We start from the raw sequence: 72089 nt of genomic DNA on the forward strand, positions 1-72089 counted from the left end.
GAAAAGCTGTTTTCTTGATCTCTCTCTCCTGCTTCAGCCCTCTACATGATCCTCACTATTCTGGAGAGTCTAGCAATATGATCATTTCAGAAGTATACATCCATTTTATTTGTTGCTGTTTGCCTTCAAGTTGTTTCCAATTTATGGTCATGCTAAGGTGCTCTTGTGGGGGCTTTTGAGCATGATTTGCCCTCTTGAGAGAGTTTGACTCAGCCAAGATCATTTCCATGGCTGAGATGAAGGATTTAAACCCTGGTCTCTGGAGTCCCAGTCCAACACTCAAACCATTACTCCACACTGGCTCTCTTCCCCACATTGCCTCACCTCATACCCACCCGGCTCGCCTCGGGCAGTAGGGCCTTCTGCGGTGGTCCTTATGGGGTCTCTTCCAGTTGTATGATTTTGTGGTTCTGTGTTGCTGCAAACCACAAGTGGGAAGCTTGCTAGATTTAAAAAGGTCTAGCACGTCCATATCTATCTATCTATCTATCTATCTATCTATCTATCTATCTATCTATCTATTTCTATCTATCTATCATCTATGTAGTATTTATTTATTTACAGTATTTATATTCCACCCTTCTCACCCCGAAGGGGACTCAGGGCGGATTACAATGAACATATATATGGCAAACATTCAATGACATCAGACAAACAACATACAGTATAGACACACACAGAGGCAATTTAACATTTCCAGCTTCATGAGGTTATGCTCAATTCCGACCACAGGGAGAGCTGTTGCGTCCACTAGTAACACCAAGTACTGTACTTTCTTATTCCTTTCCCCATGCTGCTGGCAGTTTTATGGTGTTGTAAATTAGTTAAATTAGTCTCCCGCATAAAGCGTGCCTAAATTTCCTAGTTGACAGATGCAACTGTTTTTCGGGCTGCTTAGGTAAAGCTGGGCTATTTAATGGTCGGGGACTTAACCCGACCCAGGCTTCGAACTCATGACCTCTCAGTCAGTAGTGATTTATTACAGCTGGCTACTAACTAGCTGCGCCACAGCCTGGCCCAATTACTGGGATGGGGACAACTGGATACTTGGTTCATGAGACTAGACTGCAAAATGCTCTATATGGGCCACGTGCTGCATCGCAACTACTACAATATTTTACAGATTAATTTCTCAAATCTGTTCTGACTTGGATACTGTAATTGACACAAGTCCAATGGGTACAACCTTGGTTCCTGGTTCTCCAGTAGTAATGGATGCTTTTCAATCTTTGCATTTCCTGGTTCTTAAAGCTAATAAGGCAGAGCTGGCAGTGGATTCCTGTTTGTAACAGGACATGACTCTACTAGGAATTGTGAGATATTTGCTATAAAAAACATTCACAGAACCCCACTGTTGTGAATAATTTCTATCCTATTTTCCAACATGCAATTTTTGGGCAAGTTGTTGAAGTGTGCTGTGATGTACCACTGAATGTATATGCAGAACACATTGGCCTCAATCCAACATCTTCTTAGTATAGCTTAAATACCGACACGTGGACATATCTCACAGCAGATCTACATAACTCACATGCAGAATAGGAACACTGTGTCAACAACTGAGTGCCATTGCACAACGCATAAAGCATGATCACAGAGCAACTTATAAGACACACAATTACAGTGCACAACTCGCAAAGACAAGGCACTGAGGAACATGATATCTGTACAACTCAACTTCATCTGCTATCAGCAAAATACAATAAATGACTCTGACTTGCACAAGTGCATGCCCCTAGGTGAGTTCTGGACTGTGTCTGGAGTTTGGGTTTTAGGGCCACCCTGCAACTCTGTCTTTCCTTTCAATCTAAATCTAAAGAATTCTGCAATAGGCTGAAGGACAGCGGGGGGGGGGGGGGATCAGGTTTAGTTTTTAAAAGACAGAGAAGCTTCCGATCAGGGAATATGGATTCAGCCTATTCTGAGTGGGGTTACATTCCTTTAAAAACTAAGTTTTGTATGTGATAACAGAAATCTTTAAAAACTTCACTCTCTCATGTTGGGATGAATTGTGACAGCTTTCTCCACTGTAGTCTCTCTGTACATAAATGTTTTGAAATGTTATGGAGGAACTATTCCGATAAAGTAAGACATATGGTTTTTTTTGCACACAAACACACACACAAAACAGTTTTCTGCATGGAGGCTATGTCCTCTGTATAGGAAGGAGATTTGTAGACAAAGCAGCTCCACGTGGTTTTCACAGCAGAATTATTTATTTATTTATTTTATTTCCAACATTTATATCCCGCCCTTCTCACCCGAAGGGACTCAGGGCGGCGTACAAATTGGCAACAATTCAATGCCTACACATAATTAAAACAGCAATGAAAATCCAATAAAACAATTAAAACAATATAAAAATATAAAACATATGATTAAAATCCATTTAATGAATAATTCCACTTCCACTCTTCAGGACATGTTTGATGGGCAATATGAGAGAGAGCTTCCTTGGTGGCTACTCCCAGGTTTTCAAGCCTTCAACTTTCTTTCTTTTTCATTCTTATACGCAAGAATGTAGAATGTCATTTTTTTCTTATGGAAGAGATCACACTCGGTTTGTACACGTTTCAATGGTTTTTTTTTTCAATATTCAGAACACTTTCTGCAGAAAATTTATTTTGGTTTGAAGAACAATTTTTTTTAGCAAAATCCACGTTTTTGAACAGAAAACTGAAGACAATTTTTCTGTACAAAAATGTTGCTTTATGCACACAAAACCTAGTGGGTTTTGTTCAGTCACTTTTTCACAGAAAAATCCCCAGGACTGGCTGGTTTTGTTGTTGTGTTTGATGAGATATGAAACTATGCAAGGGTGATTTACATCCCTGCAACAACTCTATTGAGGAGATTAGTTCACCTCCCTTGCTATTGTCTTTCTGCTGGCAGATCTTTGGCATTGATCTACAATGCTCCATAAGGAGCTTTCAACTGTGTAGGTGCCCTGCTTTGTTCCATTTCATTGGTGTGCTTTAATTTACATTTCAAATATTCTCTCCGAATTTGTTTTAAACTTCATCTTTATTTGCCACTTCCTTCCTTAGAAATATAGATTTACTGTTCAAGAATTGACTCAGTGGGACAAGGAATTGGATTTTATTTTCCCACTACTTTTTGCCTTATTCATTTAGCCCCGTTTTAAGCATTTCATTTCAATGAAACAAAATGCATATGAATAGAAAGTGAGTTATCACAGGGAAGAATTTTGCAGATGTCAGTTTTGAAGATTTGTGGAATAATTAACCAACTAAACATAAATATTTAAATGGATTTACAGAGAAAGTTACAGCCGAAATGAAGATCCTGTGTAACTCTGCTTTCTTTTTATTTTTTAAAGTAGGGATTCAAAGCTTTTTCCTTTTCTTGATTTCTTTTGAAAAAAAATCTGCTATTTTTTAACTTTTTACTTATTTATTTAAATTTAAATTTATTTACTATTGAAGAGCACATTGCATTCCCTTAAAACGATTCCTGTATACAGTGTTCCCTCACTACTTTGCGATTCACTTTTTGCGGATTCGCTGTTTTGCGGTTTTTCAGTAAACTCTAAAAGAATATTATAAATAATAAAAAATAACAATTTACAGCCTAAGGAAGGGAGAAAGGAGAAGCTGAAGGGAGAGAAAAGGAGCCCATGCGGCGACGGGAGGAGAAGGAGGCGATTTATCAACACACAATTGGTTGATACTTAAAATAGTGTATAACTACTAAAATAATGTATAAATATTAAAATAAATATAGTGTCCCTACTTCACGGATTTTCACTTATTGCGGGTGGTCCTGGAACGTAACCCCCACGATAAGTGAGGGAACACTATATATCAATATTTCTAATATGGAACCATTGAACATGTTTTACCACCTATGTAAGAACTAGGGGCCTTTTTACAGTATATAATTGAAGCACTCTGATGACACTTTAACTGTCATGGCATCACATTCTTGAATCTTGTATAAATCCAACCCGTGTATAAGCTTAAGGAAGGTTTTGCAGCCAAAATTATGGATTCTGATATGACCCATAGATAAGTCTAAGGTCATTGTTCAGTATTAACAAAACCATTTCTTAAAGCAGAGGTTCTCAACCTGTGGGTCCCCAGGTGTTTTGGCATATAACTTTCAGAAATGCCAGCCTGTTTACCAGCTGTTGGGGTTTCTGGGAGTTGAAGGCCAAAACATCTGGGGACCCACAGGTTGAGAAACCTTGTTGCTCCTTTGATTTGAAACACCCAAAGGTTTGCTACGACCATTTCCTTGCTTCTTTTCATTTCTTTTCGTTTCTTCTCAGATGCTGTCATTTTTTGCCCCTCAGCTCAGAAAAAGGAATGAATCCTTTTTTTGTTAAGAATTAAGGTACAGTAATCATACTGACCTATGGCTTAATCAACAAAGTTTTTAAAATTAATTCAATTTAATATTCTTTAACAAACATTCAGCAGTACCTAATTATCTGACAGAAAATTTTTTTTCCATGTCAGGAGTGATTTGAGAAACTGCAAGTCGCTTCAGGTGTGAGAGAATTGGGTGTCTGCAAGAATGTTGCTCAGGAGACACCCTGATGTTTTGATGTTTTTACCATCCTTGTGGGAGGCTCCTCTCATATCCTTGCAAGGAGCTGAAGCTGATAGGGGGAGCTCATCCACGCTGGTTGGATTTTAACCAGCAACCTTCAGGTCAGCAACCCAACCTTCAAGTCAGTAGTCCTTGCCAGCACAAGGGTTTAACCCACTGTGCCACTGTGGGCTCCAGATAATTAAATTGATTCATTATCAATCATATCACAGCACAATCATGTACATTTCTTCCCAGTAGTAAGAACCATGCAGATCTCTATGGCTTGGTAATCTCCAAGTAAATGTGCATAGAAGTATGGCCTGAATTAGAATTCGTCAAATATATTATTTTCTCTTTTGTACTACATCGGTCCCTCCAAATTTAATTTTTCAGTATGCTACGTGTCCATTTTATTATTTTTTAAAGTATTTTACAATTTGAAAATAGTAGAGACCCCTCTCACCTCATGAAGCATGCTTATGTGTGTGTTATCTGGAAAATTGCTATTTTATTCCAAAGGGAAGTGATGCCTGGATGTGTAAGTTGGATATTGCCTGCCTGTCCAAGTTTGTAAGTCTGTTTATTGTTCTGCTCAGTTTAAAAAAATGTTTTGGCCACTACTAGTAATTACAAAAATGTTTAAAATGTTAACAACTGTGGACCAAGTGCTGAATATTTAAAATAAGAATTGGGATTTCAAACAATAAGATATAACTTATGAAACGGTGGTTTTTTTCAAGGGAGAAAATGCCAATGTGAGACTTGAGCCATGGCTGTCAAAGAAGTGTCAAACTATATTAATGCTAAAGTGTAGATTCTCTTCTTTTCCTTTCCTCTTATGTCCTTTGCATTCACTCACTCTGTCTTAATATTTCACCGCACTCAAAGCCAATAGCCAAAGACACTCAGGATGTTCACAGGCTAAGCAGTTTCATCTTTAAGTACACAACTGTGGTTGGCAAGATGGAAAATAATAATATGAAACACTCGCTAACAATATGCGTGATTGCAATGCAAAAAAAAAAAAAACACCATTCTATTGGCTCACAGATGTTGCACGGCAAATGAACAAACACGTTTCTACTCCTGCACTTAGTTAAACACCAATTGCGCCACCAACAAGGTTCAAAACTATTATTTTAGATGACTTATACGAATGCTGCACTTTGATTGGCCTCAAGAACTTTGAACTAACCTACTTATCTTGACATACACAGACATAGCCTATTATGGTATGGCCCATAATTAAAATTATATCCATATAAAATAAAATCAGGGAAAGAACTTGGGGAGGACTTTGGGCTATTAGAACATATTTTTTAAATTAAATATATGCCTATTTGAACCCATTGGGTGTTTTTCCGCAGAGATCAAGGAGTTTTGGTTTGGACCCTCATAACATTGCATTTTCCTCTTCTGGCACAGCAATGAAATGGAATCATAATATGATCAAGCTGCCCTAATTCAATTCTTCCGCCAGCAGAACACCAAGCTGATCACGAGAATCAAACATAAAGGGACTTCAAAAACTGTGCTGCTTTTCTCCCATGAAGCCACTTTCTCCTTAAGTACTTTTGCTGTTCTCCTACATCATCCCTTATTACTCTTGAGAACTGAAGCTTGTCTTTGAGAACATCTGAGCATCCCCTGGGCAACATCCTTACAGACAGCCAATTCTCTCACACCAGAAGCAATTTGCATGGGGAAAAAATCTTGAGAACTGTGAAAGCCAACTTGTGCTGATTTTACTACAAGGTGGCCCTTTCCCACTTTTTTCTTAGTAAAAACATGGGACCCAAGAGGGATATAATTCTTTGCTAATTTCATTCTGAATGAAAGAAATGTTTTTTAGCAATATTTCCCTTTCTATAAGAAAGTGTTGGGAAAAAGGACAGATTTTACAAGCTATTTACAGTTTTAGGCCTATCTGTGCAATGAAGTAAACTGAATTTTCATTACAAACGTATTATTTTCAGTGCAGACAACACTATATTGGGCAGGAATAAAATTGTGTAAATTTTGCACACAATAATCCCTACACTGCAAATCTTCATGTCAGACCACGGTTCTTCTCACCTGGGCTTTCTGAACTTAAGTATGATTTGTTGATAATTTTTCAGGGCATGGAAATTCCTGCTATAGTACATACTAGGCCACAAGTGAAAACTAGTATACAGAACAGGCAGTCGCCAGGTCACGAACAGGATAGGTTCTGAAGTTGAATCTGTAAGTCAGAATAGGTACATTTGTTAAGTGTAACTCCAGCCCCATATGTGTGTGTGTGTGTGTGTGTTCTCTATGCTTTGAATAGCATAGAGAAGAGTTAACACTCCCGTGGTGATGGTATTGCTGTCTGTGCCCCTGTTCAAAAGATTTCAGCTCACTTTCTGTCTCTGTGATAACTGGATTTTGAAACATTTGGCTTGTAGTGGAAACAAGGGTTGGCAATAAAGCTTCAGTGGAAAAACCTTTCTCCCATAATAACTCTTCCAGGAGTTAATGTCTCTTCCTCTGGGTAGATTTCTCTCTTTTTTTTGTTGTGTCACCCCTGTTATTAACAAGAAAATTAGTACCATCAAGGCATTGCTTTTGTCCTTTAAACTGATACACAGTTTGAGTCCCCCAGATTTGGGATACAGTGTTCCCTCACTTATCGTGAGGGTTAAGTTCCAGGACCACCCACAATAAGTGAAAATCTGCGAAGTAGGGATGCTATATATTTATACATTATTTTAGTAGTTATACACTATTTTAAGTCTTTATCAACCAATCGTGTGTTGATAAATCGCCTCCTTCTCCTCCCGTTGCTGCTTGGGCTCCTTTTCTCTCCCTTTGGCTTCTCCCTCCTCCCTTCCTTAGGCTGTAAATTGTAATTTTTATGAATTATAATATTTTTAGAGTTTATTGAAAAACCATGAAACAGTAAATCCACAAAAAGTAAACCGCGAAGTAGTGAGTGAACACTGTTTACAGTAAGCAAATTAAAAACAAGAACAACTGCAGCAGCAATAACATGATGCTTACCACTTAGCTGAAATAATAGCCCGTTCCCACTTCTGTTAGTGCCTGTTGACAGTGTATATGTGGAAGCTCATCAGGTAAATCCTAAATTGAACTTTCTTTTGCCAGATATTTTATTACAAAAAAATCTGGCTAATTTGTTTCTGTTTCTGAGCCCTGATCAAAATATCGAGCCTTATTTTGAATTCATTTAGCCATTCTGAATTGTAATGAGAAGAACTACTAACAGTATTGTTGAGGTGCAATTCCACAAAAAGTTACCTTGGCATATATCCTAAGTCAGTGATTCTCAACCTATGGGTCCCCAGATGTTTTGACCTTCAACTCCCAGAAATCCTAATAGCTGGTAAATTGGCTGGCATTCCTGGGAGTTGTAGTCCAAAACACCTGGGGACCCACAGGTTGAGAATCACTGTCCTAAGTGAAACGGTGGGATACTTCTTCCTCGTAGGCATTCATTGTAGTCTGCTTATTGTGGTATTTTCGTCTGGGTTTCTGCCAATATGAAGGAGAGAGCTCATTGTGTGAGAAGTTCTTCCAACTTGCCAACTCTTGGACCAAGACGTGGAAGGAATAAGATAAATCCTCAGTTACATTCTTTGTTCAGGGACAACAGGAACAAATCAACATGTTAACAGCTTGGGCTTGCTATCGGGATTAGAGGGAGGTGAAGCACCCCACTCCTGACCACCCACATATTGAAATAGATCCCAAGTTCTCCTGACTTTCACTAGCCTGATTCTGGAGAAAAAAACCCAGGATCAAAGGAAGGGCTTTACTGCTCAGATCAGCAGAGGGAAAGAGGATCTTCATGTCATTGCTGACATCAGAATGGGCATCCATACAACCAGGACAATTTCCCCTCTTTTTTCTTGGCTCTGCTGATATTAGAACGGGGCCTCTGTGTAACCAGAAAGAAGTGGGGATTCTGCAGGCATCCTCTTCTCATATCAGTAGAGATGCCTGTGATGGACAGGAGCTCTCGTGGACCTCCATGGCTTGTTAGAGCGGTAGCAGTGGTGGTGACATGGAGGAAGTCAGGTGTGTACTATCCCAGAGGAACAGTTATGCTTCCAGCCATGGAAACAACAGCCCTGGGTTTGACATGGAGAATCATACATTCTTTATTCCTGGCCTTTGTCCTATGCTGGCTTTATGTGGTATCGCATAGGTCAATTTCTTCATCTCACTCATTACATTAGCTGTTTCCTAAATGTGAGATGACAATAGGAGAATGTATTGTGGTGGCTCCCATGTGTTTGTTCAAATCTCTTTTTTGAAGGAGCACGATACACTTTAGCGCAATGGGAACTATTTTGCTCTTAGTGTATAATTGCTCATTATGCAATTACAGTAGAGTCTCACTTATCCAAGCCTCACTTATCCAAGCCTCTGGCTAATCCAACGCATTTTTGTAGTCAATGTTTTCAATATATCGTGATATTTTGGTGCTAAATTCGTAAATACAGTAATTACAACATAGCATTACTGCGTATTGAACTACTTTTTCTGTCAAATTTGTTGTATAACATGATGTTTTGGAGCTTAATTTGTAAAATCATAACCTAATTTGATGTTTAATAGGCTTTTCCTTAATCCCTCCTTATTATCCAAGATATTCGCTTATCCAAGCTTCTGCCAGCCCGTTTAGCTTGGATAAGTGAGACTCTACTGTATTTCTCTCTCTCTTTTTTTTTTTTAAAGGAAAATGAAAAATAAATTCCAATAATCTAAAGTATTATTTAGATATATGTTTGTACACCTTTCTGATATTATCTAAAAGTTAAATGAATCAACAGAAAAACAAGGGGAAAGTTCAAATGAAAATGAAAAACAGAAAGTTGAACTACGTAACATGATTTTAGTTCCTGGGTTATAAATGTCATTTCCTAATTGGCTCTATCATAGAAACATGTGAAAAACTTGGTTTTGGTGAGACATCCTGCAACACATTTTGTTATTGTTTTTCAGTGAGCATGTGATAGATAAAGCTAAAGGTTTTCCCCTGGCATTAAGTCTAGTTGTGTCTGACTAGCTTATAGAGTCTATCAACAGGTGTGGATTTGAGACATCCTATGATTATTCTACATGTCTCATTCAGTGCTATATTCACCTGCTTCTTGGAGGCAAATTTATGCCAGACAGGACAGGCATACTCAGCAGTTGAGTAAGACAAGGCCAGGCCTGATGCTCTTATTAATTTTGGATCTGCACCCCATGTGCTGTCAATAAATTTCCGTAGGATGTTATTGCATGCAGCTACTTTGTGCTTGGTGTTCATACAGTGTTTCCTAAATGTTAGTGTTCGATCTAAGGTGACATCGAGATATTTAGGATAGGGTTACTGACAGAGGGCTATGCAGGTTGCCTATCCCTTATCCAAAATATTTGAGACTAGAAGTGTTTTGGGTTTCTTTTTTCCAGATTTTGGAATATTTGTATTTGTATATACAAACACAATGGAAAATCTTAGAGATCAGAAAGCAAAGTTGTCACTATCTCAGCTACCCATGTGGACAATTTTGGAGTATTATATATTTCAGAGTTCCAGATAAAGGATGTTCAACCTGTATTTTAATACATTTCCCATGTTTATATTACACTAACAAATATCAAATAAATCCAGCAATGACTTGGAAATTTTCAGGGGCAATTTTCACCCATTTTCTTTTCTATAACCCAACAAATGACTTTGATAGATGTTGTACACCTTTCTGATGTGTATATATAGCCCCATTGGAATCTAAAAGTTCAAGTTAATTCATTTTAACTTTAATCTACCTAATCTATCACTTTTAAAAATTGAATGACTTTTTATGCCCTGGTTCACCACCGTTCTGTATACCATTAATTTGACATTCATCTCTGCTCTGTATACCATTAATTTGATATTAAAATTGAGCATTTCTCAATATTTCGATAAGGCCTGGCAAACTGCTGTTAGTATGCAAGCACCCTGCTTCAAATATACAGGGTGTTTGAAAAAGAACTCCCTATTCACCATTTAATTTCAATGGTGAATAGGGAGTTTTTCAAACACCATGTATAATGTAATCAGCTGCTCTTACATTGAAAACCCTTCTGTGTTTTCCCTATTCTTAACCCATCTTTTTCTCATGACGCACCATTAAGGAGAGAAATGTGAATTGGTCTCATGGCCTCTTTTGGTGGTTGGGAGCTGCCTGTCTAGAACCATAGTGATCTATGAACTGGGATTCATGCCCTTTGGTTTGCCTCTTTTAGCTTCACTGACACACAAATCTATAATAAAATTAACCAATCTGAAAGGGTAGTCTGTAGAGTAAATGAAATAATGAATATGAAATGCAGAAATGCTAGTACTTATTATGCAAAAGCATGGCTAACCCCTTTATGACTATTGTCCAGAGGTTTAGCTAAGGGGGATCCAATGTAATATAGTGGTTTGATCCTTTGACCATAACTCCAGAAACCAAAATTCAAATCTCCATTGGCCACGAAAACCCATTGGGTGCCCTTGAGCAAGTCACATCTGATTGGCCTCGGAAAATCCCACAACAGCTTTGTTTTAGGGGCACCAGAAGTCGGAAACAATTTAAAATAGCCAAAGGAGAGCAAGATATCAGCATTTTTCACCCGGTAAAAAATCTGTCCCATCAAATAATTTTGTTCAGTTCCCACCCTCAATAACTAACATCACAGAAAGTGAGGCATTGAAAATCATTCATGTCTAGAATTCGTAGATTTGCCGTGTTTGCATTCCATTGGCAACACTGCCTGTCCCTTTTCTTTGGGTGCTTAAATTGCATTTCCAAATGTTCTCCTGAAATTTTAAGTCACCGCTGTGCTAGAAATTTGGGCACTGAAGGAAAATATCTTTTGGGAGAGCAAAACGAATCCTCATTTTTTCCTTTTCTCCATAGTTATATCTGTAATATTGTCCCGCATATAAAATGCAAGAGACAGGGGCTATCATTTAACTGCTTTGTGGATTTTTTTAGTGTGTCAGGAGCAACTTGAGAAACCGCAAGTTGTTTCTGATGTGAGAGAATCGGCTGTCTGCAAGGACATTACCCAGGGGACGCTCTGAATTTTAAAATATTTTTACCTTCCTTGTGGGAGGCTTCTCTCATGTCCCTGCATGGAGCTAGTGCTGACAGAGGGAGCTCATCCACACTCTCCCCTGGTTGGATTTGAACCGGCAACCTTCAGGTCACCAACCCAACCTTTAAGTCATCAGTCCTGCCGGCACATGGGTTTAAGCCACGGTGCTACCGGGGGGCCCTACTTTGTGGATTACACCTGAGGACATTTTGCTAACTTTTACTTGACGTAATGCTTTTTATTTTGATGTGTTTTACTTTACCTGAAATTTACAGAATAAGAAGCTTTCTTACCCTGAGTTTGGACCTTGGTCTGCATAACTCAGGACTATGTTGACCTGCATCTGTCCAAGGGCTCTGATAAAGCCCTACCTGGTATAGCCAGAGCTTAACGTAGGCCATGATACATGAAAAAACTGAGGCTCCAAATAGTTATCAGAAGTATGTTAATGTTGATTTATTCAGTTGTGTTTACCAAAACAATTAAATTATAACATCTGCTTTTTTTAAACAAATGATAGGGGTGAAGTACAAAGAAATGACCTCTTGTTCCATACAAAGAAGGTTTGAAAATCAGCTGAGAACTCCATTGTTATTTGTCTCCTTGTGATTTCAATATTTTGAGGTGGCTGGGAAGGGATTCATTCTGCAAAAAAAAATTTCAAGGCCCCCACACATTACAATAAATTAAATCTTGTACTTCAGTCTCCTACTAGTATCTGAGGTGTATTGTATTGACTTAACAACAGCTTCTACAAACTTACAGGCATTCAAAAAACAGAGGAATACTTAATGGGGTGTTTGATTTTGAAGGCTTGGCATGGGCACAAATTTGTATGCACAGAACTGGGGATATGAGGGGGAAGTCATAGTTGTGCCTATTGTAGGTGCGTGTCCAAGGTTTTGTTAACTGTAACCCAAAACTGTAAAACGTTAGCTGGGGAAGCTGTTTTCCTCCCCCTGGCCTGCTGGTCCAATCAGAGAGCAGCCCTGCATCTCCCTCATTTCTGTCAACTATTTAGCAACTGAGCTCAGCTAAAGTTTCCAAAAAAGTTAGAATAACTTCCTCTCTCCAAGACCTCAATTTTTTGCACAGCCCGGTCCTTGAAATAAGATCCCTTCAAGAGACCTGGAAAACGTTTGCTCAGCAAAACCCTTTCTGTTTTTCCAAAGGCTGTGTCTCTGGAATTTAAAACACACTTTTAAAATACACAGAGAGACACCCACCATTTGAGGAGGGGGGAGAATTCCTTTTTTCCCTCCCTCCTGCCCTCCCTTCCTTGCAGAAAGAATGGAAGAAAGTTCTAGTTCTCCTGTTTCTCCTGTGGACAGCTTAGGGACCAGTGAAGAGGAGCTGGAGAGGCAGCCAAAGAGATTTGGGAGGAAGAGGAGATGCAGTAAGAAGTCCAGCGAAGATGGAAGTCCGGCCCCAGGCAAAAGGGGAAAGAAGTCCAGCCCGGGAGCCCAGTCCTACGAGGAGCTCCAAAGCCAACGGATTCTGGCTAACGTCCGAGAGAGGCAGAGGACTCAATCTCTCAACGAAGCGTTTGCTGCCTTGAGGAAAATCATCCCTACCCTGCCTTCTGACAAACTCAGTAAAATCCAGACTCTCAAGCTGGCTTCCAGGTACATAGACTTCCTCTACCAGGTGCTCCAGAGCGATGAGATGGACAATAAGATGACCAGTTGCAGCTATGTGGCCCACGAGAGGCTCAGTTATGCCTTTTCGGTGTGGAGGATGGAAGGCGCTTGGTCCATGTCCACCTCACACTAGTCGGCAGCATCAGGGTACAGACAGCACAACTGCCAAATTGGTAGGTGGCGGGTCCTTAATACTTGGGGGGTGAAATGTATGAGTTTGCATTGTACAACAGGGCTTCCAAATCGGAGGAGGAGGAAGAGAGGGTTGGGGGTTTCAAATGATACAGAATGTTATAAGATCGAAATCTCAGCCCCACCACGGACTCATTTGGTAGTCCTTCCTATTTGGTCAGCTTTGGTTCATTTTCTGAAAAACTGAAATTATGCAGCCTTTGTGGGGTTAGATTCATAAAAAAGCTTTTCTGCCCTCTGTTATCATACCAACAAGGACATCAGTTTTAATTTTTAGATATCTTATTTCCAAGCTTAGATCAATTTGAAAAATGCTATTACAATCCTTTATTTCCCCTTATTCCCTCTTTTTTGCATAAACCAAAACAGCAACCCAAAGCAAAGTTTAAGAAAATGGCTTTTACAGTACAGTCTCACTGAACCAACATAAACTGGCCGGCAGAATGTTGGATAAGCCAATACGTTGGATAATAAGGAGGGATTAAGGAAAAGCCTATTAAACATCAAATTAGCTTATGATTTTACAAATTAAGCACCAAAACATCATGTTAGACAACAAATTTGACAGAAAAAGTAATTCAATATGCAGTAATGCTATGCAGTAATTACTGTATTTACGAATTTAGCACCAGAATATCATGATGTATTGAAAACATCGACTACAAAAATGCAGTGGATAATCCAGAACGCTGGATAAGTGAATGTTGGATAAGTGAGACTCTACTGTAATTGTATTTTTAGGGGAAATCCTCAGGCCTCATGACTTTAGAGTCTGCATCTTCTATGGGAGTGTGGTATTATTGACTGTACAAGATATAAATGTCTAAACACACACACACACACAGAGCAGCTGTCACTACGAAAATGTCATATAGCAAAATGGGATTAACATGGGAAGGTCTGCATTTGTCACAAAGGATTTTAAAAGGGTGAATAAGACCAGAAACACTGTACAAATGACAAGCAAATAATTGAAGGATAGCATGCATTTCAAAATCTGGAAATAGATGAAGAAAGCAGGCATTCTGTGTTTTTACAGTGTTGTCCTTTTGGGGCAAATGTGAGGGGCCAGCCCGTCCTCAAAAGCCAACTCCATGAGGGTTTGTAGGTTAAACAGATGTCCAGTGTTTGTTTTATTTGAGGGACGCTCCTCCCACATTGTATATGAAAGATAAACACAGAACCAGCTGTTTTGCCCTCTTCGGGTCCGATTTGTTTCCACTGTATGCAAAGCAATATAATTCATGTGAAGATATGGATTCTACTCAAAACTTGGTGCCTTAAGTCCCTGTTTTGTTTTGGTTTTTTTAATCTGTCACTGGGCACTTCCCTTCTCTTCTTTCACTTTTGTTGAAACGAGATATTTTTAAAAAAATGAATTCCTTTTTTGAAATATATTTTTCATTTGCATTTGGCCAGAAGAATGTCAGAACAACATAGCAATTTTGCGATGTAAATTATAGTACTGTTTCACATGTATCAATGAAAACATGACATGTTTCTTATGTTAGAAACATGGACCAAAACACAAGTGGATGATAATAATATAGCTCATAATGAGGAAAATATTATTATGATACACATGTGGATATCCACGCCACATATATATTTTGCAATATCAACTGTCTTCCTGGTGGGGAAAGATGCTATTGGTTTAGAAAAAAATCTAAATTTTGGTTGGGGAGGGATGCAGTTGCAAATACATGCAATTTAGGCATAATCCTTTTAGCAACAATGTGAGGTTACAAATCAAGAGCAGAATGCAATTTGCAGTCTACAATCTGGGAGAAAATATATGACGATGCACAAATTCTGTTAATTCAGAGGGAGAAAAGCCTCCCAAAATTCAGTCTATAAAACTTTTCAGAAATGCTTAAATTGTTTTGTTTTGTTTTGATTTGGATTTTTAGCAAAGTATTCGTTAAAATTAATTTGTATTTTAAATATAGACACTGATGCAAACTAAGATAATTAAAAGAAATGCTCTGCCTTGCAACCTTTGATAAAACTATATAACAAAATTTGATTTTTTCCCCCCTGTTCCTGCTTTGAAATTGTTATTTCCTGTTTAATTGTGTGGTACTTACTTTGAAAGTTGTTGTCTTACTCCAGAAACTTTGTTTTTGTGGCTCCCTCAAACTATGTCTTATTGGTTGAAACTCTATGAGATATTCATTGAAAACGATAGCAAAATGTGCTGCAGGATGTCCTGCAGAAACAAATTTTTGCAGTTTATTTTCCATGTTTTTATGATAAAACCAATTAGGAAATGACATTTATAACCCAAGAACACAAATCATGTTATATAGTATAATCTACTTCATAGCATTCTGCATTGATAGTAGATATCGTTATATTTTTGTGGTAGTATCAGATAAGAACCATGTATGTATTTATATGTATGGGTGATATATATATATACACACACACCCTGGTTCCCCCAAAATAAGGGTCTTATACTAATTTTTGCTCCAAAAGATGTGTTAAGGCTTCCTTTCAGGGGCAGTCTTATTTTTCCAAATTGACTTTTTAAATGAACTATATCTAGCACTTATTTTTGAAATAGGGCTTATATTTTGAGCAACCTCAGAAAAGTCTTATTTTTGGATAGGTCTTGTTTTGAGGAAAACAGGCTATGTATGTGTGTGTAAATATACACCTATATATTTAAATACAAGCTTCTCTTGTGCAAATGTGACTTCTAAAATGTAAAACAAGAAAGAACAAAGAAGCAAAACATCCTCTTTGTGGGAATGTCCTTCTGCCTTTGCCTAAGACAGATGTAAAATATCTCAGACACATACTTTGCTTAAAAGCCTAGATTGCGTTTTTATTATTATTATTCACTCAGAGAAACAATAAATGCATCTTGTCTGCTTTTGTTTAACAAGGCTTTGGCTGTAGTCCAGTTGTTTCTTTACTCTGAGGAAGTCCCATTAAATTCAACTGAACTGGTTCACAGCAAGTGAATGATAAGACTGCAGCCTTCATTTATTATCATCTCTATAGGAAGCCTTTAAAACTATACGTTTAGAAGCAGGCTAGGATTGAGAGGTAGCCTGTAGTTTTTAATCTTCTGTAGTTCACAGAAGTGAGAAAATGTTTGTCATGTGTGAAGATACGAGAAGTGAGCATTGTCAAATACCTTTTGAATAAATTGAAAAAGTATTTTGAGACCTTTATAAGTACAGTAGAGTCTCATTTATCCAACATAAACTGGCCGGCAGAATGTTGGATAAGAGAATATGTTGGATAATAAGGAGGGATTAAGGAAAAGCCTATTAAACATCAAATTAGGTTATGATTATGATTAAATTAAGCACCAAAACATCATGTTATACAATAAATTTGACAGAAAAAGTAGTTCAATACGCAGTAATGCTATGTAGTAATTACTGTATTTATGAATTTAGCACCAAAATATATTGGTATATTTTGTATTGTATTGAAAACATTGGCTACAAAAATGCGTTGGATAATCCAGAATGTTGGATAAGTGAGTGTTGGATAAGTGAAACTCTACTGTACTACATCATGCCTAAATATAGAGTTGAAAGATAATCTCAGCCCGATGTAAAACATACCTTTCCATATACGAATATACTGAAATCTTTGGATATTAACCTATAGTCTGCTGAGCGCCTGTTTAAATCTTGATTAGTGCTAGAAATAGTTCTGATTTTTTTTGTTTTTCCGTGTAGTTTTTGTTTTTTCACGTAGTCATTAATGTCTTTAATTTTGCTCTCCAAAAATGTTATTCTCATTTAGATTCCCAAACCATTAAAGTTAATGATGTTAGTTTAGTTAGATAAAGCTGCAGAAAAGAAGTCTCAGAGAGGCAAGGATGAGGGAAGCAGAGCAATTTTAGCACCATGACCTAAGCGACTTTCTATAACATCTGGCAAGGCCATCACACCAACTAACAAGGCGGAAAAGGCATGATCCTGCAGGTATATGTAGAAATCTGGAGCATCTTTGCCCACACTAAAGTTTTGCTGAAGAAAGGGAGTTGATTTCTAAGGAGATTTCTTTGGAGGCACATGCTGGTTGCATCAAGGTTCATGTTTGCATTTAGTTGTAAGCATTCCTAGTAGTGATTATAAAAACAAATTGAGTATTTGAGTACTACAATTGCATTATTCATAGCCCAAACAAATGAAACCTCCAAAAATTATCAGAAGTCTTAAGCCAGAGTACTGTCTACTATCCATAGCATTCGTGAATTGCCACGAAGAAAAAGAGATTCTTAACTGTCACGTTGCTCTTAAAGAACTATCTTCTCCTGGAAGTTTTACTGTATTTCAGGAACAAAGTAAAAGTTTTCCATGGGGGAAAAATAGAGCTTAAAGCTATAGAAACAAAGAGACTGTCGTTGACGACAGAGCCATTCCTGTTGTGTAAACGGCAACACAAAAGTAATTAAAAAAATGAAATGATACATATTCAAATCAAGCCCTGTAATTGTTTTTCTACCTATTCTCACTTTCTAAACATAAGATATTAACATCTAATTAATGTTGATGTCATGCAGGGGGGAAAGGGATTCTCCCTGGTTTGCTTCAAAAGGGTCTCCTGGCAGATGGCTCTCCTTGGTATCTTGCTGAGATGCTCAATGGGAAAACAGGCATATGGATCATAGCGCATTACTGTACCAATGCCAAGCAAGATTGTCTGCATCCCCTCCTATGCTACGAATCCTATAATATGGATTAGTCATACCTGTTTAGCACACATCCATTAAATGTTGTAGATTTGGTTTCAAGTATTTGAAAATGGAATACTGGGTATCTGTTTCATCAATAAATGAAAGACATTTCAAAAAGAAAATATTGAATGTTGAAGCATTTGTTCATCTCAACTACAAAGAAAAGCTGGGCAAACTCTGATGAGTGCCCAAAGCTGGCAGATGTCAAGTAATAAGAGAACTGAGCACTCGATGCACTGTTTCAAAATAGGAAATGCGATAATTCTTCCATACAGCCCATCCCTTGAAAAAAAATTAAGGACTGATCTTGATTGAGTTTCTTAGCAAAATAAACTACTATGTTACTATGGATTTTTCCCTAGACACTACCTTTCCAGAACAATATTGTAAATGAGTAAAGATGAAGGTTTCTTCTGCTCAATTGAAAAATTAGAGGGTTTTGCAGAACAGAGCTATGGGAACTGGGGAGGAAAGCCACATCATTTCAAAACTGCAAGAAGCCACTATAAGCATTTCATGGAATCATAGAATCATAGAGTTGGAGGAGACCTCATGGGCCATCCAGTCCAACCCCCTGCTGAGAAGCAGGAAAATTGGATTGAAATCACCCCCCACAGATGGCCATCCAGGCTCTGTTTAAAAGCCTCCAAAGAAGGAGTCTCCACCACACTCTGTGGCAGAGAGTTCCACTGCTGAACAGCTCTCACAGTTAAGAAGTTTTTCCTCATGTTCAGGTGGAATCTCCTTTCCTGTAGTTTGAAGCTGTTGTTCCTAGTCTCCAGGACAGCAGAAAACAAGCTTGCACCCTCCTCCCTATGACTGCCCCTTACATATTTCTGCATGGCCCTCATCATGTCTCCTCTCAGCCTTCTCTTTTGCAGGCTAAACATGCCCAGCTCTTTCAGCCGCTCCTCACAGGGCTTGTTCTCCAGACCCTTGATCATTTTAGTCACCCTCTTCTGGACACTTTCCAGCTTGTCAACATCTCCCTTCAATTGCGGTGCTCAGAACTGGACACAATGTGATTCCAGGTGTGGTCTGATCAAGGCAGAATAGAGGGGTATTGAAAAGTTCCAGATTTAGTTCTTGTTCTTTCCAGTTTCATACTTCATTAAAATAAATTGCCCTGTGAAGCTGCTATTAAAATTACTTGGTTGTACTGGGAGCTGATAGAAAATATTCAGAGATGAAAAAACACGTATGGATCTCCCAAAAAAAAAAAATAGGAACAAAATCTGGGACTTTCTAGTGTTTTCAATAAGCTTGTATAGTTATAAATGAAACAGAGACAGCATTAAGAGTATGAGATAGTAAAAAAAAAAAAACATGTCAAAGTGCTGAACATCCCCTTATCCCGTTTCAGTTTTGTTGTTTAGGAAGTAGAACAACACTTAACAGCTATAAGATGTTTTATGATAGATGGAATAACTGAGAGAAAGAGAGAGAGGTATGGCAAAGAGAACAATTCTCAGTTCTATTATACTATGTAATTAAATTTGAAAAAAAAATTCCTGGTTTGAAAGAGTTATTTCCCATTTAATTGTGTGGTATTTATTTACTTTAAAAGTAGTTATACTCCAGAAACTTTGTTTTTGTGGCTGCCACAGGCTATGTTGAATTGGTCGAGACTCTATGAGATATTCATTGAAAAACCATAGCAAAACATGCTACAGGATGTCCCACAAAAACAAAGCTTTAGCGATTTAATAAACCTTTCCCATGTTTTTATGATAGAAGCAATTAGAAAATGACATGTATAATCCAGGAACAAAAATCGTGTTACATAGTGTTATGGGGTGATTCCTGCTTGTTATCAAATGGAAGAATTCAGAGCGTGCCTAATTTTGTTCCTGCAAGCCCGATGATTTTCAGCTTTAAACATACAGTATTTACTTCAGAATATATCTCACAAATTTAAGTGGAATTTACTTCTAAGTAAAACATGTACAGTCTTTAATTCTAATGATTTGGAATTCCTTTTAGTAATTCTAGATACCATTGGGAAAAAAGACCAGTTGACTAATTGACATAGCAGTGTTATTCCTTGGAGGCTTTTAAGCAGAGGCTGGATGGCCATCTGTCGGGGGTGCTTTGAATGCGATTTCCTGCTTCTTGGCAGGGGGTTGGACTGGATGGCCCATGAGGTCTCTTCCAACTCTACTATTCTATGATTCTATGATACTATATGGTAGTATAGGCTGAATATCCCTTTTCCAGAATTGGCCATGGGTGGCTGAGACAATAACACCTTTTCTCTCTTTTTGTTTAATGTACACAAACTTTGTCTCAAATACAAAACACACACACACATATATATTCAAACTGCATCCATATTTTTCAGCAGACCCATTTAAATTTGAGATCTATGGAGCAAAGTTTGTGAGATAACATTTCCTAGTAACACACAGTGGATTCCCTTCACAAAGTGGATGCAGTTAGAGTCCACTTAAGATAATGTTTCAAGGCTTTTAATTATTTTAATGTTCACAGAATATTTTTTTGTTTCATATCTGCTTAGTACATGCCATTACGTATTTAAAATATTCATTCATCAATCAGTTCAAATGTCAATTTTTTAAAAATCCAGTGTACTTTTAAAATTCTTTATTCTTTTTTATAGCAAGCATTAAAAAAGTTTAAGTATGCTCCACATACTACTATGACTAAAACTGAGAAACTGTGGTTGATTTCTAAGCATAATTAAATAGTGTCTACTTCAGCCTTGTGGTATATGGTCTGAACAAATAATGTGATCATTCCTGCCCATTGCCATATTACAGGTGGCTAATAGGACCATATAACAGGTACCTTATCAGATGATATTCCAGCTCCATTTCCATGTGCTGCAGAAATGGAGTCCCACGAAGGCTATCAGATGAATTAAGGGCACTTGCAGTGGGACTCTGTGGCGCTCTGTTTCTTAAGCTTATGGAAACGGAGACTGAAGGCCTCTATCAGGAGTCAGGTCTCAATCGACTTCTGATAGAGAAAGAAAGGGTAAAGTGGAGGAAAGGTGGGGGAAGACAGTGACCATCCCAGAAGACGGGGACAGGAAGGAAGGAACGGGGTAAGACTTTTCCCTCCACTTTTCCCACAGCTGCCTGATGAAGTCCTCAAAATCATAATTTTTAAAATTCTGGATCTCATCATATTGAGGAACACTATCTCATTTTTTAAAAAAACTTCTTATGCCACATCGAAGACTCCAATTCAGCCTGCCCCCCCAAAGCTTATGCTACAGTCAGAGTTTATGTCTCTTTTCCATGACACAGTTATCATCCTTTGATTCCTCTTTCACCACTTCTGAGGTTTGGTAGTCTGAACAGAGATTCCAGATGAGAAAACAACATCCACCCATCCCCAATCTGCAGATGAATCGGAATCGTAGTGTGATAATTGTATAGAATCGAAGAGACAAATTGTTTTGGTTTTTCTGCAAGAAACTAACATGTTCACTCTCTGGAAACTGTACAGTATACCAAGTCCTATATCTCCCTGTGCAGCCAAGAGCTCATTCACATTGGGCCAGTTAGCCTAGTGTAAATCTGCCCTGGATCCTGCACATTTGTGCTGGGACTTCAACCCGCATCTGCTCCGTGGGGCAGTCTGCATTTCATCTCTATGATGCCACCACCAGCTGCTCCTAGCCAGCCACAGAGCTCTGTCCTTCTTGCTGTTTTGACAGCCAGAGAAGCACCCAAGATGACCAGGAGCTCAGATTAACATTGGTGCAACTCACCCCCTTTCCCTTCACCGAGGAGAGCAAGGGAAGTTTGATGGTGCCGGTGTCCAGTGTGGACAAAGGATTGGCCCTGGTGTCCAGACTGCACCAAGGATATCCTGGGATATCTGATTTTTAAGCAAAAGGCAATATCAGTTCAAAACAAAAACAAAAAAACCCTGTGATTCTTATGGCGACAGTCAGTGGTCCAATGCCAGTGAGTATGTTTTTTCGTTGCTGTTTATACACATCTTGTAAGCAATTACTTAATTGCTCTTGCTTAATTTGTTCATCTTTAGCTTTCTAGAACTTGTTATGTTGATATTTATGGGACATAAATCCATTCAGCATTTAGACTTGAGTTTTCTGGGATCCAAATGAAACATATGCATGAAAATTATTTGAAGAGGCAATGGCAAGCTTGTTGGGATGTTTTTGTAGCAATCTCACAGGTCCATTACTAAGTAATATATATACAGTATATGGTAAAGGTTTTCCCTTGACATTAAGTCTAGTCGTGTCTGACTCTGGGGGTTGGTGCTCATCTTCATTTCTGAGCTTAAGAGCCAGCGTTGTCTGTAGACACCTCCAAGGTCATGTGGCCGGCATGATTGCATTTGCATGTGTTCAAACTGCTAGGTTGGCAGAAGCTGGGGCTAACGTACAAAGAAATGTATGTTTTTGCTTGAAACGTATTAAGGAGTTTCAATTTTGACCATTTTACCAAAGCACCAAAGTAAAACATAATTTGTATAGCAGTAATGCGATTTCCCATCCACCCTGGTGTATATTATTATATTAAAATCTTATAAAAGTCAAAGAAATAAATCAGAATTTCCCATGTCAAAATCAATATGACTTCAAAGTACTCACTGTAGTTTTGCTTGGGTCATGTCATTATGGTTCATGTTTTTACTGGTGCCATTTCAGTTCATTATAGAGAGTAGAATGAACTGAAATTTAAAATTAATTTGTATATTGTTGAAAATTTAATATAAGGCAAAAGAAACTTATGTATTAAAAACAATAAAAGCTCCCAAATATTTTAAATACAGTGAATAAGATTCTCAGCTACCCGAAATAAATGTGTTTATTTCTTATTGTAAATTTGTTTGTATAAGCTATTGTTTTACACACACACACACACACACACACACACACACACATATTGTATTGTTTTTTATATAATGTTGTGAGCTGCTTTGGGTCCCATTTAGGAAGAAAAGTGGTATATAAATAAATTATTATTATTATTATTATTATTATTATTATTTCTCTGTGCCTTACAACAATTCAGAACGATCCTTTATTCCAGTTGTGTCTTTTATCCCTAAGATACAAACAGTTACAAAGAAGTCTATTTCTTACTGCAACGCATCTTAAACTGCAAAATATTATGTGATGCGACCATTTTGAAGGTGTGTTGACAGCTTGGCATGCCATGCTATTTCTTTTCTTTTTCAAGTAATAATAAATAATAATAAATAAACTTTATTTTTATATCCCGCCCCATCTCCCCGAAGGGATGCGGGGCGGCTCACAACAGAGACAAGCCCGAAACAACAACATATTTGAAAAAAACTTAAAACATTTCAACGATACACAAAATAAAATAATGGACAATTCTCTACTCACAGCCATTTCAGGGTTTAAAAAAAAATCACAAATCATGTACCATGAAAATTCACTACTTTTTCACTATACCATGAAATAAGAACTATTTTTACTACCCCATGATTTTGCTTCTTGCATCTCACGATCTCAAGTTTTATTATCATAAGCATCCATTTAAAATTATATAAGGACCCTTGCATGCTGTAATTTTTTCAAAATGATGCCTTTTGCTCATAGGCTTATAATTATTTTTAAAAGAGGTAAAAGGAAAGGAAAGTTGGGGGAAAGTAGAGGCTTTTTAAATTAGCTGATACATTGTTTTACTCATTTTTCTCCGAGGATCAGTATACCATGACTTATTAACAACGAAATATTGCTCAAGAACATTAAGAGTCTTGCATCTGAGTCATCAACTTATCTTGTTGGTATCTCAAACCAGTCTGTTAGACACAAAACAAAAGTCTTCTCTCCCCCCTCCCCACATTTCTAACATTGTATTCCATTCTTTTCTGAGTTTGTCCATGTTTTCAGGTTCTCCACAAGTGTAAAATACTTCCTGATATGAAGGTACAAGAGATCTGATAAGCATATTAAACCTCTCTTCTGTGGACACGCAGAAGCTTATCTCTTCTTTCTGATGTATGTCCCTCTCACTCTTTTGGGTGATGTCCTACTAGGGCTAAGAAGAACCAATGTCCTCATCAGATGGGGTACTTTTTGGCAGCATGTGCCTGTTCCTCTATAGTTTTACACTGAGCCCTTCAGCTCTCACCCCATAATGTAGGACTACTTACAACTGGGCTCTGTTGTAAAATTATAGAGGACTGGTGCATGCCACCATGGCACCAACACAGGAGGCTTCCCATGTTGTATTGGATCAACTGGGGGAAACCTGGCAGTGGACATTTCCACCATAGGATGAGGTAGGAGGGAAGCCGGGTGATATGAAGATGGGGAGATGAGTTCCCATGCCCCCCGCTAGGCACCACTGGATTTGCCATGATGCGTGACGATTCTGGCAGCCCATCTGATGAGGTCGATAGTCTCCATCTTCTCAGTAACAAATGTCAAGAGTTTAAGACATGATCTGCTTTGTGCAGCAATGCTTCTTAAACCACATGATTTATTTCCCCAAGTGATTTCAATTCCCCCAGTACTTAACAGTTTCAAGCTCTGCAATCTAATGTGCTAACAAAACTAGTTTTGTAGAAGACTTAAGCCAATATACTTAAGCCAATAAAGAGAGGCCAAGGTCTTGATTTTGTTTCAAGTGGCAACAATTCATCTTTGTAATCTACAAGTGGCTGAGGTCTGCAGCCTAAATACACTTACTGGGAAGATCTAGGGCTTATTTATGCCAATGATAAAATGTGGACTCAACTTCAATCTAGCACTGGCTATTTTCATGGCACATGGGAATCTTCAGCGAGTATCCCAGGTTTTTTCTTTTGCTCCTAACCCAATTTTGCTCCAGGGAATACTCAAGAGTTTCCTCTATCTTGGAACTTTATGGCCACCTAGACAGCTGGATCAAGTCCATTGTGATCCGATCCACTGTCCAGATGGACGCTGAACTATTACTCTTTCCCTACATTGCTCAACACATGGCTCATTCCCATGTCACTGCCACCACTCCTTGCTGGTGGCTTGGGCACTCATTCTGACACCAGCAAACACGACAGGCAATGAACAGGCATTCGGAAGGAGCTCCATGGCTGGGTAGAAGCAGTGGAGACAAGGTGATGGACCATCTGGACATAGGCCCAGATTCAGGCACATGCTAGATATGTGATAACTCTGGAGCAAAAGCACCCTGGAATAATCTGCCTAGTGTAGACATAGCATCAGTGGGACAGTCCAGACTGAAAATGTTTTAGGGTTGTATTCCTAAGTGTTTGCCTATCAGAAGCACAAACAAGTACTGACCTGCACATTTTCCAACACAACCAAAAATGCGAATTGAACCTGCTTAGCATGGATCCAGCCAGCTACCCCTGTTTCATTTCCAAGGGTTGTGTGGGCTGGCTGTTTATGACAGTTAATATACTCTTCCAAGATTTCCTGATTATGTTTTTAGATACAGGAAATCTGGAATAATCCTTTGTTAATACAGCCATTTTCACCACCCTGCAAGACTAAAAGAGCATATTATATTATCCCAAGCAATTGATTTGCATGGGGATGTGGGGTATTTCAGATTAGATCCCTAAAGGATCATAATAATGAGGCATGAAGATATTTCCAACATCTGTATCAGGGAAGTCAGCATGCAGCAGCTAAAAAGGCATAACACACTCAAGGCCCACTTCATTTCTTTTCTCCTCTCTGACATCTCCTTCATGAAGTCAGCGTGTGGAGTCATGGAAGAGAAAGCATTAATACGGTAGTGGTACATAACACAGACTCTAACTTAGAAAAGTTGGATGAGCTTGGTATTGTTTATTAAGGTTCACATCATATAAATGTTACTGTCATTAAGTCAGTTTGAACTATGAAAACCCTATAAAAGAAAGACCTCAATGCGGTTACAAAATTATTGTTGAGAATGATAATGTTTTTTACCTATCTTACAATAGATCAGTCGTATTCTTCTTACCTGGATATACTCATGGTGCTGGTCATGGACTGTAATAAAGTCTTGATTGATTGAGTGATTAGTTGATTGATTGATACTCATGAATAAAGCATACATATTGTTGCAGATCTTGAAAATGATACTCTTTTGTTCTGCAGCTTCCCAAACTTTCCAACTTATATAATTGGTGTGGAAGACTCTGCGGCTTTCTTTAACCCTGACAGACACCCACACGATCCCAAAAGTAACTTTTCCAATATTTGACACACCAGGGCTACAATATCTGATTACTAATGTTAAGAAAATGCACAACAAAATTAAAACATGCTGTGAAAAATGTATGTATCGCAAACAGCTTATCTAACAAAGCAAAGCTTAAACTAAAACAATTAGAATTTATTTATAAACACTGATTTATACACCATGAAGTTTAGAGCTTTTTAGCCCTTTTGGAAGCAATAGGTAGTCCTACTCATCATTTCCCCATCCTATTTCCTGGACCCTTTTGGAGCAATATATAGATCACTGTCCATAAGTCATCCTTATCTAAGGCTTGTGGGGAATGCCTAGTCAGAATGGTAGACTGTAGGGTAAGGTGAAGATCATAGCCTGGCCTTTCACATATTCATGCTGTTTAAACATACCTTGAATGGATGACATCACATAGACTGTAGGGCAACTATGGCTTCATAATAAACTCATTGATGCCAATGCAGGACAAATCTGGAAAGCATGGAAGAAACTGCATAAAGCTGATGCAGGGGAAGTCTTCAGCAAGAGATATGATAGAAAGGGGTGCTCATTTTGGATTGATAGGCCACCTCATCACATTGAGAGGGGAAAGCATAGGTGACTGTCCCTTTATGAAAATTGCCCCTCCTATATCATCAGCAGTCCCATTTCGCATTCTGCCTCCCCATCACACTCACACCTACAAACTTAAGAGCTGGCAACACATTCATTTTTCATTCATCACAAGGTCAATATTACTTGTTTTTTTTAATCAAGAGAAACAACAATATCTAAAAACAAAGAGTTCTCTTGGCCTGCCCAAAGCCCCTTACATTAAAGGAGACTGACACCAGTTTAAAACCATTTCTTTCCATGGGATCCTATGGTTCTCTATAAAAACCCACAGGATAAAAGAGACAGCAAGTTAAAACCATTGCTGATGGTTGGCCAATGAAACAAAACGGGAAACTGTGATGGTTCCCATTGCACTTGTTTTTCAGCTGTAAACATGGAAGCAAAGTACAATAAGAAGTAGGAACTCTGAACACAATTGCTGGCCCATGTTCAGAGTTCTCTCCTTTCAGGACATTTCTGCCTCTTTTCAGCCCTAAAACATGTGATGAGCTCCGTGCCTCTCCATGCTTGAAAAGAGGGGGAAATTTCTCAATTTGATGAGGTCAATTGCTGGAGTTCCCTCCTTTCAGGACACTTCTGCTATGCTTCACATCTAGAAGTAGTTTAACTCATGTGATGAGCTCAATGCCTCTTCATGCTTGAAAAGAGGCTGAAGTGTCCTATGACTGGGAAATTTCTCAATGTGATAAGGTGGTAAATTAATCCTGTGGACTATCTACTCTCCATGCAGCTGATACCCAGTAAAGCAGATGACAGGAGAGCTTACAATTATGGCAATAATATTACATTACTAATAGCAATTGTGAATACGGAGATGAGTAAATACTGTTACATATTTGATTGTGACACTGTTGCCACATCTATAACAAATTTCTTGGTCATTTCCCTCCAAGTATTTTTGTTGAAAAAACACCTGTACACCATAAGTGGCTGAAATTTCGGAATATGTTTTACAGTTGTGCAGGTAACAATGTTATAGTGTGTCTGCATTGTAGATCCATGTCTGTGTGACTCTGAAGAAATAACCACCTTGGATAGAACAAGAGCTTTAACGGCTTTTCCATTAAATAAGAACACACAAATTCTTATTCTTAAGTGACTCTCTGAGATGTGCTGGAACTCGTATGTGTTCATGAGGATATCTAAATGTACACACAAGCAGATTTCTTATTATCTCTCCTCACCCTACTATAAATTCAAGCTCTGTTTAATTTCATTAAGACAGCTCTCATTGTAACTGATTTCAATTTCTGTTTCCATTTTGCCACCTGTGTGTGGCTCTATATTTTTACAGCCCAGATCAGCTGTTTTGGGGTTTTAAAATGCAAACATGCGCTGGAGCAGTCCTCACCAGGGTATACAAAATCGGGTTTTAAGTGCACCTTTTTAACACGTGTTGTCATTAAATGTCATTTATGTTATGAAATGTTACCCCTTTGATCCCAGTTTCTTCTGTATTTTAGGGCATGTGTAGAAAGGCCCTTAGAGAATGGTTTTTGTTTTAAATCTTTTTTTGTCACTAAATTTCTGAGAATAACTCTTCCCACTAGTTGTCATCCAAGAGCAATTTTCAGTCCAAAATAACAGGAGTGTCAGCCTCAGGCACAACAGGGAAAAACAGACACACCCAACAGAGACAGCATCCAGACCTGAACCTCTGGATTAGTAGTATAATCCCAGGATAGCAATGATCAGAGACATCTGCAAGGTTTGCCAGAAGAGAAAATATATGATCCAGATTAGTTCATATGCATCGTCATATTGTTACCAGCATGCTGAACTCTCTAGTTAACTGATCTTACTACTTTGACATAATACCTTATGCCTCAACAGACTCCTTTTGCTTGGCTGATTTTTCTGCTTAATAGCCCTGGATATTGATTTTTTTCTCAGTAGCAGGTAATTGGCATGAGATAGTTTGCTATCTTAGAGAGTAGCTATAATGATAGGCATCTGCTACTACTGTTCGCATGGTAGCCGTAAAATAGTAACTTTGTGCAATGAAGTCCTTAATATCTGGGTCAATGAATCAATAGCTCAAGTATGTATTTAATGTTTCTAAAATGAGTAGACTATGGCGCCTTCTACACTGCCGTATAATCCAGATTATCAAAGGAGATAATCCACATTATCTGCTTTGAACTGGATTATATGAGTCTACAGTGCCAGATAATCCAGTTCAAAACAGATAATCTGGATTTTATATGGTTGTGTAGAAGGGGCCTTTATAGCACACTAATCAGGTTATGCTCCTTAATCTGAAGGTTGTACTGTTATGGTTTAAGGTCATGGAATCATAGGAGTTTTAGTTTTACAAACCTTCCTTAGCTTTCTCTGCCCAAGAGTGTTGATGCTTCACCAACCTACAAATCCCAGAGTTCCATAACATTGAAGCATGGGAGTTAAAGTGATGTCAGACTGCAGAAAACCTACAGTATAGATGCATCTTATGCTGTAAGATCCCAGGGTAGCAACATCAGCACCAATATTTTTAAAGCACTTTGCAAGGAGATAGTTAGTACCTCATTATGCAATGCTTCTGCCCTGGTGCATAAGATTAGTCTGAGCTTCCTGGACTTTTCTCTGCCCCATGTGCTGATGCACTGAAGGGATACAATGAAACACTGTCTGGTTGTCCTTGCATATTTGGAGAAAGGGAACATACCTTTGTTCTTGTCTGGGTAGAGAGGGTTGTTTTCTCAGTTTTAAGATGGAGGAGTTGGAATACTTGTATTTACATATTTATACATAACATAATAGCTTGAATATGGGGCCCAGGTCTACACATGAAATTCATTCATGTTCTACATACACATAGCCTCAAGGTAATTTTATACACAATATTTGTAATACTTCTGTGCATGAAACTAAGTTTGTAACAATGAACCATCAGAAAGCAATTAGCCACCTATGTGGATAATTTGGGGTTTTGGAGTATTTCAGAATTCCAGATAACCTATATTGCTTTTGCTATGTTTTGTTTTAACTCACATTATATGTTGCCTTAAGTCCCATATTGACAAAGGCAATATCAAAATTAATGTTTAATGTTTAAGGCAGTAGCTAAACAGATTGCTAGTTACTTTAGCTCTTTAATGTCCACATTTTAATTGGTCCACAGCTGGGATGTCTAATTGATTGTATAGCTCTTTTAATTAGTGGCTATTGCCACATTTTAGTGATCATTTTATTAATTTGAGTTGTGCCCTTGTTAATGTTAATTTTTATATGTGTGTTTTTATGTAAATTGATGTGTTATTGATTTTTAAATGTTGATGTAATGTATTTTATGGGTTGTATGGCACTATTGGGTGCTATTTTGTAAGCTGCCCTGAGTCCCTATGGGTGATGGTGGTGGGGTATAAATAAAGTTTGATGATGATGATGATGATGATGATGATGATGATGATGATGATGATGATGATGATTATACAAATAAAATAAGATCTTTTTGTTCCTCCTACCAGTTTGGTAAATCTCAGTTCATACATAGGGGATAAAACACACAGACGTAAATAATGTAAAGCAAAACCCAGGACATTTTAAGGGATCATATTAATACTTTGTTGGTTGAGTAATAACTACCAGGCAGTGAAAAGATCTGAGACTGGTCTGTAAGGAAGCGAACATCATATGTGACGTGGGGATTATTAAAAGGACTAAGCTGCATTTTAGCACCAAGTGCATTTGGTCCTAGCAACTATGGAAAGTAATTATAACGAAGTAGAAACCCAGTAAGGAAATTATGGTGGTTAATTGATATTCACTTCTTTGAAGAGCCTTACAGGGACTGATCTCACTATTTCAAAACACTACTTTTGACCTAAAATCAAAATGTGTGAATATTGGAAAGTCCTAAAAATGAGACTCAAGAAACAAAACCTTCTCATTATAGGTCGTTTTCTCTGTAAGAGATGATATGATTCAGAAGGGTTTGCCCTGTTTAACTCAGTGGGACTTGTTTCTGAACAGGCAAGTTAAATTCATTTCGATGTAAAAGTTGAATACGTGCTTAAATCTGTTTCCATCAAAGTAATTGCAACTCATACTAATAGAAACTTGACTGGGCCATGCCTCATAGTTGTTGACACAATCATTATAATAGTTATAACACCTAATTTATATCAGCAGAAAAGATAAGCAGAGTTTGAGATTGGGTTTTGCTTCATGGTAGTTATCTTTTCAATGTGTTAGAAAGAAAATAGGAAATTTATTTTTTAAAAGTCACTCTTTGTCACAAATTGCTGAAAGAGAGAAGGAAGTGGGCCAAAACCAAAGTTTTGAACACTTGAAGGAACCAGTTTTGCTGTGTTTTCCTTCTAGCTATCTACAATGTAGAATTATTGTAGTTTGACACCCCAAGAGTTTGGAAATGACTAGTTAACAATTGTAAACAATTGAAATATATACAATTTCCTATTTTATTACGCATAGCTAAGTAACATTATGACTATAACATAATGAAATGTTCTCAGTGAAAATGTAACCAGGTCACTTCTAAATTGTAGAAACTGTGTGTGTTTACTATTACATCATGTTTCGTATCATGGACCAGTAGCTTATAATATTTGAAAAGACTTTAAAAGTAATATATAAAACTAAACAATAACAACTAACACAACTATATCTATGACAATCACCCTAACATAAACAAACCTACACTAATAAATACATTCTGAGCATAATACCACTGAAACTGATCTACAAGCCCCACACTATTTTATTTATTTTCTACTCCCTTTAGATGTCACTGTGTATTTACTCTTTTACTTTTAACAACACTCTTCTAAATCAGAAAACTAATAGTTGAAGTTTGTTGCCATCATTGCTGTAAAAAATAATAATAAACAAGTCTAAAGGTAAAGGTAAAGGATTCCCCTTGACATTAAGTCTATTCATGTCTAGCACTGAGAATTGATGCTCATCTCCATTTCTAAGCCGAAGAGCCGGAGTTGTCCATAGATGCCTCCATGGTCATGTGTCCGGCATGACTGCATGGAGTGCTGTTACCTCCCTGCTGAAGTGGTGCCTATTGATCTACTCACATTTGCATGTTTTCGAACTGCTACATTGGCAGAAACTGGGGCTAACAGCAGAAGTTTGCCTCGCTACCTGGATTTGAATCAGCAAGTGTAGTGGTTCAGCGGTTGAATCTGCTGAGCCACAGGGGCTCCTAGACTTTGTTACACTTAGTCAAGGATTTCTCCTTGATCAGGATCATCAGTTTGTCCATTTCAGCTAATTCACAAATCTACATGAGCCAGTCTTCTTGCGTTGTGATAGCTGAGTTTTTTCCATCTTTGGGAATAGATTATTCTTGCTGCAGTTATTATATGTTGTAGTAATCTTTCATGTTTCTTTTCTAGTTGATCATCCAGCATCCCTGACAAGTAAAATTTTGGTTTCATCATAATTGTAACTTTAATTTTTTTTCTAACTTCATATGTTTTTTACGTCCAGTATTTCTGAGCCTTTTTGCAAGATAACCACTTATGGTAAAATGTCCCAACGTCTTTTTCATATTTCCAACATTTACTAGAACTGCCTTTATACGTCTTAGAAAACCTCTCTGGAATCAATTCCCACCTATATATAATCTTTAAAAAAAAATTCTTTCAAATCATTACTCAGATTAGATTTCAAACACTTTATTCAGACCTTCTCCCATTCTTCCAACTGAATTTGTGTATCAAATCACTCTGACCAAGAGGTCATGAGTTTGAGGCCAGCTCGGAGCCTGTGTTTGTCTTGTCTTTGTTCTATGTTAAGGCATTGAATGTTTGCCTAAGATGTGTAATGTGATCCGCCCTGAGTCCCCTTCAGGGTGAGAAGGGCGGAATATAAATACTGTAAATAAATAAAATAATAAATAAATCAATCAATATTTTGAATCCTTCCTTAGGAGCTTGCTATCATTCATATCATTCTGGCAATGTGTAAAAATGGTGCCAACTGGTCAACTCACAGATGGCCAGCTCTTGCCAATTCTGGTATCCAATAGCACCTCCTTGTTTTGGAGTAGGTGTCAATAGATGGTGGTTAGAACAGAATAATGATTTTTTTAACATTAAAGCTTGGCTGATGTCAACTGACCCATTCTTTCCTCCTCACCAAATCCAGTGTTCATGGAAACATTTGAAATTAACATTCGTCTAAATATATTCTAATTCACAGGCTATTTTGTCAGCTGCATGACCTTGGGGCTGGAATTTCTAAAAGTCCTGCTTGTGCTGTTAACTAAAATTGCACTGTTCTTGGAAAGGATGTGATCATCTTTGATCTGCTGGCATGTGTAGGAAGTCAGGGTATGTCCCCGAAGTCTGAGTGAATAGGGAAAACAAAGTCATGGAGAGTAAGATCTGAACAGTTGAAACAGAACAGCACTTGTGAGATTCAACCATTGTAGCTTTTCCATGCACATTGTTAAACTACCAAGTATTATGTATTTTGTATCACTAATACTACTCACAGCAGTCTGTTACCATTAAAAGCAGATAATATCATGGAAACTTAATTATAACATTTAACTGATAATAGATCTTCCTCCAGCTTTCAAAATACCTTTCAGCTTTCCCACACCTTTCAGACCCAGTAGTCTGAAAGGTGTGGAAATAGACAGCAAACAAAATGAAACAAACAGGCTTCAGTTGCTAGATATCATGGTCACGGAGTACCTGTCTCTAGGATTAGTATAAAGAAGTGCAGTATTGAGAGAGAACCTCGAGAAACTATCTGCAGTGAGTCCTGAAAGATCTGGGACCCGTTCACATTACCCGTTATGACCTTTAACAGCCCTGGTAATGTCCCATGGAATCCTGAGATTGGCATCTGAAAACAGAGCCTTTGGAATCTCCAGCCATGAATTCTCGTGGGTGCCTTTGACTGAATTATAAATTCTAGGAGGATTCCATAGGAGACAACCATTGCAGTTAAAGGAGCATCATCAGTGGTGTACATATCCACTGGAGTATGGTTCCTGGATCCAACTTAGAAATCACTATCTGTAGATGTTCACTGTTATATATAATGGCACATTAAAATGGCATCCCTGATAAAAATAGCAAAACCAAACTTTGTATTGGGGGTTAAAACAATATTTCCAAACCATGGTATGAAGAAACTGTGTGATTGTGGAATGTGAAAGGGCCATAGCTCCTTGCTCTTTTGGGAGGCTCATTTCCACCTGACCTGGAAGGGTAGGAACTGGAATAATTCCGCCATAAACACCCCTGGTGCTCTTCACCAACCATAGACTTCCCTGCGAGTACTTGGCCATTGTCTTTTGTGGTCATAACATAATGTCCATTCAGTTGGCAAGGAGGGGAAGCGGGTGATCCCCTCCTTATTGCTGATCATGTAGCCACTGTATTCTGACTTCAGCAGAGATGGGCAGGTGTTCACAGGAGACTCCAAGGCTAGCGTGGAGATTTGGTGGGCAGTGTGGCAAATCAATGGGGCAGCAGGGGAAACCGTTGCCCTGCACCCCACATCACCCACACCACCACTTTCCCCAGCACATGGGGGAAACCTTTGCCCCCAGGCTACCCCCCCCCCCAAAAAAAAAGCTGGCCTGTTCTAAGTAATGAGAACACGAGAAGCCTCCTGTGTTTCTAGGCTCCACTCTAGGATGCTTCCAGGATGGAGCCAGGACAGATCCCCACCGGAAGTAGCCCTGCATTATGTGATGGGTTCTGGCGGTCTCTGTCCTGGCTCCATTCTGGAAGTGTCCTAGGATGGAGTCAGAAGTTAATGTGATGAGGTCCTAAGTGCAGAGAAAAACTGCATTTAGGATTTAAAAGCCTGGATACTCACCATGTTCATCATGAAGATTCCCAGTGCCAGATTAAAAGTACAGATTTTTTATTGATATGGACAAGCCCTTTCTCTCTCCCTCTCTCACTGTTTCTTTCTTCCCCCCTCTTCACTTACACTCAAACAATTTGAATATCTCCTCCATGGATTGTGGGAAATTGTCCATGACATACACCGACTTTTGATACAGTCTTATAATTGCTGTAATTTGGACCATTCTAAAATCAAAATACTTTCAGCAGCATTTTAAGTGACCCAAGGGTAAGATTTTCTGACAGGAACCTTTTAGCAGTATGCAAAGAATGCAATTATAGGCCAAGAAGTCAGTTTGGATTTCTGGGCCAATTTTTATATTGGTTCAACCAATCGATATAATGGCAGCAGTAATGAAAAAGTGAAGCTGCCTTACACCAGGAAAAACTCTGATAACTTGTAAGTGCAGCACACCATTTTGTAAGTTCTTTTATTTTCCTCACCCTAACACTTGTAATCTATTCTAATCCTCAGACAACACAGTAACACTGAATATTCAGTATTGTGCTCTCCTAGTATAACTATTGGATGTATACTTTCCCTAAGCACTCAGGACTTGTCTACACCAGGCCTAAAACTCAAAGTGGACCAGGTCACTCCCAGATGTTGAAATGATATTCAGGGACATCCAGTCCTTAATATGGGAGCAAAGCACGTTAAATCAGTGTTCAACAAAGTTAAGAAATACTTCTCAAGAAAACTCCCCAAAGTTCTCAAGTCATCTGCCACAGCAATGGGGTCAATGGGAAAGATAAGGGTGAGAGTCCAGCCATGCCAAACCGATTTCAGCAGAACTGCCATCTGCTGACTGACATGGGTTGGAGACTGGTCCCAGATTTTATGGTGCATGTAGATGAGCCCTTTGTAATAATATAATGCTTTGTCACATAGCATAAATGGCAAAGAGGGACCCTTAATCAAAGGCAGATGATGGAGATCACCATGCTCAAGTTCCAATCTTTGCCTTTTGGTTTGAATTCCTGGAAATTGCCCAGGGTGGATATGTATATGTGCACATGCAGAAAGAGATGTGCCTATTGGAACATCCCACTATACAGCTACGGGCTCCTCTGAAGGAATGAAGGTGCCAGGAGGTTGCGACTGCATACAGTTCAATATTTCATGGAAGAAAGTTGGGACTAGCATGGCCAGAAAACATCAAGATGTGGTCAAGTTTGTGAACATTATTAATGAGAAGGAACACACAGGCTAGGAAAGGCTAAAGCAGTTCATTTGTGTCTGTGTCTATTGGAAAGGGTAAGACTCTGACTTCTCCCATGGCCCTTCTTGAGTTAATGGAGTACAAACTACAGTTAGTTCTCCACATTTATTGGTTTAAGAGCACCCCCCCCCCAAAAGTGGAAAATCTGTGAATAAAAAAATCTATTTTTGAGAGAAACCTCCAGAATGTAGGGAAACTGTGAACATAAAAAACATTTCTACAGGGGCGCAGGACCCCTACACACATGGGAATAAAGTAAATTCATAAATATATATGAAGTTGTCTGTAGAGTCAGGCTGGAGGAGGTAAAGATTTATATTAGAATATATCACCTGAAATAACACTTCTAATATAAATCTTTACCTCCTCCAGCCTGCCTCTAGAGGTAACTTTCACCAGAAGTTGACCATAGCATTGTGCGGGGGAAACTATAAATGCCTAGAAATGTGTTATCTCTAGGAATCTCTTTTACTTCCATCAGTGCTTACACATGACACATAAAACATACTAAGTAATTTCACACTTGCTGTGAGCAGTTCACACAACATATGGCCAGTTTTTCAGCAGAAGTGCAGCTTCCCATCATTAATTTGGCACAAAAAGAACTTCTAGTTATTCCACAACTTCCAGAAAACTCCAAAGTGGTCCCAGTTTTGATGTGTGGACAGCTGGACCAGAATGGACCCAGGGTGATCCAGTGTCCACAATGTTGCAGCCAAAAGTAGCTTTTTCTTGTGATCTCACCAGACGTACGATCGCCAGAGAGCTGCTTTTCGCTATCAAGGCAATAGCACTGAAAGCCTCCAGGAAGACTGAGCATCAATGTGGTAGTGCTGACTGCTTTACTGACTCCCAGGACAGCAGAATGCCTTTGGGGCACTTTCCTTGATATTGTATATGTGTGGCACCTCCACAGTAGAGTATTTTGCTTGCTATATATGCAGTCTTGTCTCCACTTCTACCAGACTCTTGAGGTATCACCATTTGAGTTTGCATTAGAGGGTTAGTTCAACTATCTCTCCTATCACAAATACTCTAGGTAAAGGTAAAGGTTTCCCCTTGACATTAAGTCTAGTCGTGTCCGACTCTGGGAGGTGCTCATCTCAATTTGTAAGCCAAAGAGCCGGAGTTGTTCGTAGATGCCTTCAAGGTCATGTGACTGGCATGACTGCATGGAGTGCTGTTACTTTCCTGCTGGAGCAGTACCTATTGATCTACTCACATTTGCATGTTTTTGAACTGCTAGATTGGCAGAAGCTGGGGCTCACAATGGGAGCTTGCCCCACTCCCTGGATTTGAACCGCCAGCCTTTTGGTCAGCAAGTTCAGCAACTCACTGCACCACCGGGGGCTCAAACAAACACTCTAGGTTAAGCTCAGCTCCCTGTCCACTGTCCCCATACAGGGATAGTAAATTTGTAGGGCCGTTTTAACCTGATCACTGGAATCTAAGTGCCCATCACACAGTCTTAAAGCATGTTCATTTTACGAATAGTCTCTGTACCTTTGGAAAGATATAGGCACGCTATTTAAACTATTCCAATCGTAATAAAAAAAATCTAATTCTACAGTCAGCTGTTGGACTCACAACCCACCCTGTTTGAGGTATGCTAGTAGTATAGGATTTCAGAGTTAGCATGGCATTGTGCAAAAGAAAAAAAAATGAACATGAGTCTCTTCTGACAGAAATCATTAAAAAGACCTTGGCCCTTGAGAGCCTGAAGGTCCATTTCTCATAACTGCATTAGGGAGAACAGAGATGACAGTAACTGTCTCTTCCAGTTAAAGGCTTGATATTGATTGCTTTCTTCTTTCACTCACATTAAAACGTTTCAATTCATCTGGTGACCTGATACTGCTCATTTGTTCTTATTCTAATTGCCGCCTTTTGTATTAGACACTTGTTATTGTTTCATCATAAGAGGTGTGATCTTTTCAAATTCTCCTTACAAGGTTTCATTAAAATGAAGTCTTCCAATTTTGATGTCTGATACATTTAAAACAATGATTTTTTTTGTTACCTCAAATTGTCATAGAAATTGTAAAAGGAAAAAGAACTGTTCTCAAGCAAAGCTCTCAAATCAGGTGGTTATGAATGATGCCATGATTTATTTATTTATTTATTTATTTATCATGTCAGAAGTGAATTGAGAATACAGTTATGATTATAGAAAAACCACAGACAAAGATAAAAACTTGGCATGATACTAAATGTCCTTTGATGACTTGGAGTGCCTCCGGTGTCACTGTCAGAAGGTCCTCCATTGTGTATGTGGCTGAGCTTAGACTGCATTGTAGTAAGTGGTCTGTGGTTTGCTCTTCTCTGTACCCGCATGTTGTGGACTCCGCTTTGTAGCCCTATTTCTTAAGGTTGGCTCTGCATCTCATGGTAGCAGAGCTTGGCTGGTAGTACTGAAGTCCAATAGAAAATACAGTCTCCTCTTATCGAGGTCCCACTTGACCTTATTCAGCAGGATGACCTTTTTTGAGCTGGGCCAGGGCCAGATCAGAAAGGAAAGAAGGAAGGAGAGAGAAGGGAAAGGGGAGAGAAGAAAGGGTAAGTATGGCCCCTTCATGCCTAAGCCCAGAAGCAGATGAATGGACTTCTCTCCATTTCAACTGCCACTGCTCTGCCAATGGAGGGAGAGAAGAAAAAGAAGTATCTACAGAACTTGATCATACTGTCCCCCTTTCTGTTTGTGTTATATCTTAGGATCTCATCAGACAGAAGTGTCCTTTTTCTCATCAATTTCTTCCTTTTTAAAATTTTAAAACTTATACTCTGAAGTACATTTTTTTCTTTTAAGATAAAATATTTAGCAACAAATTCCACCAGAAGTGTCCTTACATTGTCTGATGGCCTCCAAGGGACTCCCATGGGGTTGTTTCCCAAGTGTATGGAAACGGAGCCCAAAAACCATGGGATTAATTCCTTAAGTTGTTGTCAAACCTCAGGTCTGGGAATCTATTGTTTAGTCTGGTCTGGTACTTGTACAATGCTTTGTACAATAATGGCACTGCAGAAATACATCAGCATAATCACTACCATCACCTCAACTCAAACTGGGATAGATACAGTATCATCCAGCAATATACTAGAACAGTGGTTCTCAACTTGTGGGTCCCCAGGTGTTTTGCCCTACATCTCCCAGAAATCCCAGCCAGTTTAACAACTGTTAGGATTTCTGGGAGTTGAAGGCCAAAACATCTGGGGACCCACAGGTTGAGAACCACTGTACTAGAATAATGTACCCTCAAACAAGTTATTAACAGCTGGCCAGAAATTATTGAACCTGACTAGACGCAGATTTCAGAGACGTATTTTTCTTTTTTAAAAAATTATCTACTGGACAGGACTCAGCAGTACTTGCTTAAGACTTCATGCATCATTTTCCATGCAGTCTTAATAAATCAAGCAGGACAAGCATCCAACATGCAAGTGGGTAGCCTTTTGTAAGGGGTCCTATTCAAGAATCAGATAAAAGGCCTTCTCTCTATCCCAAATGCCACTGCCTTGGCCCCAGTGGGAGTGAAGAAGCAGGCACTTATCTCCCTCTGCCATTTCCTTTCCTTGCGTGTCACAATTTTGGACTGTAAACCTTAGGGGAAGGAACTAGTTATTCATTTTTTTTCATATAAAGCACCATGCACAGTGATGATGCAATAATAATGAATCACAAAAACAACAACAAAGAACACCATCATCATCATCATCATCATCATCATCATCATCCCTGGGCTGTGCAAGTTCTTAAAACATACTCTTCATAAACAGATACATTCAAAGATCCTGCCAATAAGGCACCCCATTCCAAGTCGATGCTGATGACTTCCAGTAAGATCCCCTTAACTGTGAAATCCATATCTGTGGTTTTACTCAGTGCTTGGAGAAAAATGGTCTATCTAGGAATTTGCTGGGCTCTCCAGGCAATTCCATGGTATGTTTCCTCATAAGTTACAATAACATTGTTTTAGAAAACCTAGCATGTTCCTAGAAGGTACTTCTCTAGAACTCTCTAGGTCAGTGGTTCTCAGCCTGGGGTCCCAAGATGGTTTTGGCCTACAACTCCCAGAAATCCCAGCCAGTTTGCCAGCTATTAGGATTTCTGGGAGTTGAAGGCCAAAAACATCTGGGGACCCCAGGCTGAGAACCACTGCTCGAGATCCTCCAACACATATCTATGGTATATTGTTGCTCTTCACAATATTTTTATTGTTGTTACAACATCTTGCTTATACACAGTTTCCATTGGTGCTCATACTTATACACACTTCATTTTTAATACTTCCTTCTCTTCGATAACATATTCATCGTTAACACCCCTCAACTCCACCCCCATCACCCTTTCCCCCAACCACATATTTAATCTATGGTATACTGGAACCAGATGTAAGCTAATTTAATGGGCAATTGGCTGTTTCTGCAGTTTCAGGTAACCACTGTCAGGTTGGGCATGTATCCACTGTGGATATAGACATCTTACTCTATCTGCAAAATGTATCTGCAACTAGTTCACTACCAAGTGGTATGATACAATGGACCTTTGACACCTAGAACATCTTCACTTGCAATTATTCAAATTCCCAGTCAGCTCACTAGCTAGGAACTTCCCCAAACTAGTTATTTATACCTATTATTTATAATGTACTATTTAAAGATGATCCTGAATGTTTCTTGATATTTCTCCATTCACACACTTTCCAGACTTAAAACTTTTCAATAAAAAGATAGCACACTTCAGTTCATGTGTGGGTGCTGTGCTTGTGCTGTGGGCTGTGGTGTTAGCTGGGGCTGTGTTCGACCCTCTCCAACTTTCCAGATGCTTTTCTAGATAGTTGTCTCCTTCAAAGAGCCTCCTTCTGTCCTCTCCCTGTGCCACTTCTCTCCCTCCTTGAGGCTTATGCTAAAATGACAAAGTGTAATGATGATATTGCTGTCTGTGTTTTTCTCTCTCTCTCTCTCTCTCAGAGAGGCACTCGTAATCCCTCTGCAAACAGCCTACTTCAGTCTAATGCTTCAACTCACACAGGAAATGAGTGCCTGTGTGTACAGTTTTACCCTTTTGGCACTATAAATCTGGAGGTTTTTTTAAAAAAGCCTAATCCTTACCACAAAAGCAGGAGATTTCTGTTCTTGGAAAGACTGGCCTTTCCTAAGATGCACAGGTGTTACATCTTTCCAAACTTAGTGATTCTTCACTATGACTCTAGAGAGAATTAAAAAATAAAATAAAATCAGGCACAAAAAGGCAGAAAATGAGGAAAAGAAGGAAAATATCTTTAAAATAAAAAAAAGAATTGTGAAGGATTATACATGCTAGCTTCAGTTATCACAATTCATGGAATGACTAAATGTATCAGCTTTAACAAAAACGCCTTTTGGCTATGAACAATTATTTTTTTAAAATAAAGTGCCAAAGGAGAGGGCAAAGCTTGAAATGTTGTATGATGATAGAAGTATCATTTTAAAATATCAAGATGTAAAGCAATGGGTCTCAACCTGGTGTCTCCGGGTGTTTTTGGCCTTCAGCTCCCAGAAATTCTAACAGTTGGTAAACCGGCTGGGATTTCTGGGAGTTCTAGGTCAAAAACATCTGGGGACCCCAGGTTGAGAGCCATTGATGTAGAAGAACCAGTGCTACTACTTCCAGACATTTGTCCCTGCTGGAAGACTTCTTTCTTCATCTTGCCTAGATGGCACCTTTTCTTGGGCGCCCCAACTTTTACTCACTCTACTAACTTATAGTTTAGAAGGTTAGAAAACAAGGATTCATTAGACTATTTTGCACAAAATTAGGACATCCAGTGGAATCAATAAACTCAACAGTACTAGTAGACAATAGATTCACTAGCTATATCTATTCCTGATTGTCAGGAGCTGGCATTCCTCCCCAAACCTTTCCTTATAAGGTTACATCTTCCCCTTGACTCTGCCTCCTCCCCTCTCTTTCCAGGCAGCAATCGATACATTCCTTCTCAGTTTACTGACATGCAACTCATTGCCTACTTAAAATGGCAGTAAGCTAATTCCCCAAATTCTTTCTATAAGGCCTTTTACACCTATAAGAGTCCAGTCTACTGTGGTCATCATATCTGAGTTGGACTTATGACTCAAGGAGCCATTTTTACTGGATTGTTGTTTTATGACCTAACCATGCTAATGCTCCATGCAGTCATGACCTTGGAGGTGTCTCTTCGGCTTAGAAATGGAGATGAGCATCAACCCCCAGAGTCAGACACGACTAGACTTAATGTCAGGGGGAAACCTTTACCTTTACCATATGCTATGAGAACTATTCACATTGGTCAAGGACAAGCTGATATGGATAAATTCAACAGAAAGAAGACATATCCTTCTCTCTCCACATTTTCAACATACAAGAAGTCAACGCAATGTAATACTTTGAGTGCTGGATCCTGGAGACTAGGACTCACATTCCAATTTTTTTTATGAAACCCACTAGGTAATCTGAGGCAAGTTACACTCTCTCAGCCACAGAGGGAGGTAATCACAAACCCCTTCTGAAGAACTCTTGCCAAGAAACCCCTGTGATAGAGTTGCTATAGTTTGGACACAACCTGAAGACAACACCAATAAGAAATCAATGTTACCAAATGTATTGATTGATATGAATCATGAACATTAATATATTATTCAGCCCTAAAGCATGGAAGGAAGTTATATGTTCAGTCAATGAGCACTACTCAGAACTGATACCTTTTAAAGGATGGGAACTTGGGGCATTTCTAAACTAGTCCAGAGAAGTATATGCCATCTCAGTACATTTCCTTCATTTTTGGTAGGTGTTGCAATTTATTGTTGCCTTTGCATCCTCTTTCTTCATGTTATTGTTATGCCATGATACACATCCTCCACACACCCCCCCCCCCCAAATTTATAATACACCAAGACACTCAAAACAAAAAAAATGATTTTTTCTTTTTTATTAAAATGTTTTCTGGAGATCCAGAGTTGTGAAATGCCAAAGCTTTAGAAGTTCCAGAGCAGACCTAGTAGCAGCTCTACCCTACAAACTAACAATACTAAACCCTTTAATAAAATATATCAATTTGATGATTTTGTATAACTGGCATCTTTTATATACTGCATACTGTGTCAATTCCTTATATATGAAGTATATAAATTGCTTCCAATATATGTATCAAAATGTAACTTAAAGGCAGCCACCTCTCCATGACTCCATTTGCATAATATCTTGGGAAAGGGGACCATGGTCAGGATCCCTCCAGGCCTTTCCCAAGCCAGATAGCTATCAGGACCATTGTGTATATATGTGGATAGATTACTTTCTTTATCAGCAAAATAAGCTCAGGATGTCCATCCATTTAACTTGAGGCTTATAGTCTGCTGCTCCCACAGAAGAAGGGGCTTAGTAGAGGTACACTCATTAATTTTCTATTATGACAGCCAAGTCCTTGATTGTCTAAAATCACCACCTTTGTCTTCTGAGTCTTGTACCTTTGTCTCATACGGAACTGGACACTTGAGTTAATCAGAGATTTATAAGCATATCTGCACCATTGTTTCCTCATGGATTTTGCCCTTCCATCTATTGTCTCTACAATAGATCGGTTCCTTGAACAAACCAATCCCCAGCTGCCATTCTTCCCACCACAGGCACTCCAGCCAATCTGGGCACAGATCCTAGCCTGCCTCTTTTCCAGGCAATCGGGGGAGGAAGCAGGAAGTCTAAATAGCTGTCAGAACTGCATAAGATGTCATGTGAGTTTATGCTTGTACCTTTGGAATCAATTTGCTTGTACTTGCATCTTTTTTGGCTGAATCATTAATAAACCTATGAATGCATTGTCTTCTACCTGGGGAGCTCTGTTCTGACTGCTCTGGTTTAGTGGATGCTCGCCGGGCACTGACTTCTTTAACAGTGTAAGTAGACTGTTCTTCATTGGGAAGTCAGATGCTATTTACAGTGTTTTTTGGATATTCACTAGAAAGGGGTGTTTTTTTTTTTGAAAGTCTAAATATAGTTTTGAGGTCGAGGTGTTGGTTTCTGAGGATGGTGAAATCGTTTTCCTGGATGAAGATGCTCATTACAAGGGGGAGAGCTTGCCTTAAGATGCCAAATACAGGGTAAAGGGGCATGATGGGAATTGACAGTATCCCTATGTATACTTTGATCTCTTAGGTATTATACATTGTACTATACCATTTGATCAGTACACAGTGTTTTCCGAATATCTCCTTGGATAAATCATGCAGAAAGAGCAGGGAACATCTCAGAAGGATAGTCTAAAGCAGAGATGGGCATAGGGTAGCTGGTGGACCACATGTGGTCTCCAGACTCCACTTTTTGTGGCCCCTAAAACTTTCCACCAGTTCCCCTAAATCTCCAAAAATGTTTTTATTTACAATCTTCAAGCAGTTTTGGTATCAAATCTGGCAGAAGCCCCCCAAACACATGAAGCTGTTCTCATCTCACCTCCATAAGCCTCTATGATCCCAAAATATCTGTGCAGCCCCTATCATCATGGCAATATAGTGTTGTGGCATCACTTCCTGTTATTGTTTTGAGGGAGACTGTAGAGGAAAATTAAGGTTTTGTAACTTTTTTGGAGAAAGGCAGGGTTGGGGTTCAGGAAAACTATTTCTTGGCTCTGTGCAGTTGCCCGTTATACCGTTAACATTCAAATGCTTTGAGTTGTTCATTAAGCTCTTGGTAGCCACATACTTTTTTCAAGAAAGCATCTCATATATGTGTCTTCTGAGAGAAGGCAGAAATGAAAATTAGCAACAGCTGATGATTTACCACCTTCCAACCAGGGAAAAAAGTAATTTGTCCACGTGTGCTATATCTGCATTTTGTAACTGGGAGGAAGAGGCATATTTCAAAATTAGCCAAACTTTTCTTTCCTCAAATAAAAGAAAAGAGAGCGGGTGATTTATTACTTTGTGTGCTCTGAGACATACTGCAAGGAGGGACAGGATGAGGTCAGGCAGCTTTGGCTCTGACCCAGGATGTAAGACAACAGGGATTCAGAACTCCAGATAGGAAAGACAAAAGCAATGAAGAAACAGTGTTTCAAACAAGGAGGAGCATGCAACAAGTTTATCCCCTATGGTTGTCTGAGATTCTTAAACAAAAAGGTATAAAAGAGATCCAGCTCAAATCAATCTCAGGTGCTGACATGATTCCTTTGGAACACGTTCTTGGTAAGGGATAAAGTAATTCTAGTCATTAAAAAAAATGTCAATAATGCATATCCACCCAGATTTGTTATAATAGCAGTAATCTCTTCTGGGATCATGACATTTGAGAGTTTAGGTATCCAGCCAACTAAAGAAGGAATATTTTGTGCCTTGAAATAGCCTAGCAGCTAGTTATATAAGATAATGGCTTTCTTTCTTTTTTTCTTTCTTTTTTTCTTTCTTTCTCTTTCTTTCTTTCTTTCTTTCTTTCTTTCTTTCTTTCTTTCTTTCTTTTTTCAAAAATTGTCCACTTTTCAAATTTATTAATAAAGACAATTGCCCTATCTTGAGACATGAAAATGCAGACCTCCAAAAACACCTCCTGTTATTAGCCCTACTGTATTTCTTTGCACTGATTATTATATTATCCATATTTACAAGTCTCTGATCCATTTTATTCAGGAAACCAATTTTAATTTTGTTACCTCTTACCTTTGCCTTTCATCTGTCCTCAACAGTTTGAAGGGTTTCATGAGCCATCTAGTGAGGCTTCTCTTTCTGTTTGGCTGCAGATTGAATTCTTTCGCATTCTTCTCTTGCAATTTGGTCCATATTTCTTTTGGTTAGCAATCAATTTGTTTTACTAGTGCATGGTCCTTACATTTTGTAAAAATATTCTTTAGATTGTATTCTGACACCATGATTGATTTAATATTCTTCTTCAACTTTATTCTCTCTCTCTCTCTCTCTCTGTCTCTGTCTGCCTGTCTGTCTCTCTCTCTCTCTCTCTCTGTATATGTATGTGTGTGTGTGTGTGTGTGTGTGTGTGTATATATGTGTGTGTGTGTGTGTGTGTGTGTGTGTGTATACACACACACACACATACACTAGCTGTACCCGGCCACATGTTGCTGGGCATAGTCTGGTCAAATGGGAAAGAAAAGAGCAGGTTTCAGATATATGTGATTTCACAATGCTTGTGGGTAGGCAATATTTTTGATTGATCCATTGTCTGTGCAGATTTAGAGATTGTGTGGTTTGCTGACTCTGGAACATGGAACATATTATTGTTCATGTGAGAAGCAATCTGTATCTAGATGCAAACCGTAGAATTCTAAAGATTTTCATTGGTGGTTGTTTGATATTATTACTGTTGTATAAACCTTTGTTTTAACTTCTGTTTTATCATCTTCTTGTGTTTTAAACTGTGTATATTGTTAATGTATTTCCAGAGTCCCCACTGGGAGATGGTGGCGGGGTATAAATAAAGTTTATTATTATTATTATTATTATTATTATTATTATTATTATTATTATTATTGTTGTTGTTGTTGTTGCCCCTGAATGTAAATATAGATAGACAGATGGATGGATGGATATAGATTTTTTTTCTCTCTCTGCCCTCCTCTTGGGGAGAATGACAGGGGGTGTGGCTACCTCATAGGCCATGCCTCTGTGTTATTTTCCTGAAAGGAGAGGCCATAGGCTCCGCCCAGCGAGCAACCCCAATGCCTCCTCCTCCCTGTTATTGCTGTTGCAGTTCTTGTTTATGGGTGGGTGGGGCTCCAAAGAGGCCCTCCCTCCCTAAGCAATAGGAGGCTCTTCCTAAATGCCTCCCTTCCCGTCCCTGTGAGTCACTTCCTTTTATTAATATTATTTTGTATAATTATATATTATGTTATTAATATTATTTTATATTATTATGGTTATTATTATATTGTATCCCGATGATCTCTATAAGCCTATAGAGAGGGATGGAGTTGCAAACAGGGGACGTGGCCTCTTGAAACGGGGAGCGACACCAATGCTCCCTCCTCCATGTTATTGCTGTTGTAGTGGTGAGGCTTTGTTGCGTATCTTCTGCTAATTTACCTGTCTCTGGTGTGTCATTTGTATAGTGTGAATAGCTTAAAACACTTGCCAGTTCGTATGCTGCATTGTGTTAAATGTTGTAGCAATTGGTGAAGTGGTTTGGGAGATATTATGTCTGTCACGAACAGACTTCTCTCTGTCTCTGTTCTGTGTTATGGCATTGAATGTTTGCCTTTATGCGTGCAATGTGATCCGCCCTGAGTCCCCTTGGGGTGAGAAGGGCGGAATATAAATGTTGTAAATAAATAAATATATATAGACACAAATACAGATATAGATATAGTTCATGCTGCATGCTTCAGTCATCTCCTTTTTTTTCTTTATAGAGAGAATGGTGTTTCCTCGTCTTCTGCATTCAATTATAGTATCCACTTTATTTCTGTATCACTCATCCAGTAATGTCCACATATATAATTGCCTGTATGGTTGCCTAAAGAATGTATTTGCAATTAATAAATTGTATGTTAAGTCACTCTTCTGCTTCAGTTACATCATTAGAATTATTCATACTTGTCCTTCCCTAGTAGCTGGTTGAGTGCTTTCCATTCTGGGAGTCTCATCTTCTTACACTGTCTTGCTTCATTTTGGATGGTCACTTCATGGGGCTTTGATGATGAAAGACATTCAAGTGGGGTTTTCAGGTGCCTTCTTCTGTATGGTACTTGCAAGAGGTAGCTATGGTACTGTTGCCATTGTCTCCAGGAGATTCTCCACCAGTGGCACTTCCCACTACTGCTACTACCCAATAACTTCCTTTCCAAGCTTCTACATCACCCTCAAATTTAATTCTGCTGGCACAGCCCTTTCTCCCCGAAGGGTATGGATACTTTTTAGTCTGATGTCTCCACTTAGAACTTGTTGCCTTGTGTGATCCTGATAGGAATCTATACTTTGGAAGAAATCTAGTCTATTACTCTGATATTTTCTGTTACACCGAATCCCTCTAACACAGGGGTCCCCAAACTAAGGCCTGTGAGCCGGATGCAGCCCTCCAAGGTCATTTACCTGGCCTCCCGCTCTCAGTTTTAGACTTAGGCTCGCCCAAAGTCTGAAATGACTTGAAGGCACACAACAACAACAATCCTCATCAACTTGACTATCCCATTGACCAGAAGCAGCCCCACACTTCCCATTGAAATCCTAATAGGTTTATGTTGGTTTTAATTGTTTTTATTTTTAAATATTGTATTGTTGTTGTTGGATTTGTTTGGGTTTTTTTTGCACTGCAAATAAGACATTTGCGGTGTGAATAGGAATTAGTATTTTTTTTTTCAAATGATAATTCAATCCCTCAACAGTCTGAAGGATTGTGGACCGGCCCACTGCTTAAAAAGAATAGACCCCTATTCTAACACATTAATGTGTTCATTATTTCACTTGGTGGTATGGGCCAGGACCGTGTTGACATAAATTGCCAATTGTGTAATGATCATGGGAGTGTTTGCAATTTCACTGAGCTCCTGTAGAAAAGGAGAAGAGGGGCAGGAGAGAAGTAGGCAGTGAATCTTATCACAGCCCCCCTACCATGCCATTTCACCAGCAAGTGTGGCAAAATGGCAGATGTGGCAATATTTCCCCCATCACACCAGGGAAGAAGTGTGCTGGCTTCATTGATGCCAGCACAACATGGGAGCCTTCCCATGTTGAAGAGGAAGTGTCCTAGGACACTAACATGCCGGTTGGAGGTGGGGTCTGGCAAGTGTTTTGGGACACTTAATAAGTGTGATGAGGTCTTATGGCCTCTGAGATGCCTTTTTTGTTTGGCTTTTTTTGGCAGTGTTGTGCTGTGAACATTCAGATCAGTGAGCAGTTCTAAGTTGACCTTTTAATAAGGCCCCATTAATACTTTAATTCCCATAACATTCTCATACATGATTTCCCACTGTAATTTGAATGTTTGGGCAACAAATGCAAATGAGTTTTCTTTTTTTTCTGTTGTATTTCAATGCTGAGAGATTTGTGCCAAAGGTTTGCTTTAGGGAGATGGATTCACAGAATTGGAAGGCAGAGAAAAGGGGTGCAAAAGCCACATTATTTCCTTGGTTTGAATGTGTATTTTAGAAAAGTTTAATGTCGGTTCACATACACCTACTTGTCAAAGCCACGTAAAAAGGGAAACTTTACTGTGAAAACATAACAAAGATCCTGATCATCTTCCAGAAGTATAATTTCCCAATCAGATTTGTGTTGAGATATAAACCAGTCTGAGTGGGTAGAGGGATAATACGATTTGACTTCATTTGAAACAAGGGTTTAATGACAAATTCACTTGAAGGCCTTGATACTGAATTACATTTTTGCATCTGAACCACTTCTGAACCAATTCTGGATACCTTTTACCTTGAAATCCCAACTGATGACCTCATCAGATGGGCCACCAGAATTGCTACGGATCGTGGTGAATCCAGCAATGCCCGTTGGGGGACATGGGGAACCCATCACCCCATGCCCTCCATTGCCCAACTCACCCATTGCCCCATCCCATGGGGAGAAGCATCGGCTGCCCGGCTTCTCCCCATTGATCTCAATTGAATATGAGAAGCCTCCCTTGTTGCCACTGCAGTGGTTCACCTTCCGTTTTACCGCGGAGCCTCGCCGGAAGTAGCTGTGCATCGTGGAATGGGAGTCAATGGACTCTGTGGCAAAAAAAAGAAGGCGAACCTGCACATCCCTCCGAATTTTCCCCCATCTGATGTCATATATAACGGATATGGAGAACTTCTTGCACAAGGCTGGGGTGGTAATAGGTCTGCCTGCTGTTGGTATGAAAAGGGTGCCAAGAGAAGATAGGGCTAAATATCTTTTCTGGCTTTAAAATGCCAACTGAATCCTGGATTTCGGATTGCGAAAATTGTGTGTTTTAGTTTTGACTAATTTTGCATTTTCTAATTCCTTTATCTTTTTTCAGCCCAAGGGTCTCAGATAACTCAATACTGTACTGATCCATGTAAGCTTAGGAGAAAGAAGGGATTTCTGAATGCACAAGATACAGATTTGTAGAACTGATTAAAGGGTGTTGTGTGCCTTTTCTTCCCTGCAGTGCCTGTTGCAATCCTTGTATCTGCACATAAGCTCACAGACATTGCTCTGCTCAGCCTATGCCAAACTTTGAAGATCTTCAAAGTGCTCCAGGGCTGGAAGCCAAACCCTGGCTTTTCTGCAGAATGTCATTGTAATTAGATAAATAATAACTGTGGGGAGGGGGAAATGCAGAGAAGGAGCAGTGGGAAAGGAGTCTAAATGGAGGCTTTCCTTTGTGGGAGGAAGTAATTATACATATTTACAATCTGAGTTAAGTCAGTCCTGCTTGGAAAAGGAGGTTTAATGTCATATCTGAAAAGCTTGTAAATTAAATTCTGGTCAATGGTGGGCCACAGGCAGGCAGGCCATGTGTATTCCCATGCAGTCAGATGGTGAAGAAACATAGGATTTGGGATAATATTTTCCTTTCTCTCAGCATGATAGGCAATACAATGTGAAGATATGTGGTTAAATTAGATACTGAGGTGCAGGTGGGCTATTGCCTATGGGTTACCTGTTTCCCATCCCACAATAGGATTTCATCAGAAAGGTGTATGAAAGGAATCAGACTTGCACATTAGGCCCATGTTTTCCTTCACTGACAAATCACAAAACAAAGCACACTAAAGACAAACTACATAAGGAATGGAAATAATATGATACAACAGACAGGTATATTTCCGCAACTGAGCACCTCCACAAACAATGAGATAGACATATCATCTAACCTGACCCATAGAGAACTGAGTGAGAGCAAACTATATTTTGATGTTTTTACCTCCCACAAGGATGGTAAAACATCAAAACATCCAGGCGTCCCCCACGCAACGTCCATGCAGACAGCCAATTCTCTCACACTAGAAGTGGCTTGCAATTTCTCAAGTCACTCTCAATATGGAAAACAAAACTTATTATACCTCAGTATGCTGTCAGTAAGTGACATCAGGGGATGGGATTCTCCTCTCCACCTTTCTGTCCTCCTCTTCATTATTCAAAAACTTGCTGTTTTTCCACTTTTGTATACTTTTATATTTAGATTTGTCTTTTTTATTTTTGAATGCTGGGATTGCACAAGTGTACTAAGAAAATGATGAGAAATAATGTAAGTGCAATAGTGCAGGAAGGCAATGTTATGAGGGTATGCAGAAGTACAATTATGGAACCATGAATTGGCATAACAGCGCAACTGCGTGATTGAAGAGAGGAGCGATATCAAAAGTACTAAAGCCAGCATATCTCTGTTATCAGTTGATAGCATGAGTGCAGTGGAATATTGGGTTTGTGTAGTTGTGAGCTAAATGTTGCTGCTACCACCCATGTCTCTTCTGTGATTACACTTTTGTTAATGTAGCCCTAACACATTACTTCCTATCTGCATTCTTGTGTAACAGTGTGAACTGTGACCTTAGGGGGGGGGGGGAGGAATAAGAGAAAACACAGACTGGAATGCATCCAATACTCTCTCTTTTTTGTTTCCTTTCTTTTCCCCTAGGCTGTCCAGTTTTGAAGACTGGAGTGGAGCTGAAACACATCTATGTTTGTGGCTTGTAAAACCTTAATAACCTCAAGAGGACTGGTCTAAGGAACCATTTGACTTCCCTTGCTTTGAACTCCTGCGGAGCATTTGGAGAGAACAGCAACGCAGTACCGAAGCTAAGATGCTGGATATATTGCAATGTCTCTCCCCAAGAGACTGAACTAATACACAAAGAGCTTATTCAAGTTTGTGTTTATTTGTTGGAGCTCGCTCTCTTCTCTTCTGTGTATGTATGTCTCTCTGTGTGAGTGTGTAGGTGCACATTTGTGTTTGGCATTCTGTAAAAAAAAAAAAAAGGAAATCAGGAACACATTATTGAGAAATCCTTCCTTTGGATTTCGTTTTATCTTTGAGTTTTTTGTCTATAGTTTAATTAAACTCATGTTGTTTAAACTAATATAAAAAAAACTGGACCAAGGCTTTCAGAAGAATAAAATTTCCAAATTCTGCACATTTTTTCTGCTAAAGAAGCCTGGAATATAGAGTCTTCTCGACATCCCTAGCATCATTTTCTTACTGGTTTGCTTCAGCTAGTCTTGTTTCTTTTGCAAGTTGTTCTGTGCAGGTGTGTTGGTTTATGATTTGATTTATTTATTAAGATGTTTTTAAACCAAGGACTGCAACAGTGTGTACACTGCTTCTCTGGCTCATAAATGTTTTTTTATAAGTGATGCAGATATTTGATTTATTTGCGGATTAACATATATTAAAAGGAGTAAGCATCACACACAGATCTATAAGGATTCAACGTGGTTTATATCATTAAATGTCCTATCTGTGGGGGGGGGGGGGGGGGGTATTGAGGCTACTAACATTTCAAATATATCAAGCACAGAAATTTAAACCTATTGATTTCAATAAAGCAGTGGTTGAATACAAAGCTTAATTTTTAAAAAATTATTTCAAAACATCTAGAGAGCCAGAGGTTGAAAACACTTCAATAGCATATGAAATATATAGTAAAGGTAAAGCTTTTCCCCTGGCATTATGTCTAGTCATGTCCGACTCTGGGGGTTGGTGTTCATTTCCATTTCTAAGCTGAAGAGCCGGTGTTGTCCATAGACACCTTCAAGGTCATGTGACTGGCATGACTGCATGGAGCACCGTTACCTTCCCGTCATAGTGGTACCTCTTGATCTACTCACATTTGCATGTTTTCGAACTGCAGAAGATGGTGCTAATAGTGAGAGCTTGCCCCACTCCCTGGATTTAACCACCGACCTTTCGGTTAGCAAGTTCAGCAGTTTAATCCGCTGCGCCACAGGGGGCTCCTATACATAAATAAACATATACATATACATATAAAGATATACATAAATAAACATTAGCTTTCTACAAAAAAATATTCCAAGTGGCATATAGTCATAGTAATAACCACATTCTAATGATAATTAAAGCTGCACTCATAGGCATTCCTACTTTTAGTAGGATGTATGTGAGAGCAGACACACACAGGACTGCACCATAAAATATTTTTACAATAGACATTGTCACATAATACACTTATACATAGCTGGCAATAATTGGTATAGTAACATTCAGTCAATACAGTAAAATGAAGACTACAATAGAAATTCCAACAGGACAACAATGAAAGCATGAGATTTTTTATCACAAAGGAATATAATTACATTTTCAATCAAATCAATGAGTTTTTAAGCTTCTTCCTTACATTAGTTTTCATGAATCTGTAAGAGGAGAGCATTACAAAGATGGAGTTTGTGAGCTCTCTTAAATCTTTGATAAATGAATAATGCTCCAGGTTCTGGGGAGACAAAAGCTAATCTAACTGCTTTGCAAAATGTTCTCCTCGTGCCAGTCCACCTCAATGCCCTAAACATCTTTCTGAAATTGATGTCATTCTCGAGAGACCTATTTCTGCCATAGAGAAGAAGGTGATGACAAGTGCTAGCAGGAATGGGCCAGTGAACAGGGGCAGGGGCTTTTGATCAATGTTGGAAAACTTTAAAATTGATTTCCAATTTGAACAGGGTTCTTATGAATCTGAGAGGTTTTATTCAAGCCCACACTTTATTGTTATTTGTAGGTTCTCATGTTGGTTGATTTCAGCTTCTGCAAGAGCTGCGGGCTCAGAGCCCAGCATGTCAAGCATTCCAGCAGACCAGTTGAGACATGGACGAGTTGAAGGCAAAAATCTGAGTTTTATTTCTCAATGGCCAGAGAGGATGTCAGTTGAGAAAGCACTCCAAAGAACTGATATGCTACAATTCTATTCTATTTCTAGTGGGTATAATGGTGTCAATTCAAATAAACAATGGATGCTTAAGGGTTTTTTTCATGTCAGCAGCGACATGAGAAACCACAAGGTGATTCTGGTGTGAAAGAATTAGCCATCTGCAAGGACGTTGCTCAGGGGATGCCCGGATGTTTGATGTTATGCTGGCCTCAATGGGTGCCGCAAGACAAAGAAGAGGAAACATTCCTAGACATAACCCAGATTTTATCAGGTGAAATAGAAACAAAGGGCCAGGGGCTCTTTGCAAACCCATTGTATGTTCCCCACAAGTCTCCTGGTTCATTGTGAAAAGATTATGGTAATTTGGGGAATCATTTCCAGAAGTCTGAGATGCAATATTCCAAGGAAATTCATAAGAGGTTATTACAGGGCAAAATGGGGAAGGCAAAGCAGGTGCATTGGATATCCCAATGGAGCCACATCTTATCGCTCATTATTACACAAACACAATCTTATGCCAGGTTCCACTAAATTCACTTCAGATGATAGGCATACCCATAGGAGACCTTCTGTGATCATCTAGAAAGTTGGGCAAGTTTATAAAGGAGTAGGATAATCATCTCCCACTTCTTCAAATCCAGGCCAATAGATTGCATGTTGTTTCTCTAATTCTAATTATGCATCTCACTCTAATTTGCATTTGGATTGTGCTAACTGAACACATTTTACCTTCCAATCTATTCCAGCCTTTAAACTTGTTAAATACAATGACTATATACTGATTTTCTCAGATAAGTTATAAACAGTTGAAGTGCTGCCCATGAGTCATAAGCAAATCACCATAAGTCATAATTTAGCCTGACCCCACTACTGCTCAACATGCCTGCCTTAAAAGCCTCTCTTGCTTCTTGTGCTCTGCTGTTTGTACTGTCCCCTCTCCTTTCCTTTGTAAGTCATGCTTCACTTTGTGCCCTTGCAAAATCCTCACTCCTTGCACTTCACTGCTTACATTATTCTCTGTTTCTTTCTGTTGTCTCCTTCATCTCAAATAATCCCTTGCAATATGTACAATCATTTACATCTTGCATTATTGCCACATTCCCATCATCTACCCAGTATGACAGATCCATTCCACTTCTGTGTCAGCATGCTGGAACTGGGAGTCGGCTTCCCCTCCTCTCCCACTATTCCCGAGGCTGTAATTTCTGAATTTAAGTTTTATTTGCTTTTAAAAATTAAACATACATGGATTTTAAGAATTGCTTCAAGAGAACTATTTTCAAAAATGATTGAGCAGTGTGGGAGGGAAGGTTTATGAGATCAAGTGGAAGTAGGTGTGTACGACTAGGGAGTGGCAAATCAGCACAGTTGTGCAAATGCAGCCATGTGGGTAGTGCTTATACCAGTATGTTGCCACACCTTGTCATGGTGAGGGGGCTTGCGTGTTCCTGAGGGCGTAACCACTGGAGTCATACACTCCCAGGGGGCACGCGGGGGGGGGGGGGGGGTCCAGACCAAGCACAATCCGAAGTCCTCAGGTGGAAGATAACATGGTACATGTTACAACAGCTGTGAAGGCAGAAGAATGCTTCAACAGATTGAGAAATTACTGTCATCATGTTAACCATGCCACTGGTTGGGACCTTCACTCTGTGAAGACTGTATGTTGATCGGCTGTGGACTAACCTCCATACATGAAGAAAAACTCATGCACAGGTGTCTTCCAAGAACTTGGAAGGCCATCATACTCGGACAACAAGGGATCACCTAAGTAAAGTAAGTAGCTTTGTGTGATCTAGTCGTCAGTGTAGGCGCTTTAATAACCAGCATTGCTTTTTTCCTGAACATATACTTTATTCTAAGGTTGTATCCTACTTCGTGTGTGATGGAGTAAACCCAGGTTTGCCACCATCAAATGTACCAAACTTGCTTTGTATCACTATGTGGTCCCTTGCCTCTGGAAACAAGGCTGTTCTGTATTTCCCCCATATGTGGCCAAGTTAGATGGCTCAAAGAATGGTAGAGCATGCCAAGCATATCCCCCAGTTTGATGCATGTCTTCCAGATTTACAAAATGCCTAAGTATAAAGATCATTGCTAATGGTGGCAAGGATATTGTCATTCAGAATTATTCATGCTTTGCTTGCCAAAACTCACCTATTTTTAGACTTAGTGTAGTAAAGGAAACTGGACTTTGCCAAGCCTTCAGTACCAGCCGTGATCATTTGAATGGTTGTGGACAATTCACACTCTCTCTGCCCTAGTTCTCCAAACATAAATATGCATGACAGGAAGGCCCAAGATTGCTAGAAGACCAACCAAAATAATTATTGTAATTGAATTGTGCTGTGTATAGATTAATCCAACAATAACAAGAATAGTGGGGTTTGGCATCATGATATTAGGTGACAAATGAAAAGGGAAAAACGTATTCTAGGTGGAATTCTAAATGGCCCTTGTAATTTCTTTCTTTCCTTAGAAGCAATAAGTTATAACTTCCCAGCCAGCCGGAGTCCCTTTGGAACAGCTGGAAAATGCTGCTGACCAAGGAAGGGGGGAAGGAGAAAGAGGAGGAAGAGGAGGAGGAGAGCTGGCACTGGCTCAGAAATGTTTGTATGCTTGTAACTCTTGGGGCCACCCAAGTGCGGTTTCTGGAAAGGACAGCCAGCCTATATTGAACTGCATCACAAGCACAATGAATCAATGCTCCTGCTCAGGGCAAAAGAAAAACAAATAGTTTTATTGCAAGCATTCAAATATTCAAATTGTCTGCCTTCAGCCTCAAGCAGGCAAAGCTACGTTCATGCCACTGAAATTCACCCTTTGCAAACTGGGTGCAAGGAACTCTCTGCATGATGTACAATAGTATGCAATTTATTGATAGTTGTTTTTTTTTCCAGATAGCCCAGTGTAGCATAAATAGTTCAGAGCCATGCATTTTTACAGCAAGGACGGTCAGGCTATGAGTGATTGGCTCAAGGTCCCCCAATGGGGTCCATGGCTGAGAAGAGATTTCAGCATGATTTCCTTGGTCCTATTTTGATATTCACTAAGGGTGCTTCCATACAGGGCTTAAACCCGCTTTGGAACGGGTTAAAGAAACCCGCTCTGAAGCAGATTTAAGTCCCCACACCTCCCCCCAAAGCCCAGGCTTTCCCGGATGGGTGTCCTCATGCCATCCCTCCTCCTGGTGCATCATTTCTATGTGTCAAGAGGTCTCAGGAGAAGCCTAATCATGGTCCAGTAAGTTTTTCTTTATTTGGGGGAGGGGTGGGGGGCCTCCTCGGTTCTCCAGGCCCATGGGGTTCAAAGAACCAAGATTGGCTGTAGGGATGGACCCTGGGTGATTGCAAGACTACCCGTGGCTCAGTCCCCACAGGGCCCAAACCCCATTAGACTCAGGCCATTCAGGAAGGCCCGGGTCTAATGGACTATCAAATTAATTTGAGACAAAGCAGGGTTTACCTTCTTTATTCTGAATTAATCCTCTTTTACTGGAGGTGCCATTTGGACACCTCCAGTAAAAGTCCGACAGAGCCCGCATTTGGGCCCTGTCTGGAAGAGCCGTAGTTCTCTCTAGTCTAAGCATGTGGTGTATGCAAACAATACACGAGGTGGGTTTTTTGTCACCAGAAGCCCTTCTTTCAAGATCTTGAAACTAACATCTAGTGAAACTGTGTGGTGAGCCCTCAACAATGTCTCATGCTTGAGTTCACAAATCAGTAGAAATCAGTACACACTCATGTCCTGTGAGGAGCAGAATTTCAAGATCAGCTTTATGCAGTCCTTTCACACAGCATGATTCTTGCACTATGATGTCCCTTTTGCTGTCTGCTTTTAAATTGATTATATGAATGTACACTGTCATATAATCCAATTCAAGGCAGATAATTTGGATTTTAATGGCAGAGTAGATGGGGTCGCATTACCTGGCCTTTTCAAAGCACATTGGCTTTGAAAAGTGCGTAGGTATTCTCCTCATTTGTTATACATGGTAGTTTTTATTTGTATGGTATACTTACTGTAACAGTAGTTGATACTTAACATTTAAATACACATTTTATATCATCACTGAGTCCACCCCAATGATATCACAAATCACTACATCATGGGTTTTGACCCTAAAATCTGAGGGACTGGAATAGAACTGTAACTCTAATAAGGTGACACTGGACAAAATGAAGCTGATCTTATGAGTCCCCTTGGGGAGGAAGGTGGGGTATAAATAAAATAAAATAATGATGATTTTTTTTTCATGTCAGGAGTGATTTGAGAAACTGCAAGTCACTTCTAGTGTGAGAGAATTGGCCGTCTGCAAGGCCATTGCCCAGGGGTCGCCCAGATGTTTGATGTTTTACCATCCTTGTGGAAGGCTTCTTTCATGTCCCCACATGGGAAGCTGGAGCTGACAGAGGGAGCTCATCCGTGTTCTCCCCAGATTCGAACTGCTGACCTTCAGGTCAGCAGTCCTGCTGGCACAAGGGTTTAATCCATTGCATCACAAGGGGCTCTGGTGATGATGATGAGGATAATCTAACTTCTTCCACTATGGCAGAAATTTTGTGGAAAACGAGACCAATGACACTGTTGTCCAATTTTAATAGTGGGATACAGGCCAAAACATCTCAATCCTCATCTTGCCTCACATTTCGTTTCTCCTTGGTGCTCATCTCCTTGATCAAACTTTGGTATTGACAGCCTGTTCAGCTGCAGTGGGGAGGAGAAAAACTTAGAATCGAGCTGACGCAAAGTAAGCAGAGCAGGTGGAGGGAGGGTTCCCTTCCCATCCCCTGTGAGTCCTTTTTCACTGCATGTATGTGACTAGGAGAAAATATACAGGCTGGCTGTCAAATTTGGAGATAGTAAAAAATAAAAATAAAAAAAACATCTCTGGTTCTTGTTTAAGCACACCCAGTTTGACCACAGTCTGACCTTCCTTGAGCATGATGCTGGCCAATGAGAGAAACCATTGCACAGCAGTTTCTCACCTGTCCAGACTTGCAAGGCCCAACTGGTGAGGATTCAGTAAGAGAGTTGCCCTCCTCAGATGCCTCCTGCTGCCTACTCTCGCCTCAATTTTCTAGGGAATGGATGTGTTTGGCGCAGCGCAATACATACATATCATATACTCCTTACAATGTTACATGCTCTATCCTTCTGATTACTTTAGTTCTACTGGGATGATTCACAGCTGGATTCCCCCTGATATATAATGTAGCCAGATCTGGGCCAAGTATGTTTTGTTATATAATTGGCCCTCAATTGAGAATCTGAGTGCACGCTGAGCAGTTACTCACTTGTATTGATAGCCTACATAATCCTGAGCTGGCCTGAAGATCCACCTTCACATCCATATTGCTGTTTGGATGACATGAGATATTTCCATCTATTCCCTCAAGGACACACAGGAATTGTACAGAGTGCTTTGCATCATGATGCCTGGCTGAATTAGACCCCGGAGGGAGGGGGGTTCACAAGGATAGCCATGAACTTGATGCCTCTAGGGAAGAACATTGACTCTGAACTTGGACATTGTATTCACTTTTCCCTCTGAATCATCATCTCCAGATGTAATCTACACGACCAGATCCTTCAGCCAAGCAAGGGAATCTCCCTGCCGATTCAGTGTTCTCATCTCCCTCCTTGGATCGCAGCAAAAGGAGTCTAGAAATGTGCAAATTCTCACTCATCCCTTGACAAACTCCCTGAGAAATTTCATGCCTAATAAATTTTTTTGGCTTCCCTTGAATTTCCTCAAATGTAGCTCCTGAGGAGAGATCTCCGAATTCGCTTGAGAAAAACGAGCAAACCTCCCTTGGAGAAATTTCATTAGTCTTATTGAAACGTCTTGGCTTCCCTTAGAATTCCTCATATGTTTGGCTAAGATGCAACTCTTAAATTTGTGCTTCAGTTCAGAAGTAATGGTGGTGGCAACTCTGTATTCCTTAGACACAGGGCATTTGGAAGGGAATAACCAAGACTGCTGTGAATCAATTTGCCAACTCTGGCAAAGAAAGATATATAGGGAGAAAGGACAACCCTGGTTGTCAGAAACCAGAGAGTGAAGGAGGAGGAGAAGAGATTATACCCCAGAGTGGGGGAAGGGTGGGGGAGACTGAATTGTCCTTGTGCCAGTTAATGAAGCTTTTGGATAAATGAATATTTTGCCTGCTTTGGAACACAAATGGTATCCTTGGATTAATTTTAGAAGTCTACACCAAAGCTATACTTATGTGTCCCAGTATGCTAATTAATAAGAAGAGGTGGACAGTGAGTGACTCATACTGGAGACAATCCAGAACTGAAAAGAATAATATCAGCATTCAAGGAACTGAAAATATTCCAAGAAAAGTTGAATGTTGGGTGGAGGGAGAGGGCTACAGAGATGCAGGGAGGTCAGGATGAAATAACCAGGATTGGGAGGTGTGCAGGAAGAACTGTTAAAAGGAATTCATTTATATTTATATGTCTACCCCACCCTTTCTCTTAAGGATCAGGGTGGGCTTTGTGTGTGAGAGAGAGTGTGTGCTAACACAGAGCAAACACAGCCCCCAATTTTAAAAACATTTATCTCCTTTAGTTTTGGACAAATTCTAGACGAAAATGGTTGCCAAATCTGGGAGTAACCATGAAGAATGGATCTATTCCTCTTTGTTTTAAGCGATGGATGATTAAAAAAACTCAAGAAAACATGTAAGCCAATGGAAGTAAGTGTAATGAAGCAGTTGAACGAGGGGAAATATCTTCAAAATTACGAGGAATGTGTGCAGGAACCTGCAATTCTAGCCAATCTGTTCAATGTACATAATTCATGTATTTAATACTTATATGTGTCAGACTCATACTTAACTGAGATTTAACTAGAGCAGCTGACTGGCAGTTTGTTTCTGGGCACAATTCAGAGTACTGGGACTCTCTGCCCCGGAGTGTGGTGGAGACTTCTTCTTTGAAGGCTTTCAAACAGAGGCTGGATGGCCATCTGTTGGGGGTGTTGAATGCAATTTTCCTGCTTCTTGGCAGGGGGTTGGACTGGATGGCCTATGAGGTCTCTTCCAACTCTAGGATTCTATGATTCTACTGGTAATGACCTATAAAGCCCTATACAGCTCCAATCCAAGCTATTTGGCAGACTACCTCCCCAAATGAGTCTGCCCTGGCCTTGAGAGCAATAAGAGAAGTCCTTCTCTGTCCTATTGTCATCACAAGCACAACTAGTGGGCTCATAAGCGAGGATTTTCTTGGGACCTCATCACATGGATGAGGCCCAGCACCATGGAAGCTGGTGAATCATGGCAGCAGCGGGGCAATCCTGGCACCCTGGGCATCAGCTGATGTTTACCCATCCCATGTGGGAAAGTGTTGCAGCTCCACCCAAGTCCCAATGTTTCTTATGGAATATGGCACAGCTTGTGTGTTGGCAGCGGCAGCCAGGGCCGTAGCCAGAAAAAATGGAGGGGGGGGGGTTGAAAATTGGGGGGGGGATTGTACTCCCCCCCCCTGCTACAGGCCTGTCAATATTTGTTTGAGATAGTGCTTGTAGTTCTGGAGGGACTCTTAATTTTTTTGCGTCTCATAGACTTAGCATGGGGAGTTGGTTAACCAGTTAAAATTCATGAGTAAACCAGGGTTTTTTTAACCTGAAAATTTGGGGGGGGGGGGGGGTTTGAACCCCTACCCACCCACCACCCACCCACCCCCCACCCACCCCCCGGCTACAACCCTGGCAGCAGCGTCCCACCACACTGCTGACCCATTTTGCCCATGGAGCCCCACTGAAAGTCACCCTATGTTGTTTGATGGGTGAACTGGGGCAGATGCATCCTAGGATGCTTCAATTGCCCTATGTGATAAGGCTGTTGGCGGCTTTCTTCAGGGTCTGAAATCCCCTTTCCTGGGAGACCAGAATGCCCCCTTCCCTGTTGTCCTTATGTCTCTGGGAGAGATGCCTTCTACTTGGTTACGCCTGTATAACTGAACTCTTTTTAATACCTTTTCACCTCTATACATTACATTTTATTCTTTTAACTTGACCCCATGTTTTAATACAATGTTTTCACACTGCGAATAAAGGAGCCTCAGGTGGCGCAGTGGGTTAAACCCTTGTGCCAGCAGGACTACTGACTTGAAGGTTGGGTTGCTGACCTGAAGGTTGCCGGTTCGAATCCAACCTGGAGAGAGTGCGGTGAGCTCCCTCTATCAGCTCCAGCTCCATGTGGGGACATGAGAGAAGATTCCCACAAGGATGGTAAAAAAATCAAAACATCCGAGCATCCCCTGGGCAATGTCCTTGCAGACTGCCAATTCTCTCACACCAGAAGCAACTTGCAGTTTCTCAAGTCACTCCTGACATGAAAAATATACTGTGAATAGTTTAGGGTTGTTTTATCCTTTGGTTTTTGTATATTTTTAATTTCATTGTTCTTTTTAAGTTGTGCGTTTAGTCCCAATTTTTGGCAATAAATAAATAAAGAAATACAAAAAAGAAGATTTGTAATATTATGAAAGACTTGCAAAAACTGCTTTCCTAAAGGAAAAGTCTACAGGCAAGTTGTAGACACATTTTATATAGTGCTCTACATTGATAAGGCTATTTCCTTTTATCTTCACCAGTCATTCCTCACTTGCATTAAACACTGGAATTTTCAGGTTTCAAATTTTATTATTGTGGATCCACTAGGGAGAGCTAGAGGGTCACTTGTCACACAGTAACTGTGATGGCCTCAAAATCAAATGGAGGTGGGGTGGGAAATCAGCATTTCAACTCATGACATCATTTACTTCAAAGGACAACAAAACGATATGGAAAAGGCATTTAAAATATTATTTATCTATACCACAAAGATAGCTGAAATATTATCATGCTTACTATACATTCTATGAAACCAATGTGAACAAGGAGAAAAAAAAAAAACTCCTGAAAAACATTCTGCCTTAGTGTGCAGAAACGTTTGGTTAGTGAGTCTGTGGATATTGAGTCCATAAATAAGGGTTCCATACTGTACAGAGTAACCTCTTAGCATTGTGTTAGTGGAAGATGTCAGTAGTCTCAAACTGTTATGTTTGAGACTCTACTGACCTAAGGCTAGATCATTCTAGGATCAGATCATTGGTTTTCATTTTAAAATGATTAGCCAGTCAATTGACTTTTGAGGTTCACTCTTACAATGAAAGATTAATGAAGATCTAATTTGTCTGATGATGATTAATAGAAAGATTAGAGACAACACAGTAGTGGAGATATCTATCTGGCCAACTTTTTTTTAAAATTAATTTTTATTGAGAGGTTTCCCAGCAACTCCATACATTTCTTATAACAACAAAGATTCTCATTTCTCAATACCATAAAACACATGTAAGACAACAATGGTATCTGAAGGAAAGGGGTGAAGGGGAAAAAGGTATCAATACACAAGTTGAAAAGAAACAAAAAGTAAAAAAGGGGGGGATTAAAAAAGAACAACAACAACTTTTTGACAGTGGTTGCAGAGAATGTGGAAACCAGCCCTGTATGAAAAACTGGCTTACAAAGGGTGAAAGCAAATGGAGATAGCGATGACAGTAACGCCATTACAAATCCTATGATTCCATATCATTGAGCCATTGCAGTTAATGGTGTTGAACTGCATTAATTCTACAGTGGAGATGTACCCAAGGTAATTTTTCCAAGCTCTGTGGTGATTACATAAAGATTGTGGAACAGTGCATGAGAAACTAACTGAGGCTGGAACCCAGAAGTTTCTCAGAAGCTTTGCTTTGTATAAGATCCAGACTGGCTGAAGAGTGGATAAGAAATTCATTGGATTTATATCTTCTTCAGAATATTCCAAGACTGCCTTTCAAATGGGGAGTATCTTGCCTTAAAAAAATCCATACATTGCCAAGACAAAATGTGGACAAAACCATATATACTTTGGCAGAATGCATACAATATCCATACAATAGGCAATGCTGTATCCTCTTGAGGAGATAGGGTGGGTTACAAATAAAGTTTGTTATTATTATTGACACAAAGACAGAGTATGACACAGTAAACGAGATATATATACTGGGTTTTGTACCTGCCCCCAGCATATATATCTTGTTTGCTATGTCATACTCTGTCTTTGTGTCAATAATAATAATATACTTTATGATTATGATTATTATTTGTATATGTGTGCATCTTGGAAGAATCATTCCTAAAGAGCAAACCATTGCATTGTCAAAGCTTTATGCCTTGTTTATAGGCTTCCCCGATGTACCCAGCCAATCACTGCTGGAACCAGGATGCTGAATTGAGGGTTGATACTACCGTGTTTCCCCGAAAATAAGACAGTGTCTTATATTAATTTTTGCTCCCAAAGATGCTCTAGGTCTTATTTTCAGGGGATGTCTTATTTTTCCATGAAGAATTCACATTTATTGTTGAACAAAAAAATGAACATTTATTATATACAGTACAGTAGTTGTCATCACAAACCAGCAGAACCAGACAAACTGTGAATCCTATCAAGAATTTCTTGTTACTACCAATATTTCCATGTACAACACTCCATAGTACATACATTTACCAATCCCGCATGCTCTGGTGTTCTGTTCAGCAGACATGCTTACAAACAAAAACTTTGCTAGGTCTTACTTTCGAGGGAGGCCTTATATTTAGCAGTTCAGCAAAACTTCTACTAGGTCTTATTTTCTGAGGATGTCTTATTTTAGGGGAAACAGGGTAAGAGACTGTAAAATTAATGCAGTTTGATGCCATTTGAACTGCTAAAGTTCAATACTATTGAATAATGGGAACTTTAGTTTGACATGGTTTTCTCTGCCAAAGGAAATTGATGCCTCACGAAACTACAATGCCCAAACTACAACTCCCATAGCATTGAACCATGCCAGTTAAAGTGGTGCCAAGCTGCATTATTTTCACAGTGTAGGTGAAGTCTAGGACTGATCCAAGAGTAGCCTTTCTTAGAATGGTTGTACTTTGCTATGTCTTTCTTCACAGGGGGAAATTCTTACCCCCATCCCCTGCCACCATTGGAATTGGGACAATTCATGAGTATCTAGTGCATGCACTACAACATTTGTCATTATGAGATCATTATCAGCCAAGTCTTTACAAGAGCCACCCACAATTTCATTCGCTCCTTGGCTCCTGAGTGTTGATGTCCTTTCAGTTCCTCATCTTTGGCTGGAAGTACAAACACCTTATCACAAATAGTCCGGGGAGTCACATACCTACAAGCAACCAGTTACTAGTGAACTGATAAACTCGCAAAAGAAACGTCTCAAAATCAGAATCAGTTTGTGTGTGTTGATTCTATATTTTTGAGGTCTGGATCTAGCTTTCAGGTTTTTTTTTTCCTTCAGCTACAACCCTGTATATTTTAACAAACAGTGCCTTGTAAATCAAGCCTGTTAACAATAATTTAAAAACTGGTGCGTATGTTACACAGAAACAGAAATGGGCCTGCTTTTCCCACTGTATTGCATGATATAAAGGTGGAAAGGGCTAGTGCAGATCTCCTGTTCTGAGAATCGGGAGCTTTAACTGATCTACTTCAGCATGGTTGAGGTACACAACTCCTGTTTTGTACTTTATTCAGGATACAGAAGGATATTAAGAGTCCAAGCCATGTCCTTGTGGGGGGTGGGATGGATTTAGGATCTGGTTTTCAATCAGTGGAATGACTTTGCTCAAAGGAAGGAGCTCCAATTCAATTTTGAGGCATTCCCCAATTCATCAGAATCCTTTGTGTAGCGTTGTCTAGGGGTTTGGGGGCTACCATGGGGAGATGAGACAGAGATTGGAGCCCCAAAGGCCACTTAATGTGACTCCATGTTATGCAGTCACATTACATGGTATCTACTTCTCAGGCAGTTCTGAGAGATGTCCACCCAACCTCTGTGAAAAGACCATTAAAGGTCAGCCTTTCACATTTCTGAGAATATCTACTCCAGTTTTGAACAGGTTTTACTCTCAGAAAATGATTCCTAATATTGAATGTGTGATCTGTAACTCCCTTCCATGGAAAGTCTAGTTGATGACCTCATCCTGCTCTTTTTCTGCTGGCAGATGAGGACATTTCTTTCATTCAGGAGAGTCCTTGAATTTTAATTATGGAGTAGGAATGTATGTGTGAGAGAGCGCCAGTATAGCTATTTGAGTGTTGGACTACAATTTCCTAAGTTATTCCTCCCAGAGCTTGGTTTCCAGCACTTTTACTATCTTGGAGTCCTTCCACACAGCCATATAATCCAGAATATCAAAGCAGATAATCCACAATAACTGAATTATCTGAGTCCACACTGCCATATAATTCAGTTCAATGTGGATTTTATACAGCTGTGTGGAAGGGGCCTTGGTTGCCTTCCTCTACTTCTGCCAGCTCAGTTGCAAACACTGAATGTGGAGATAACCCCTGGTTTCCCTGCTTCTCAGTAATGTATGAATTGGTTCTAAGAGGCACGAAATATGAATTTTAGTGAACAATGCATAGAAATTCAATTGAAAGGCATTTCACTGGAATTTAGAGGAAGCTCTGTTCACTAGTCTCATTTGAAGGGGCAAAGCTGTTGAAAGGGGCAGTGAAGTTGTGCATTTAACAGTATCCACACACAGTGTCACATGGCTCCTCCTAAAACTTTTGAAACAAGGGTGACTTCAGGTGTAGTCTGCTACATATTGAAGTTCCCCCAGATCTATGAAACCTATCCCAAAATCTCTTCATCTTCATTGAATCACTGAGACGTAGTTAAGTATTAACTGTCAACACCCACTGATAAAAAATACTCCTTATAATGGTGCCTTCCTCATCCAGGTCGCTTTGTCTTGTGTAGTTGGTGACAAAGCTCTTTGGTCTACCCCGTGCATTCCTTCACTGAATATCCATGTCCTTTTAATCTCTCGCTCTACGGCTCCAGCTCAAAGGTTTGCAGAATTGTGAATGAAACTTTGCAGACTAGTATCTTACTACTACTGTTGTCGAACATGGCACCCCCACCCTGGAGATTTATAGTACATCAAGGACAAAAAAAACACATAACCAAATAGTCACTTCCCTGCTATCCATGGGGTCGCCATACCCAGAGCTGGTCCAACAATGAGGCAAATTAAGCCGTCGTTTCAGGCGCAAAACATACCGGGGGGGGGGGGGGCGCAGTCGAGACTGCTTTTTCTGCTGATTTGTTGTAAAACATGATGTTTTGGTGCTTAATTTGTAAAATCTTAATGTAATTTGATGTTTAATAGGCTTTTCCTTAATCCCTCCTTATTATCCAACATTTTCGCTTATCCAACACTTTTATTTTTCAGTGATTGGTTTTTTTTGGGGGGGGGGGGGCAAAATTCTGTTCGCCTACACTTGAAAAATACCTAGAGCCGGCTCTGGCCATACCCCCCACAACAAGCCAGCAGCTTGTTTATTTTTCATCCCGTTTTTATTAACTGTCTCCAGAGAGCGCTGATTCAGACAAGCCTAAGCTGCATTGCTTCCCCTCTCTTCCACCAATAAAATTTTTCCTCCATGCTTCTATCTGGGTCCTTTTTGTTTTGTTTCCTTGAACAAGGCATGCTGTTTCAAAACCTCTATGTCTACCTATAGCAACTACATACATGTACATGTGTCTGCTTTGGTATAGAAATGACAATACACTGGGATTTGCATTTACATTCTTGTTCAGAAGCCCTCCTTCCACTTCTGTCTGAAACTCTGGAACTCTGAAACTCTGGACTAATGTACTGAACATTATTGCAAATATCTAAATTAGTTTAAGAAGAAACAAAGTTCTTGATGATTTAATGGGGGAAATGGACCATTAACATTGTACAGTACTTTACACTCTTGATACTCGGTTGCTAAAGACAGCTCACAACACAATTTTATTTTTAGTACTGAATGGCAGATTCTAAATTCACTTTGTTGGCCTTAAACCCCAGTTGATTGCTATTGCTTTCATGTTAATATGCACAGAATTCTCTTGTGGGATCCTGTCAAACTGAAGTTTCCATATTTTTGTTGGAAAATGTATATAGCAAAATTGGCCAGTGGAATCGTGGTCCATAGAGGGAAGATTATAATAAACCACATCCAGTTGGAACAATGAAAAAGAGTTTGACAAGAATTTAATGGTCAACTGGCCGTGAGGAGTAATTAGAGGAATGCCAAATTTGGAGAAGTTTAGTAGGGCCTCTTAGCGGAAATGCTGTTAGGCATTTAACAACAAACAAACAAATCTGTCTCTTAATATGTACCCTGTCTTTCTCAAAACCGGGATACAATGCAGCTTATAAAAGACAGAAAATTTATCTGTGAGGGATATGGACATCATGGATATACAAAACCATGGATAATAGTGAACTCTATCAACAGAAGGGAATTCTGGCCCAAGGATAGCATAGATGTGGAAATGCCTAGAAATACTTTGTCTAACGTAGATGAATGAAACCATGGATACTGGTCCCATGGACAGTCATTCAGAGCCATATAGGGCATAACCAGCATTTGGAAGTGTGCTTAGGAAAAGACTGGCAACAACTGGGGTAGTTATAACATGGATACTGTGCTTCCTATATGTACTTGTAGATTTCTGGACTTGAAGTTTCCAAGCACTCTTCACAAGCAACTCCATGTTAAAGTAATGCGCTAAAAGGACGGAAGTATGGAAAGCATTACCATGGCCAAATATCACATCTCTAGGAATGGGTGCAAATGGTATACTAGTTATAACTGTCCAAAGGCACTCCAGGCCATCACTGAGTCTCCTTTCAGTAGTGATGGACTGGATGATGGTGAAGCTGTGTGTGTTCAGCCAGACTGAAATGGATGCAGATAATATGACTCATCCACGAACACTTGTATTTGGGAAGTTACCGAACACCCCAGTACTTACATTAACACATAATCAGTCTAAAATATAATGCTTGAAGGCGTAATTGTTTTTAGAGGTAACATAGAGATAGCTTCAGGAGACGAACAATGTATTTTGGATAGGCTATGTACAATTTAATCCCGCCCTGCAGCGAATGTGTGATGGCAAAGCTCACAGTTAACGGAAATGTCTCAAGTGGGTGCTGCGTTTGTTGAAGAAAACCTTGCAGCTGCAGCCACCCACAGCCACAAGTCCTGGAGGAGTGAATTGCAGGCAGCCTGGATCTCTTTTGGCGCAAAGAGATTGTATCTGTGAAAAGAAAACAGATGGGAATGCAGAAAAATAGAGGTGGGGGAAGAAATCTTGATTTTACAAGCTGTTTGAATCATATCCCTCAGTTTCTAAACTATTCTAGAAGGGAGCCTAACAATCAATTGGATTCTGGTCTTACAATTCTTATATCCAAGCAGAAAATCTGGATTTTATATGGCAATGTAGAAGTGGCCTAAGATCCCTAATTCCCTTTCACATGGATCGTTTTCAAGCTAAGTGCCCTCCATCCTATATCTCTGCATTTCATTTTTATTTCCAAAATGTAGTATCATAAATTTCTCCATTTTTGAAATTCATTTTGTTAATCCGTGAAGGGCATTTTGGACTCTGATCCCATCATTTATTTGTGGACAGACTGAAAGCAAAGGTTGAATGCAGGCATCGATGACTAAATCAAATAGCTTTGTTTCAGACAACCCATGTCATACTGATGTTTGGGTTCCAGTGTTGAGTTTAGATAGTATCCTCACAGTATCCTTGTTACTGCATTTTGTCTATATGGTATGTTGTATTTTCTTGTATAAATATTCGTGCAGTTCTCATACTTCCTTACTATTTTCTGGAGTAGATTTTGAAATTTGATTCTCAATAAATACAGTTTTGCAGTATGATCACCATTTGCACTTCTAGAGACATCAAGACATTTGGTGCAGCATATCAGAACTAAGGTACTGCAAACAAGTTGGGTAGTCATCAAGCATACCATTTTTCAGTGTGGACGTACCAGTATCCAGATACAGTAGAGTCTCACTTATCCAACATTCGCTTATCCAACATTCTGGATTATCCAACACATTTTTGTAGTCAATGTTTTCAATACATCATGATATTTTGGTGCTAAATTCGTAAATACAGTAATTACTACATAGCATTACTGCGTATTGAACTACTTTTTCTGTCAAATTTTTTATATAACATGATGTTTTGGTGCTTAATTTGTAAAATCATAACCTAATTTGATGTTTAATACGCTTTTTTATCCCTCCTTATTATCCAACATATTCGCTTATCCAACATTCTGCCGGCCCGTTTATGTTGGATAAGTGAGACTCTACTGTACTAATAATCATCCTACTCCATTATGGCAAAGTGGAGTAGGATGATTATTAGTGTCTGAACAGGTCATCTTTAGACATTCACTTATTTGAGTGAATGGCTAAATCACAATAAAATGGAGGGATAACAGGAGTTAATAAACAGAAGACCTGCACTTTAGGAAGCAAATGTGGAGCATACTATTGCTTTTTTCAAACAAGTATGGACACTGTATTGTTTTTAAAATTCTGTATACATGTGAGAACCCTGATACAGGTACAGTATATAGTAAAAAGGAAAGTATTAAGCCAAGTTGTACATAGCAGAGAATATAGGACAGTAACTCTTATCATGATTGCTGTGGGCCAGATATGGGGGTAGCTTCATTTCCTTTCAGTTTACAAGTGTCAACAATGTTGGTTCCCTATCAAATGTTGCCATTCCCATGCCGACTTCTTTTGTAAAATTAAAGAGAACAGCAAGGGTGAATCAATGCAGGAGGCAGAAGCCACACTTCTTTCATCATTCATGCCTGTAGTATCCAGACTCAACCCCCCTGCCCAGTAAAAGTACTGAAGATATTTGAAAGAATGGAAACCAGTAAATTAATTTTAAGTGGCTTACAGTTTCAAAGACTATTCTTGGTGATACACTTTCCAATTGAAAACATTTGGCTTTCAATTAAAACCAGCCTTTGACATCTGGACTTTCCAATGGCTAGCATGCAAACCTAAGAAGAGCAGCAGTTGGTCTGTTCCAAGAAGAAAAATAAAAAAATTGAGAGGACTTGGTTTCTAAGATGATAAAATTTTGCTTGAGCCCCCTCTATAAAAGCTATTCCTCAAATTCCAGAGCATTTTTTCATTACCATGAAAAAGAAGCAAAAGAAAGGATAATCCACCAAACAAGTTGCAATCTGAGTGCCAATTCAAAAGTACCAACTCCTCCTTGTTGCAGAAATTTTGGACACTTAAAAATAGTACAGTACAACTTTTAAATGGTATTTGTGACTGAATCCTTTCTTTTATAACGAATGCTTCCGGATTCAAATCTGTATCACCGAAGCTAGCTGCATTTTAAATGGCTTCAGAGTATTGTAACTTTAAAAATGAATATACGATTTCTTCTTTTTAATTATACATGCAATTTGGGTTGTCACTCAGTAACGTTCACATAGCTCACTGCAACTACTTCTATAGCTTTAAAAAGATGCAGCAATGTGGAAACGATGTTATCCAAAGCCAGACGTACACAAGAGCTTCCATTATTTTTATGAACAGAAATATGTTCTAAGTGGAGAGATTGGCTTCATGTGTAGCATTCCAAAAGTCATCCCTTGCAACCTAAAATCAAGAGGAAATTGGTTGTTCTTCTAGAACGGTGATTTCCAATCTTTGGTCCTCCAGATGTTTTGGTCTTCAGCACCCACAATTCCAAACAGCTGCTAAACTGACTGGGATTTCTTGGGAGTTTTACTACAAAACGCCTGGAGGACCAAAGGCTGGGAACCAGTGCTCTAGAAACTCATCAAAATTGTGGCCCCTTCTACACTGCCAGATAATCCAGATTATCAAAGCAGAAAATCCACATTATCTGATTTGAACTGGATTATTTTAGGGCCCTTCCACACAGACCTATATCCCAGAATATCAAGGCAGAAAATCCCACAATATCTGCTTTGAACTGGGTTATCTGAGTCCACACTGTGGGATTTTCTGCCTCAATATTCTGGGATATAGGGCTGTGGAGAAGGGCCCCCAGTCTATGCTGCCATATAATCCAGTTCAAACCAGATACAGTAGAGTCTCGCTTATCCAATTTTCGCTCATCCAATGTTCGGTATTATCCAACGTAGTCAGTGGGCGCCCACCAGGAGGAACAAGACACAGCCAGCGCACTCTTTTCCCATTGGGAACAGCATCAAGCCTGCACAGCAACCGGCCTATTATCCATTATCAGAATATTCATATCCTAAGCACTCAAATACCCCAGATTAAAACTATGCTCATGAAGTGGGACTGAACCTCAAGAAAAACT

General features: G+C 39.4%; 1 protein-coding gene across 1 annotated transcript; it reads left to right on the plus strand.

Annotated features, from left to right (window-relative positions):
* Positions 1 to 12147: 12147 nt before the first annotated feature.
* twist2 (twist family bHLH transcription factor 2) lies at positions 12148 to 52370 on the plus strand. The gene is made up of 2 exons (XM_003215141.4): positions 12148 to 13474; positions 51593 to 52370. Exon 1 carries the CDS (start codon positions 12952 to 12954, stop codon positions 13432 to 13434), a length of 483 nt encoding a protein of 160 aa, XP_003215189.1. The 5' UTR covers positions 12148 to 12951; the 3' UTR covers positions 13435 to 13474; positions 51593 to 52370.
* Positions 52371 to 72089: the final 19719 nt, after the last annotated feature.

Source organism: Anolis carolinensis, chromosome 1 (genome assembly GCF_035594765.1).
Source record: "Anolis carolinensis isolate JA03-04 chromosome 1, rAnoCar3.1.pri, whole genome shotgun sequence".
Classification (NCBI taxonomy): domain Eukaryota; kingdom Metazoa; phylum Chordata; class Lepidosauria; order Squamata; family Dactyloidae; genus Anolis; species Anolis carolinensis.

Excerpts from the sequence above, each read along its gene's own strand:
- twist2 (XM_003215141.4), top strand. The coding sequence starts at position 12,952 with ATGGAAGAAAGTTCTAGTTCTCCTGTTTCTCCTGTGGACAGCTTAGGG.